This window comes from Rhopalosiphum maidis, chromosome 3 (assembly GCF_003676215.2).
Source record: "Rhopalosiphum maidis isolate BTI-1 chromosome 3, ASM367621v3, whole genome shotgun sequence".
Taxonomy (NCBI): Eukaryota; Metazoa; Arthropoda; class Insecta; order Hemiptera; family Aphididae; genus Rhopalosiphum; species Rhopalosiphum maidis.
Window position 1 is genome coordinate 55,302,092 of NC_040879.1, and position 72,089 is coordinate 55,374,180.

Below are 72,089 nucleotides of genomic sequence, written 5' to 3' on the forward strand. Positions count from 1 at the left end.
AAAGAAAACCAATAATTTTACTATCAAATATGAAACCATTAAAAACTAAAACTTGTTGATAATATGTATTGAACAAAACATTTAAATGGATATTGATAGTAGTTATTAGTATCATAACTTAATGAAAAATAATTAGCAAATACATTAGTTATATCATTCAATTTATCAACTCTGACATATAATATTCAATAAAAAAAGAGGGGAGAGAGAAGGGTATTATAACGAATTTCTCTAAAAAGTATTAATTTAAATCCAAAACGATTATAATTTGATATTAATGTCGTTTACAAAAATTTGTATTTTAGAGTTAAAATGTAATGAATTATATTTTCAGCTATCTTGCAATGTTTCGTATAAATATGTTAATGGAATAATGTGAAATGTATTTATAATTATTACTCTAATTTAAGTGTTTTAATTATTGGTGATTTTATTGGGGCTTTCCATGGTCTGATTATGTTTTATATAATGACCCAAATGTTAATGTTCATATTTATTCTTTTTTAAGTTTAAAACAAGCATTAACATACTTCTGTAATAATTTTTATGATTTAATATACACTACTACAAATATAAATAATATTGGAAAACAATTATTTCTAAAAATTATTATGTTGTAAAAAAAGAGTTTCGATAATTTAAATTTAAGAACAATCTTGACTATGATTAGCTTATTAAAAGTAACTAAATAATAAATAAAGAATAAAGAGTGGCCCTATGTTAATGAAGAATAATTTTTGACTATTAATTCATTATAAATTATTTGTTTTTTTATTATGTTTTCAATTACCTATTTGTTAAATTATATTTTTATTTTGTTTTTAGGTTGTTGATGACGCCTTACATCATATTGTGCATACATTTAGTTCAGAAGATATACGAAGAATTTTATGTGTTTTACCAAACCAGGTAATACATGGGAACAAAACGTCTTTATGTAACCGTCTTATAAATTTTTTAACATCATCTGCTAGTCCATCTCAAAAATCTTTCGCGAAAAAAGAAATTTTAAAAGTTCATAATGCTCGATCAAAACAGATAAAACAACTTAGATTACTCAACAAACCTATACCTACACCTCTAATTCCAGCGCCTATTGTTATAAATCCAACCGCATCCATAACATTTGAACATGATCTACCATTCTTTAAGACACTAAAAACTGTGGTAGCACCCTTATACTGCAGTCCTACTTCTTCTAAATTAATTAGCATCTATTTTATAGAAGAAAGTATTAAAAATTTTATTGTTCAATCATGGGATAATAAATCCAACAAATATAAGCATACAATTATTTTAAGATTAGAACAACTTGAAAGGAAATCATTAATTGAACGTCTACCTTACAACCTTAATGTTTCTCTGAATGGTCGTCAATGTAAGTTACCTGAGTTAAATACGGGTGATTTAGAGATGGAAGATGAGTCAAAACTGCCAGAAGTACCCGAGGAGTTAAACTCAACAGACGACGACAGCATTTCATTTCCATGGCGACAGAATATTCCTATAGAGTTAACTGAATATTTGAATTTACAAACAGGTTTAAAGGATTTATTAGGTGTGTCATGGTCAGATGAACCAATTAGTTATATTGTTGGTGTTTTTGTAGTCCAAAAATTAACTTGGGAAGATCTGATTGTAGAACTTATAAAAAAACCGACACGCGCCTATGAAAAAACTTTAAAATTTATTAAGGAACTTAATAAAAGTGAAATCGACATTAGAGTTGGCACTCATTCTGTTACTATCAAGGATCCATTAACTATGCAAAGAATGAAACTGCCTGCACGAGGTGTAGAATGTGTACATTTGCAATGTTTTGATGCAATAAGTTTCTTACGAATGAATGAACAAAAACAAACATGGTTATGTCCATTATGTAAGAAACGAGTTAAATTTGAAAACATTGAAATTGATGAATATTTTCTTAAAATAGTTCAAAGTCCAACTGTAAGTGAAGAATGTGAAAATGTTATTTTATTGGAAGATGGTACTTGGGTTGAAACAAAAACTAATGCTTTTTCAAGTAATTCAAAAAGAAAGAACTGAATCGACAATTATATTGTCAAATGATGATAATATTAGAAATAATAACAATGGTGAAATAAAGATCATACCAAAATCCAAACGTTGAAAATATAATCCACAAAAAGAAGAAGAATCTAATTAACAAATTTGTAGATATTGTAAATAGAAAAAATTTTTTTTAACCATTTTCCGAAAAGTGATCATTTCATCAAAACCGAATTAATTGTAAAAAGTTAATAATAATTTACTCTTATTGATTAGTATAATAATAATTAAATGTCTTATTGAACTTTATAGTTAAATCATATTTTTATTTTTTAGTTTATAAAGATACAGCTTGCTGTAGGCTGTTGTGATTCCTTCTCATTAGAATATATGTCTCATTATTGATTTAAATAGCAATCAAACTGTCAATAATGTTATAAGTACCATAGGATAATTTATATTAAAAATTTATTTGCTAACAATATTTTTACTTTGACAAAACTCAATTTCATGTTTTTTATTTAATTAAATTTATATGTAAATATTGCATCAATTCTAAATTCTATAATAGCTTTTAGTTATAGTTATTTTAATTACTGTAATATTTTATTTTATAATTGAATCAAAATCATTTTTTAAGAATAGTATTAGTTTTAACTTTTTTTGTTAACTTTGTATCCATTTTTATCTATCAAAATTTTAAATTTTAAACATTAAATATTAAGTTAACCATGCATTATACATTTTTAGTTTTAAGTTAATGTTTATTTATATTATAGATAGTTTTTATAATACCGAAATTATTAATTTGCGTGATTTTTTCCTCTCCAATTTATAACCATTGAACCTTAAATATTATAAAGATTCAATTTTCAAATGGAAAATGGACAATGGTTGAATAATCAAGTTTACATTTTATGTTATTTAAAATTTGCATATCTTTTAATACAGTATTTTATACCGCATAAAATGTGTAAAATACGGTATAATACAAAAAAAAAAAGAAAAAGAATACCGCATTTTAACATCACTAGATGAACTGATTTTGTTATATACTTGACTATTTTGTTTGAGCATTGGATATTATTCAATTAATTTAATAACTTAATATTTTCTGATTAGAATACTTATAAAATGTTTAAGATTAGGCACGTAATTATATATGTACTTTATTATGGTTAAATTGTTTAGTATGCATGTCAAACTTTGTAAATTTTCTTATCGAATTAAATAATTACGAGCAGCTCTAGTTCTGTAGTAGGTACATATAGGTGTATGAGCATATATTGCTGAGCCTTCCCCCATAATTTCTCCTAATTTCCCCTTATGTTTCAATTCTAATACATTTTTATGGTATCATTATTTTTGTGTACGGTTAGGGTTGCCAGCCAACTTTTATAATTTCAAAAACTGGACACATCTATAAAAACCTTTTTTTTTTATGAGTAAAAAGTTATTGATATAATTTGGCAAATACATTTCATTTGAAAGGTAAACTGTACACTTAACATTGGACAGGTACTAGAAAATCTGTACTATCCAAGTTTCACCTGAATGGTTAGCAACCCTATGTGTGGTATAGGATTATGCATTTTGTACAGTAATAAAATAAATCAAGTTAATTAAGGTTTTACTGTAAGTTGGGTTTACAGTTACACAAATGTCTGAAACATACATTTTGTCTCAAGTTTTTAATAATAAATTAATATCCTAAAAATAAGATTAATTTTATATTTTTTCCATTTTGTTTGCATTTCTTCTTTAAGTCAAACAAGTTGAACACAATCTTAAAACTAGATACCGACTTTAAAGTGTTGAATGTAGCAATTGGTTATTTTATTTTTAGTGATTTTATATCCACTTTCAATAGATGAATAAATTTGAGTTGTACTACTGTAAAAAATTTCTAGAAAAATAAATATTTAATACAATTTTATTCGTTTACCAAATATAAAATCACACGATAATTACTAATTACACACAACATAATTTTCTGACAACATATACATATATATTATATTAAATTAATCAAAATGTGAAATATTAAATTTAAAATGTCACAATCAACAAAACTTTAAATTAAACATTATTTTACATAAATAATCATTTTATCCTATTTGCAAAATCATTGAAACCAAAATTAATATTATTATATCCAATTTTAATTTAATTTATGAATTTTAAAATACATAAAAGTAATAAACATTATTAGAGGCCTGATTTTTGTCCACCTACTTTTATAATTTAAAATAGACTACTTGACAAGGTTAAAATAATGTACTAATATTTATATTTTGAGTTTCAAAGTGTTAAGTGTTATGTGTGATAACTGAACACATGTGTATAGCAAAAGTATTGTAAATTGTATAGTAACATATCAAAATCCTATATTTTTTTAAGTCAACCTCGATTAAAACTGATCATCATTGAAGAAATTTAATGAATTAAAGATTTTGGTATTGTTACGATAAATAAATAAATAATAATAATTACATTTTTTTTTCTTTTAATGCCAAAAACATGAAAAACATTTGACATTTGAATAGTAAAATATATTTTCAAATAAACTTGATGATTGTGTTGTACATGGACTTAATTTGTTCTTCAATGATATTATACATTTAAAATTATTTAATGATACCATATATTAAGGCAAATCTATTATTTAGAAAATTATTTATATTAGAAGAGGTCATATACCTACCTAGAAATATGTTTGTTTCTCCAAAGGATAATAATAATATTACTTCTTTTAGTTAGTAGTCATTTATTACAAAGTTGATTTCATTAGTTTTTTATATTCTTAAATTACTCCTTGTTCAGTAGGTGATCCACAGATAAAAAATTCAATAAAATAGAGTAATATATCATATTAATACTATAATATAGTATTTTAATAAATATTTTTATTATAAGCTCGATTAATTTAAATATGCAATACTGAATATTGAATAGGTACTATTTGCGCTATATTTAGTTTTCTATAAAAATTTTGTCTTAAGTGTCTATTATAATTACTACAAATTTTTAATTAAAAAATTAAAAATAAATAATCATTTTTTTTAATACATCATATGCAATTTCAGAACCCTATCTACCTTAGTAATTCAATATTTCTAAGATAATCTATCTGAGTAAATGTACAACACCCATGCTCGATTGGTTTAGTATATTAACACAATAATATAATAAGTAGGGCTTGGAAGTTACAGGCAGGTTGTGAGCAAATGGAGGGGGGGGGTGTAAAAAACAACTAATATAGGTACTTACAAAATTAATAATAAATATAAATATATAATACTATTTACTAATTTACTAATTATTTATGTATCTATTTTATACTTATTTATTCGTTCATATTTTGCCTATATTAGTTCCCATAATTTCCGAGCCATAATAATAAGGCCACATATACAACAACATACAATAAGGTAGGTACATACATTCATACGACGCATAGAGTAAAACATGGTTTTTGATTCAAGAATGGCCGATAACACCCTGATGAAATGGTTAACAACCAGTTATTTTAAACCGAACCGATTCGAAAACTGACGATATTGACAAATGTTGTTTTATAATAGTAGGCAGTTCACGACCAACGGAGATGCGAATACGCGATTGAAACAGATAAAAACTAAATGCTGAAAAATATAATACTACAATTTCGAGTAGAATAATACACTTAACCACTGATATCACTTGAAGTGTTCTGTAGAGATGGTTAGAACCTGTCAACACAGAATTGAAAAAGTGGCCGCAGTGCCGTACACATCTGAAAGTAAAAACGATTTATTATATCGATATCGTGGAAGAAAAATTCGATCGAAATTAACAACTATAGTGCCACAGCGAAACTAGAGTAGCGTTTCAATAGTTTCAATCACGATGTAGAGAAGAGAAAGTGATAACACTTCGTGAAAAAAGTGGCACGACTTTTGACGGCACTAATTTGGTTAACACGAATACAGCCAAGCACCGCCACATTACTCGAAGGCCGGTTACATTAACTATTTACTATTTTAGTGCATTGTATATAGACATTATAATATTATAGTATTATTGTTCAAATTTCATAATTTATATGAAATATGATTATATCATACTAGCAAGTTGAAATAAATAAAAATGTTATACATAGGCACGAATTTAATAAAATAAATTTATAGAGGTAGAATCCAGACTCCAGTCATAACAAACAGTATTTAAAATACAAATCACCTCCCAATATTGTTCCAAATTTATTAGAATTATTGTAAGAACTATGACTAACCATTTAAACGTTTGTTATTGACTATTGAACAATAATTTATATCTTTTTCAAAAGTTTAATAGGTAAATTCATTAATTAAAATTGCCAAATAAGAGTTTTGTATCAAGCTGCAAATCAGGATATGCTAGTGAAAGTAAAAGAAAAATATAACATTGTTTCAAGCTTCAAAATACTAAGATCAAAAGGCAAAAAAAAAATTATATAAATATTTTCAAATTTAAAGTAGATAATTACTAAATAGTTGCACAGTAATATATTATTATATGGTAGGTACACTAATAATTTATACTATGATGAATTATTTGTACAATCATTTCAATGATCATCTAATATAAATGCTATAGGACGCGGAGATAATGCTCATGAAATTACTCGAAGTATAATATTTTATACCCAATGCCGAATCCATTTTGCGTACGTATATATAATGATATATAATGCGTAATATATAAATATTACGATGATTTATGTCATAATGTCTTTTAATGTTGTACTCCTTCATGACAGATACACTTTGTTTACAGATCAAACATATTGGAAGATAATTAGTATTAGTAAAATGTATGCATAGCACTATTTTTCTTGAAAAGCCCGTCTTTCTTGGTCAATTTTACGTTTCATCGGTTTGATATGAGACATTGAAACGAACAAATTAAGCGTACACACTTATATTTAAAATTACTCTAATAGCGACTAGTTACTAGTACAAACAAAACAACACTGGTCACAGTCAAACTGTTACCCACTATTACTGCACCTACACCGAAATATAAATGATATTTATCTTTGTAGATTAGATTAATCGCATTTCAAATACTTTATCGAGTATAATATGGAATTTCTGAACGATAAATGTAAAAATAAAACATTATGAACGTCAGATAATATTCTATGTATTTTTGATGCGTAGAAAAAAATTAACATTTTTACAATTTTTCATATAATTTTGTTTAAAATGTATTTTTATTACGGGCCACATGGAAAGGGTTTGCGGGCCGGATGTGGCCCGCAGGCCGTATGTTAGAGACCACTGCTGTAAAGCATCGATTGCGTAGCATAGAAGATATTATTTGTACCTGCTAGGTGCCAGTTATTTGTACACTTATGTATCTTTTTTAATAGTAGACTGTGATTCACCGTATCATATGCTGCAGATAGGTCTATAAAAACAACCCCTGTTACTTTTTGTTCTTATAGCCATTCTGAATGTGCTGACATAAGTTTAGTACCTGTCCTGTGCAGGATTTACCCGGCCTAAAACCTGTTTGTTCGGCAATAAGTTTTCTTTCTACTTGTTCTTTTAAATGGTTCATAATCATTCGTCCATACGGTTTAAATGTATGTCATAATGTCTTTTAATGTTGTACTCCTTCATGACAGATACACTTTGTTTACAGATCAAACATATTGGAAGATAATTAGTATTAGTAAAATGTATGCATAGCACTATTTTTCTTGAAAAGCCCGTCTTTCTTGGTCAATTTTACGTTTCATCGGTTTGATATGAGACATTGAAACGAACAAATTAAGCGTACACACTTATATTTAAAATTACTCTAATAGCGACTAGTTACTAGTACAAACAAAACAACACTGGTCACAGTCAAACTGTTACCCACTATTACTGCACCTACACCGAAATATAAATGATATTTATCTTTGTAGATTAGATTAATCGCATTTCAAATACTTTATCGAGTATAATATGGAATTTCTGAACGATAAATGTAAAAATAAAACATTATGGACGTCAGATAATATTCTATGTATTTATGATGCGTAGAAAAAAATTAACATTTTTACAATTTTTCATATAATTTTGTTTAAAATGTATTTTTATTGCGGGCCACATGGAAAGGGTTTGCGGGCCGGATGTGGCCCGCAGACCGTATGTTTGAGACCACTGCTGTAAAGCATCGATTGCGTAGCATAGAAGATATTATTTGTACCTACTAGGTGCCAGTTATTTGTACACTTATGTATCTTTTTTAATAGTAGACTGTGATTCACCGTATCATATGCTGCAGATAGGTCTATAAAAACAACCCCTGTTACTTTTTGTTCTTATAGCCATTCTGAATGTGCTGACATAAGTTTAGTACCTGTCCTGTGCAGGATTTACCCGGCCTAAAACCTGTTTGTTCGTCAATAAGTTTTCTTTCTACTTGTTCTTTTATATGATTCATAATCATTCGTCCATACGGTTTAAATGTATGGCAGAGTGGAGATATAGGTCTGTAGCTTCTAGGGTCCTTGTAGTCTTTACCTGGTTTCGGCAGGGTCACTACCTTTAACTTTCTCCATGTTTTAGATACTTTATTGCTATTAAAAGACGGGCGATGTTTGGTGATTCATGAGAATCAGAGACAACCTATCAGCTTCAGTCCAGTTTTTCACGTTTTCTCCATTTTGGTCGTTATATAGGTGTGGTACTATGGCTGTTGAAATCACCAAGAACTATTTTTGTATCACGATTGTCGAAGTTGATTGGCTTTTTGAAGGTGAAGTCTGTGTTCGGTGGTTTATACACTGAGGTAATTGTACAGTAAAGTTGCCTACCTCAATAGTTAGTATTTCGATTTGTTGGTGGCTGCGCTTTTAACCACTAGTCCTAGTTTGGAATATATTGCGGTTCCGTATTTTGGATGTGGTAACTCAATGACTAGATTAATTCCCGGTATTTTTGAATGGTTTCAATCCCGGTGGGTCTCTTGAACACATAACACGTCGCATTTCTCTTTTTCACAAAGGTTTGCAAGAAGTTCACCTTTAATTATTGAGAAACCTTCTATGTTTTGTGTAATCGCTTTAAATGCTGGGGGTAGGGTAGCCCTAAAAAGGCCGTTTTGAGTTTGAAGTGTTTGAACGGCTAGTCATTCTAGCACCAGTATTGGTAAGATTAATTCGCGAAATACATCCTGGTGTAGACTCAATATCACGATGCAGGGTACGTCACGTGCAGGCTCATACTATGTCCCCCCACAATGAAGATAATCTTTGATAGTGTTCGAACAACACACGCGAGTGCGCACGACGTGTAATCATTTTTTTTTCATAAATTCGTGCGTGGTCTTGTGGTAAATTATCTTTGAATAAACGTGAGGTGGTGTACGATCAATTCTTAGATTTGTTTTATAAAATGTAAGGAATTAATTATTCGTTTACCAGTTAATGTCAGTGAGGGGGTATTGGTTTTAAAGGTGATTTGCTCGTAGATGAAAATCAACAACAAAGGTAAGGAGTGACAATGTGACAAACTTCGTTAGTGCAGAAAGAAAATCAACATCTTATCATCAGAGCATTGTAGGCATAACATGATCCTTGAATCATGATAATGGCTATGTCGCCAGAACCTTAACTCTTGCACATACTTCCATCGACGTAGATGTTGTATTATATCTTCTATCAAGCTAGACTCAGATGGTAATAATAATGATCCATTAAAGTGGATTAGAGTAAAGGCATCTGATTCTAAATAATCACTTCCAAGGAAGGTCATTAGCCCTTAAATTAATACATTGTTCTATTTGAAAAGACAACGTATTGAGTTTTTCTTCGAAATTCGCGGTATTTTATGCTGTATAGGTTTCACCGCAGTCATGCACAGACCACCAAAGTAAGGTGATAATGGAGAGTTGAATCTCAACTCTATCCCATTACGAGCCATGTTTGAACTGAGGAAACCAACTTTTTCTGCGCTTCTACAAAATAAGTATTATTGTTACTGACTGTTAAGCACATTCCGCGCCTTGTCATGAAACGACGTAAAGATACAAAAAATGTTCCACTAGTTGGCCCGAAAATAGGATCTAGGTAATTGGCCCTTATACTGGAACATATGAAAACTGCAATTCATGCCTTTATTCTCCTTTAGCGCCGTATTTCACTTCCGATTGTAAGGGATCCAACTATCATAAATTCACACCATTAACAGCAAATTGTTTTGTATGAAATGCTTGAATCTTGACATTGCATCAACACAATATCACATAACGTTTCGTAAATCAGCGAGCTTCTTCCTCTAATTGGCCTATACGGTTGCCTAACTTCTGCTAGCAATGTTTAAGGCCCACATTGAAGAAGAGTTCGATGAACATATTATAAATTAGCATAATATTTGTATAGTTTGTTAGTAGTACAACAGAGTATTTTTGATTTTCTGTAATTTGAGCGTTGTCTAGTCGTTCTTTTACCAGTACCTATTCATTTTTCGCTTCAAAGCAACGAATATAATCTCTTTAACTTCCTGACTATTCTTTATTACTGCTTAATAATAGATATTCTTTTTTAAACTCGTCTAGATGTGTTTTCTTTTCTAAAACTAGTTTCAGCTTTCTTTAAATATGATATATTTAGATACTGTGCTGTCGTGCCAATTGTCTTTGTTCTTTGGAAAATTATAAACTTTAACCAATAATTGGTTGCTCTCACTAACTTGGATTAACTAGAATAATGGTAGATTAATCCGTTTTACTAATCAATCCCTGCAAACACTAGTTTAACCATTCACCTTTCAGATAATTTTTCTTCGTCTGATTGTATGGTAATTGAATCCTTCCAACTATCATTGCCGCCACTCAACCACTGCAGTGGTTCACTTCACCATAGCTCATACATTTTTAGTCTTTTTACACCTCGGGACAGCATGTCTGCCAGATTCTCTGCAGTTTATGTAGGTCTCAATTGTTGTGAATTGATGCATTGTTACTAGAGTTTGGTCCATGCAATTAACGACGTTGGTGTTAGATCTGGCTATTTCATTTCCGATCCAATCCAAACCACCGTGGAATCTGTCTAGAGGTAGAAATCATTAATATCTAATATCTATACTGCTGCTACCTTTTCTGCCAACTGTGCTAAGACGAGAACGCCTCTAAGCTCTAAACGTGGAATTGTGGATCCTTTGAATGGTGTTACTCTTGATTTTAATCATAATAGCTGTAAACAACACTATTAATTCTAGGCTTTATTTTGCGTATAGTTGTATGCACTAAAAGCTTCTTCTTTAGCATTACAAAAACCAAGCACCTCAACATGGTCACTTGTGAAAAGATTTAACTTCCTGGCGATTTTTAATGGTTGTTCATGGTAGACAACAATTTGAACAATTTATATGTTAAATTAATTAATGAGTAAAGAAACTTAAAACTTAAACAAGAATTTAAGTTATTAATTATTAATAAATTCAAATAGATCCATTATATGTAACGAAATAAACAATTATACATAATTACGTTTTTCTACTGTAAGTTATAATTCATACACGAATTAAAGTGAAATCATACAATAGTTAAAATTATAATGACGTGTAATTATCACCTTAATAAATAGGGGTAAAAATATCAAGCATAAATAATCATAAAATAATTATTTTCAGAATTGTAGTAGAAAAATTAAAAACCACGCGCATTTTGCAGCTTATTGGTTAAATTGCTGTCTCTTGAACTCAAGTAAATTCTAACCTTAGAAAGTTTAAACGAGATAAATTATGTTATTTACCTACCTAAAAATTGATAAATTTTGTAAATGTAGACATTTCTCGGTTATTGAGGACAATTACTAATTTATTTGGAAAATGATCTTAAGTTTATTTATATTGGTGTGAACGACCAGTGATAAGTGTATACGCGACAAATCTTCGTTTTTTTAAAATATCGTTACGAAAATAGATAGACGAACGATAACCCTAACACGAAACCTCGAACCCCTGTGACATTAAAAGGGAATTATCTAAATATATTTCAATATTTTGACTGTTTTTAAGCTAAAAATAAGTAAATCAATTTTTTTAATATAAATTTTTTTTCAAATTCTTATAATAAATTTATAAATCGTTAAAAATGATATACAATATTTTTTTATAAAATGGTTTATTTCCAAATTAAAAATATCGAACATTTATGTTTTATATTATTATTTTATAAGTATTCACAGCTAGAAAATTCATAAGTATTCTTCTGTTTATACCACCGATTTGAAAATATAACACAATGTTCTTAATGTTCCTTGTTTTATTTTTTCAACATTTTCAACATAATTAAAAAATAAAATTTCAACCGCAAAGTCTAATTAATTGCTTATAACCGTTTCAAATTTTAATTGTTTAATATCTTATTTTCAATTCTAATTCTACTTATTTTCTGTAAGTATTCTGGCATAGATGATAGGAACGCCCATTTGTTATTAAATGTTCTCCTGATACATTTTTGCGGCATTTATTACTGCCTTTTCAAAATTTATATTTATGTATTGTGGATCTGAAAAAAAACTATCACCACTCTCAATACTTTATATCATATACCAATGACTTATAATTGAATCCAAATTTAACATTATTGTTGGGGACATAAAAATTGTACAATATACATTAACTTAATAACTCAAAATTTTATAATAATATTGATCAATAATAAAATATGATATAAATATACAATATTATAATAGTTATTACTTAATTGAATATTAATCATTGTTTCTATTTGCCCACCTTTTTTTTAATTTTGCAAAATTTCATAATGGGTAACTTTTTTTGATATACTACTTTTTTAATGAATATTTGATACTTGTTTAGTACATTATTCCTTGCTTTAGTACTAAGAGATATTTATAATTTATCAAGCCAAAGAACTATATATTAATTCCCTAATTCCTGTAATTTGTCATTCATCTTAAATTTTTTAAATTATTTACACTACAATAATTTGGTGTAATTTGAATACTGATGCTGGTTTGACAGTAGGTATTTATGTCCAAACATAAGTATAGATGACTTTCATATCACATAACAATATGTTGTTAACTTGACCATTTTAAATTTTTTTGCACATCAAAAAAATGTTTGTATGATTTTACTACAAATTAATGATATTAGAAAATCCATTTTAATAAATAAGAAATGAAGAAAATATAATATTTTAGACACTTGATTACAACTTCCACAGTTCGAATTATAAATTTGGCAAACATCTTTCAATATAATACAATTGTTTTCAACTTTATTTTATAAAAATACTTTTGCATATTATATAATCGTAGGCGGCATTGTATTTATATTTATTTAGATTGGGCCACTGTTTTTAATCAATTCAGTCACGTACTTATAAATTGTTGGGAAGTGAGGGTGAAAATCCTTGATATCATTATTATCTTTTAAAACTCATTTGTGCATTTGTATAAATTTCTGTATATTGCTGTTAATTATAATTTGTTATTTAAAAATAAAAGTAATAAAATATACAAATGAATATCTACAATTCAATAATTTATAACGTTTAAATCAAAATTAAAGCTTCTTTGATTCTATATTTCTAAATTTTAAAAATTACTAAATTCAAACAACTAAACTTTAGTTAAAAATAAACAAACACTTTTTTAATGTGGTATAACTAATGAATTTTAATGTTATAGATCAAGATTATATATTAAAAAGATCAAAAAATATTTATAAAACTATAATATTAGATATCATAATATAAAACCATTTTTTTTTTTAAAGTTTTTAATTACTTTATCAATATCAATATTTTTTGCCTTAGTATATCTCAATAAATGAAAGCATAAAATTACCGAAACACTATTTTATAGTGGTACAAAGCTTAGTTTTAACATGTATAACTACAGTACCTGCATTATTAAAATCGAGACCATATAAGTTCAGTGAAAGCAATAAAAATTATAAATAAAACATTAGAATTTTATTTGTACATTCTACATTGTATTAAATTTAAATAAATACAATTTTCAGAATTTCAGATACTTTGATAAAAATTTCAGTTAAATTATAATTGATTATTGTTTTAATAAGAAATAAATCATAATACTTATTTTAGAATATATTTTTTGTACAATAAGTGATACTATTATGTATTATAATTTATTATTACATAATATACTGTATACATTAAGGCAGAGTATAATTTGCCGGAGTCAACGATCAGTAGAGCCAAAGCTGTAGTTCCAACTATGTAAGATACAGAAAAAATAAAACAATAAAATTTTATAGTATCTTTTAGTATATTATACTCTTTCAAGTTAGTATAGGAATAGCTATTAATATTAAATGTTTTTTGATTTTTAGTGCTCTCATAGTACATTGTCTAACAAACATTAATGTTTGATTACAGCTTTTATGCTTTAACTTTTGATTTTATTTCTAATCATTCACTAAAAGTATAAATAATAGTATAAAATAAATAAGGGCATTTATTTAATCAAAAAATAAAAATAAACCAAATAATATATGCATGGAAAATTGAGCAATAATTTTGGTTTCAACTTATTCATAAATTGTTTTTTAGATGGTAAAATAATTTAAAAATTGAAATTAAAAAAAATAAGTAAGCAGTAATTAAGAACAAAACATTAGCACTTGACATTTTGATAGTTGAGTTTTTCAAGTGTGATGATACTTGACCACAGGCTGGAGGGCATACTGGTATTATAGTTTCTATAAAATAAACAAATATAAATATTAATAGAAATTAGTAGTTAGTTTAATTCAGAAATTCCCAACCCATAGACCCAAGGCAGTGTAGAACTGGGCTGAGAACCATATATTATTATCGTTACTATCGATATATTTAAAATATGTATATAGGTGTGCTATAAGTCATTAGTGGGCCTCAAATTTTTTTTACAAAATTGGTGATCTGCATAACTAAAAAGGTTTTATACTATCAAATTGTATTGAAAATTGATATATTTAAATATTAAAGACTTGTCTAATGTTTTTTTTTTTAACAAAAAATATTCTGATAATATGAAAACATAAGCATTTTAAACACGGGAAATAATTTAATATTGATACAGCAAAAAAAGTACATCTTAAGTTGTATTTATATTTTATTTACGCAGATTAAATTAATTAAGTTGAATCACATACAATCTTAAGCATTTATTAATAAAATCAAAATTTACCGTAAAGAGTAACTGTAACTTCAGCGGTTCCTAATACATTTGATGCTTTACAGATATAATCACCATATTGGCGGTTTTCAATTGTGATGATCCGTATTGTAGTGTCAGTTATTTCATCTGTAGTAGCAAAATGTGATATTCTAAATGCCAAAGAAAAATTACACTATATTACATTATTTTGTTTTCATGTGCTCAACAAGTGAGTATACCTGTAATGTTGATTATTAGATAATTGTACTCCATTATTTAACCAAATAATGGCTGGCGGAGGATAAGCTTCAACATGACATTCGAGATCCATGTCATATTGTAGAGCTTGTCCTAAACGAGGTTTAGAAACAGTTATAACTGGGGCAAATTCTACCTCAATAGCAATATTACGTCTGGCACCTTTTCCAACACCATTTTCAGCAACACAGTAATATGTTCCTCGATCTTCTTTGGTAATAGCAGGAATTTTCAAAATGTTACCCCTAGAAGACAAGAATGTCAATTTAATTTATATATATATTTCTTTTTATTATGTTAGTTGGTACCTATATATTGATACACCATTAGCTAAAATTGCATTGTTTGCTCGCCTCCAAGAAACTGTTGGACTAGGATATCCACCAGCATAACATTCCAATTTCACGGGTTGACCCTCGTTTACAATTAATGATCTAGTAGAGTTGTCAGAAATAAACGGACGTCTACGTACAACTAACTCGGTATCAGCTGTTATTTTATTATTTAACCCAAGCACCACTTCACAACGATAGAAACCAGCATCAGTTTCTTGGATATCACTAATCTGAAAATATTAATTTTTGATACTTGGAAGCAAATGTTATTATAATACTATATACCTGTAATGTGTAACTATTGCTATCCGTGTCTTGTCTCAATGATAATCTAGAATCTCTAATAATAAGTGTACTTCCAGTTGAAAATGTAACAGGTTCAGTAGATCTTTCTTTGTCAACCTTAACCCACAAAATACTGAAATCTGAAGCATACAAGACTGTACATGTCAATTGAGTCGTTCCACCAATGTCTGTTATACTTTTTTGTGTAATACGTGATATAATTGGTGTCCTCTGAGAATATACTAAAAATAAAATTATTAATAATTAGATTATGCAACATTAAAACATTAAAATTTTTACCATTTAAATACAATATTATAATAAACATTATATTTATAAGAATTTAGAAGTATTTATAATGCATTAAATGTTGACAAATTTTTAAATACATTATTAATAGATCTAGTTAAAATAAAAATACTATAATATTAATAATTTTATCAGAGAACAAAACAAAACAGAACATTTAGTGTGTTTTGAACATAGAACACTCTATTTAACAAAACTATCTACATAACAAATTAATTTTGTATTATTTTTTTATAAATTTAAAAACTACTGTATTGTTATATGTTGATAACGTACTCGACAATCAGTTATTTTAAGTGAGAACATTTTTAGTCAGAATGGGATAAAAGTTGTTTAATGAAACATTAGAAAGTTCTTAAAAAAAGGATAAAAAAATATATTTTTTTATTTTAATTTATTTTTTAATATTGTACATAGGTACATATATATTATATACTATTATTTACATACATTTTGTACAATAAAGATGACTTTTTAAGTGAAAATACATTATTTCTTTTTAACAAAATGTTTACAAAAGTATAAGGTCTATAAGAAAACTTAAGTTTCTAACGATAATATTGATAACCTACTAATTTTTAACGTAGTTGGATTTGATCAATATTCATATGGAACCATATGGGGAAGTCTGTCCGAGTATGTTATTGAAATTAATGGCAATTGATACAAACAAAATTGTGTTATGTCTATAAAATTAACATTATATTATTTATTTTGGTAAATAATTCATATCTTTTTATTTTGCTACATCATTTATAAACATTATATTATATACATGTATACTAATTATATATTTAATATCTAGCAATAAATATCTCTTGGGTTTCAGAGAAAAATATGTAAACTTGTTCCAGGATTAGGCTAAATAAGTCATATGTAGGTATTAGGTTCCTGTTATAGTAATCTTTGAAAAATAAGAATATACCAATTTTTTGCAAAATTATCTATTTAGTTGTAAATCCAAAATTAATAATATGTTATTAAATAACTATAAATGTTTAAAATTGTCTCTAAAAATATTTTATATTAGAAGTTATAAAATATAATTTTCAAAATATTTTGGAACTTTTGAGCTATTCAGAAACATTTGAAAATGTAATATGAGGCTCTTTAAAAATATTTTACAGCAATTCAAAAATATCAATATGAGGTATACCAATCATATATTTTCTAAAAGCATTTTAAGTTCAAATTGCATTTATCTTCTAGTTAATTTTTATAGCTATGGCTTAAAAAAATAGTAAATATGGAAGTGGTTCTTACTGGAAATATAATTATAATTGTTATATAACATATGCAATGTTTTTGGAAAAAATAAGTTTACATACAATATTACTATTAGGAAAAAAAATAATAATATGAATTATTATTAAATATTATTAAGAACAGAGGTTAACATACTAACTTCAACTAACATATCTATTACTGGTTTACGCAAATGAAAAGGTTCACTAAAATATATTATTACACCCATTAACTGGTTTATTTTTATTTTTTAAGACTTACCTATTTATTAATATTAAAATAAGGTTATTACATAAGTATTTTACATAAATAACATTTGTAAAACAATTATTAAATATTTATAATAGATACGTAATATGAGTTAACTAATTTTTTTACATTTTATAGGTATCTATGATCCATCTATTATAGTATATTTTTAATAAATTAATATTATTTATTTATTAGAAATTAATTTAAATTTATGTTATAACCGTTATCACACAGTATTACTAGTTTGTATAGCAGCTATATAATAGATATATTTTTCATAATATTTATTAATATCAATGGTAATAAAGTAGGTACTATATCTATATTAAAATTAATATATAATGTGAATAATTTATGTGTAGTTAAAAGATTGTCTATAGTTATCAAATGTCAACTTGCTGTAAAACAATCATGTTCTTTAGAATCCATTAAATTCAAATTCAACAGACGTCAAATAAGTTCAATAATCATAGACAAATAGTCATATTTAAAGCCTTTGGCTAAGTTTACATGGACTTTGTTTTTTTATGTTATTTAAATAATATTATATATTATACATGAATCAGTAATAAGCTAAAAGCTAAGTGATGTCCAAAAACTTTGATATGTCAAACCTTTTCTTTGTCGATGAGGTTATTTTTTTAAATGTATAATAAATAATAATTCAAAACCACAAAAACATTATTGGTCACTGTTATTCAAATTAAATTTTTGTTTTTAGACACCGCAAACATGAAGTAAAAACTTCAAAACGTATAACCTATGCGTATACAAAAATCAATTCAAATTGTTTCGTAGAGAATGATCAAGTTGGTCGTTCACATACAGGCTCGTTGCACGGAGAAAGAATCGGCGCCTCTCCCTTATTCGACAACGCACGCAGAATGAAATGTATGCACAAACAATATCGTTCGTACCTGCATTGTCAACGGATTTGGTATCTGACCATCCGCAAATCAGACTTCGATGTCACGTCCGCCATTAGCCTGATCTGGCAAAGTGGTACTCACCGAAATTAATACACAGCACGACGAGGACTCCATACACGTTCTTCATCTCAAATAATTGAAATAATACAAATCCTGGTTATTGACAAACGCCGAACGGACGAGAAAAAATGTATTGAATATACGTCTTTCGGTTCCACAGAATGTGGAAACGCAAAAACGTTGTTTCGGCGCTAACACAGGAAGTACAGTCAGTGTAGTGCGACCGACCAACGCGCGTTTATCATTTGATCGGGGAGCATCGTTTTCGCATTCACCAATTTGATGTCGGTGGGGTAGGTAGGGGTTCCAAAATATGGCAGTCACAGTAATTCGTAATGTCGCCGTGGTAGTACTGTATTTGAGACATTAACGTTAGTAACGCCGGTAACGGCGGTAACGACTAACGAGTAACAGCATTTTCAACATCTTCGGTTTTGAATGTTTTGATTTATAAATCAGAAATATCAGGTATCAACAGCTTTACTCTCGGATCACGACCTCTGTAAACGTGCGAAACATAAACGATTAGAAATTTAGTATTTATTGGTTTGTACTTTGTCATAACTGATTAACATCATAGTTACTATACTATAGCTAGTATAATTTTATCATGGTTTAAAATTAATTATATATTAACTGTCAGCATAATATTATTATAATAGTTGCATAATTAATTTACTGCTAATATTTAGTAATTACAACTGTTAACTGTACCTGATTTAAATTTCTATGAAATAATATTTTTATTAAATGCAAATAAGTTGAGATAACAGTTAGTACATTTTTCATTATTATTACAACATGAATTTTTGTAGCAAAAGTAGGTTAACTAAAAACACTTAATTAACTATGATTTAAATGTATACTATTGTATGCTAACAAAAAGTGTTAATAGTGGGAGTGATTCCGAGAACGTTTAATATAAAAATGTGTAGTGGCTCTTGCTAGCCTTGATGTGTTCAAATTTAAAGTATAATTGAGTTTAAGGCATTTGTTTATGTATATCTACTAGTATATGTGAGAATATAATATTTAGTTTTATACTAAAATAACTGACTGAAAAAAATTTGACCCAGGAAAATTATTTAACTAGCCCTCAAATTTGTTTTGTCCTGGATATATTTAGTCAGGATATACTTAGGTACCACGAAAAGTAAGACAATTGCACTAGTAGAATGGACAGCCTAATAATCACTCACAAAATGTTAACGTAATTATTTTTAATTCATAAATAACTAGAAATTTAGTAAAATGTTATGTAAATACATGTTTTTTTACCTTATCAATTAATTCAAGAATTTTATAACTTTTAGAGCATATATTTTCTGTTATACTATTCCTTAGTATATATGGGTGTTTGATAATATAATTTTTTGTTGTAATATAAGAAAAATTGGTAAAATTTTGTGTGTGTCATAACTTAATGACTAATGTTTGTATTTACGTATACAATAACATCTTGGCCTATATTTGCATTTTTTTATATTAATTAAATAAAACTACACTTTAGAATATTACAATTATAATATGGTTTATATTTTGTAGACATATTAAATATTCACCAAATTATAAAATACTACTAAATAGGATAAAAAGTTGATTTTTTGAATTATTTTATAATTAAATATATCTATATTCAATACATATTTAACAAGTTATATTAATATAGTACTCATAGTAATTTTAAAATATGTACAATACTTATATTTTTTCTACCTACTTTAAATAAAATTGAGTTATTAAAGAAACTTTTTTTTTTAAATTTAGTCCATTCAAGTAATTTTGAATTTTTATGTTAAGAATGTTTAAGTAAACACAATTCTTAATTTATTTAAAAAATTATATGGGCAGTCTGCTAACTAAAACATCTTCACATTCTTCAGATAGATATATTTGTTTAAATGACAATATTCTGTGTAATATATTTATTACTGGGTGATGGGTATAAATGAAAACGCCCAACATGTTATAATGAATACCTATATTGCCTTAGTTACTTACCTATATGTATACATATATAAATTTTATCTTAATATTGATGTCTATTAGTGTTTTTATTGAAGCGCTAGATCTTTAGTTTCTGATTTTGGTGAATTTTAAAACAATATTAAATTAATTGACATATACCACTGTTTGATATTGTACGACCTTAACAAATTATCAGTTTAAGTATAACAGCTAATTATTAATTTATTTGTATACCTAGGTATGATAAATAAGACGTAATGTGATATGATGTCATTTATTTTTACAAAATATTCTAACTATTAATGATATTAATATTTAGTTAAGAACTTTTCTTTAGGCAGAGAAATGCAGGTTGCTAACTATTTCATAAATAATGAATTTGATTTCACTTTTAATTTACGTTGTTATGGTTTACATATAGATACTATTAGGGTTGCTCCACTTTATTTATGTTTTGCGTTTCGTGTTTTTCGTTTCGTAGTATTTTGAGTAATTCGTTCAGTTGTACTGTTAAGAAAAAAAAATAAAAACATGTAATACGAAACAATGCGCAATTATTGAAAACGCCATACATATACACTATTATCACTAGGTAACCATGAAATTATACGTGAAAACACGAAACGCGAAAATCTGTCAAGAAAAATAATTGTTATAATATTGTTTAAATAAGGAAAATAAATCCATTGTTAAATAATTGTAAAATAAAATAATATATGTACGAAAGAAACATGTATTACGTTAAATCGGCAATCGGTGACTAAACAGTAAACAGTAGTGTTTACTAGGTCTATACACGATGAATAATTGCTGTGACAGTTTTAATAAGAATGCGTTACATCAGCACTAAATACAAATGTTTAATTCTATTTATTACTATATTTAATCTACAGGATGACAATAATACTTACTCATTAAATATATAGGGTCATGAATTACAATTTAATACTTAAACAATTTGCATGTGTATTGTGTTTACAATGTAGTTGTATACTGTCACCAACCAAAAAAAAAAAAAAAAATGAATAGTGTAAATTATTTTATATATTACAAAATGTATAGAAAACTAGCTAATTACCCGTCATTACCGGGTTAAACTAAAAAAAAGAAGAATAATTATAAAAAAGGTTCTGCAACTAGGTAGTATTTTTTTAATAATAACAAAAATCTAAAATCGTTTAAATACTTAATTGTTATTTTACGTGTACATTTTTGATTTCATTAATATTAATATTTTAGACGCTCGTAAAAATGTTTTAATTGATATGCTCGAATTATTTTATAATTGTTGTAAGAAAATCTCATGGACAACTTTGTTACATTTTTATTTACAAAATAATAAGCAAATATTTATGATTTTCACTAACTTTGTCAATATTTAAACTTCAAAAAAATAAGCATTTGTACTTTGATAAGTTTTGAAAAACAATAAGTCCAGCTATTCTTTAGTTATTTTTTAATAACAATATATTAAATTTTAGGATATACGTTATTTAACACGATTTCAAAAAAATTAAATTTCATACGCTCATAAAAATGTTTCTATATTGATGCTGAAATTTTTTCTTACAGTTACTTGAATGAAAACTTATGGTTATAGATAACCTTGTATAGTGTTTTTTAACCTTAGATATAAATCGCAAACATTTTTGCGATTTTGATATATTTCGTAAATATTTGAACTTTAAATGCTTATAAATAAAAATTGTGATAAACGATTTTTGTTTTTTTTTTTTTACTACGATAAGTACAACTTATAATAAACCTTGCATTAAATTTTAAAGATTTTTTGGAAAACCAATTTTTTTTTATCGGCATTTCAAGAAAAAAAACATTTAACAATTTGAAACTATATAAAAAAATATTATATATTATATATTCTGTGTATAAAAAATTTACAAAAAACGGGATAAGTATTAAAGTACATAAAGCTTTTAATAATAGCAGGTACCAAGGTCGTAATAGTAAAATAAAACAATTTCGAAAAAAAATAGCACGTACTTTTCGAAGAAAGAAATTAATATTACTAAGTAATTGTGTTCATAATCCTGATACGGTATTATAAGAACTAAGAATATTAAGCAAAATTTGATGACAATATATAATAATACGTAGTTTTGTGTATAGTACTTATCCAGAAATATCTCGAATATTTTGTATATTATAGGTAATGTGTTTCGTGTACCAAAATATATAATGTATTAATGTTCACTTGTATGAAGTTGCAATCAAAATTTTTACTTACCAATGCCATGTAAACAATAAGTGTGTTAAACTTATTAATATAGACATGAATAAGTAGGTAATAGGTTCTAGACGGTAAATAATATAATTTTAAATTTAATCTATCTAATTTATTTAGTAAGCTTTGTCAATTATAATTTCAAAGTTAAACATTAAATAAAATCTTAGAATGCATAGGTAATTTAGACAATTATAATATTGTTTTAATTAATAATAAACCATTAGTTGTATTACAATTTAAATTTTACCATACCATAACAATACCTAAGACAAAAAATGTGGGCAAGTGAATACCGTTATGCTGTACAACAGCCAACAGGTACCGAGTATGTCATTATAATGGATGATGTGTTAAATTTGAATTCAATGTAAGAATACAAAAAATGATTCTGAGCGAAAACGGTATATCAACCTATATCCTTATAAGTAAATTTCTAAAATAAAATTGAGTATAACGTTTATTATTTGGCTATCCGGTTTTTTTCAATTATTATGAAAATATGTGGTATATCATATACGTTATACGTTATTAATACTACATTTTGTTGTAGAAGTACCTACCTATAAATTTAAAATACATTATATTTTTTAATAATTAGGCAAATTATGTTATAATACTTATTTAACTGAAATATTTTTAGATATATTTTAGACAGCTTAATATTTGGCTTTAGTGTCAATACATTTGGTAAGTACTCCACTATTCTCGTGGTAATAATTATATTGAATATAAAAGTAAGATTATTTTATTTTTTTGTTGTGTCCCGACTCTTCAATTCATGCATTAATACAGGAATAAAAACGTGATTTGAAACCTATTTTTATTTAATGTTTACTTAAAAAGTTAAAATATAAAAATGCAATAGTATACCATAAGGTGGTGAGTAGTGCAACGATCTGCCTCTGAACGTCTCAAAAATATCTAACCGTTTGCCGAACTTAGCGATGGTCTATCTTTTAGGTGATCTTAACATTAAATAGTAATAATAATACCTTTATAATATTAAGTGCGCTGTTAAATATAGCGTTTTAAAAAAAAATTATTATATTAAGATATATTTTAATAAATCAATTAAACAAAAATAAAAAATAAATAAGTATAAAATAAACTTAATTTTTTTTAAATATAAAAATGGTTGGAAATGAACATATTATCTATTTATTATATTACCAATGTGTTAAAGTAAAAATATATAATATACATATTTTAAAAACTAAAACGAACAATTACACAAAAATTTATATAGTTGCCTTATTATTTGTTAGATTTATTATAACAAATAATATAGTACTAAGACAATTTTATACTTAAATCAGTTTATAATTATTTTTAGTCCAATTGTTACAATCGTGTCCACTTTGAATTAAAAGAAACACCTACAACATTCCAGAGACTTATGAATTCCGTCTTTATGGGACTAAACGAATTAAAAACATTCATATATTTAGACGATATCATAATAAATACACGAGATATTCTAGATCTTTCCAGAAATCTCCAGAACGTATTTAAAAGATTACGACAATTCAACCCTTGAAATGTACATTCATTAGGAAAGAAGTAAATTACCTGGAACACGCTATTACGTATCAAGGCGATTTAACCCATAAAAACTTAAATGTGTAGGTATTCAATTATCCAATCCTAAAGAATACTAAAGAAATCAAATCCTTTTTTGGTTAGTACCACAGAAGATTTATACCTGATTACGAGAAGATTTAGCAATCTTAATTTAAGCCCTTCACCTCGTTATTAAAGAAGAATGTTGTGTTCAAATGGTCTGATCTATATGAATTTACTTTTGAAGATCTAAAGGCAGTCCTTACTAATGAACTTCTTTTGAAATATGACGATTTTAACAAAAAATTTAACCTTACATGCGATGCTAGCAATTACGCAATAGTATGTATGCTATTACATACATGAAACACTGAAGAACAACAAGTCACCAAGCGAAAACAAAATTCCAGAAGAATTACTAAAAAAAAGGTGGAAAAAACTTAATAAACACCTTATATGGTATTATTAGTGAAGTATGGAAAAGAGAGGCTATGCCAGAGGAATGGAATATGGCAATACTATGTCCTATCTTTAAGAAGGGAGATCCAATGTTAGTGTCAAATTATAGGGGTATATCATTATTAGACACAGGATATAAAGTGTTTACATCATTGTTGCTGGAACGAATAAGCCCATATGCAACAGAGATCGTTGGAGAATACCAGTGCGGATTTAGAAAAGAAAAATCAACAATCGATCATATCCATACCATCAGACAAATAGCGGAGAAGCATTACGAATATAATAAGGACCGACACCTAGTATTCATAGACTTTAAACAAGCCTACGATTCTATTAATAGAAAAGAGTTATGAAAGGTCCTGAGATATCTAGGTATCTCTCAAAAATATATAAATTTAATCAAGATATGCAATAGGAAAACTACTTTGAAAGTAAAATACCAACAGGAATTGTCAGAAAAGTTCGAAGTAAAATCCGGCCTTCGTCAAGGAGATGCATTGCCACTGATGCTATTCAACATTGCTCTGGAATGGGTACTGAGAACAACTAATGAAACTCGAAAAATGGAAGTAGGTAAAATTGGAGCCATCCTTGCTTATGCGGACGATGTGGTCAATCTGGGAAATTCAAGAAAAGAAGTGGAGCAAACCACAATAAAATTCTTGGAAGCAGGGAAGACTTCAGAAGACTTTAGAAGTCAACCAGGAGAAAACAAAATACATGTGTATTTCAAAGAATGGCAGAAATGATTTAAGTCTACGAGTAGATCCTTATGTTTTTGAAAAAGTAGAATCGTTTAAATATTTAGAGATAAATATAAACAGCAAAAATAATGTACATGAAGAAATAAAAGAACGGGTAGCTAGCGCGAACCGATGTTATTATAGTCTATTAAAACTATTCAGATCGAAGCTTTTATCGAGAGAATCGAAGATAACTCTATACGCAAGTTATTTGAAACCAGTGTTGATATATGGATATGAGACGTGGGCTACTACAAAAGGCGCTTACGCTAAGTTATGTACAACAGAAAGAAAAGTATTCAGAAAAATATTCGGCCCAGTCTATAATAGAGAAACGAGAACATACGAAAGAAGACATAATAATGACTTACAAAGTTTATACGGAAGGCCAAATATACTATCGTTTAGTAGAAGCAAAAGGATAGAATGGGCTGGACATGTTTGGAGGGCAGAAGGAAAAATTGTAAAACAAGTTACAGAAGGAAAAATTGTGAAGAAAAGACCTGTAGGAAGACCCCGAACAAGATGGAAATATTAGTAGGAAAAGATCTTAAAATGATTCATGAAAGTGTAAAAATGGAAGTTGCGAATGATAGGATCCGATGGAATGAGATAATGGTGGCAGCGATGGACCTTCATAGACCGTGAAGCTGTTGAGAAGAAGAAGAAGAATGTATGCTATTAAAACAGATTCTTTTCTTCGGATTTTTATTAAATTAGTATGCCTATTAAACCCAAAATCACTTAAGAGTAGTTTATTTAGTTCTATATCGAAAATCACACACTAGTAATATTGCACACTCAGCGTTGATTAACTGAATTTTGTGGAAACAAAGCAAATATCCCAGTAGGAACAATTCTTCCACTCGAGATTAAAACAGAATCTAATCTAAATGACAATTTTTCTTAAAGACCAATAGGTACCTAATTTTTGTAACACAAATTCTACTAATGCAAACGTTAATTTAAATTCCTATACTGTAGCCTTAATGACCTAATACGTAGATTATAGCAATAAATTATGACACAGAAAAGTTTTTCTAGTTGGCAAATATACAATGAGAAATGTGCAAATAGGTACAATCATAAACATAGTCAACCTACTCGTCATAAATCTAAGACAGACTCGTGTGAAATATTACTTATATCAAAACCATAGGACATCCCTGACAATTGTAAAATCAAATTTGTAACAACAAACGCATCTGTATGGAATCGACTATCACACTTGAACTCTTGATTATTCTATAGACGATCCAAGAGCATAACAAAATACTATAAAAATCCCATTAAAACATTTACTTTTGAAATTTATGGTAATGGTCAATTGACTATTACAATTTAAGTATTTTTATTGTATTCGAATAAAAATAAAACAATACAAAATTGTACAAACTAGATCTTGCAGAAACTGAGATTTCAGAAAATATTTTAATGAATGTAATCGGTTTAAATTCATATAGTGAAAATGGGGGCTAATAAGCCTTCATGTTCCATTTAAGGATAGGAGTATTAAGAACTATTGAGTATAATTAGTAATAAATTAAATATATTATGTTTATGTATAAATGTAGCTGTGAAATAATACAAAATATTATAAACTGATTCTTATATGACCACCAAAGGCGACTATAACTCCTTTCCCATACGACTGGTCTAAGAAATTTAGTCAGTCACATCGTCGCACTGTTGTGTTACTCGTTGTTTGTGTTATTTTTTTTATAATGGTAAAAGATAAGTTTAAAAAATACGTATCTGAATATGTGTTAGACAATTTTTCAACAGATGGTAATATTTTGTATTGTAAAATGTGTGAGAATAAAATTAAATTCGATAACAAGTATAATGTATCACAGAACATTAAAACAGATGATCGCCAAAAACATGTTAAACGTAAAATTAAGCATAAAGAAAAGTCCAACAACTTTTAACCAATCAAAATTTAGCGAAATCCAATTTCAATATTAATTTATGTCAAGCAAAGGTGTCTGCAAACATTCCATTAAATAAGTTTTCTAATAATGTATTTCAAACATTTTTAGAGAAGTTTAGTAATTAAGGTATTCACATAGAAGCGACATCAAGAAAAGGTTATATTGATGATATTTTTACTTCTACTTTAAACAAAATGAAAATGGAAATTCAGAAAAATAAAGTGAAATAAATTGAATATTAATAGATGAGATATGTGATGTTAGTATACGCAAAACACCTATCTGATCACTTGTAGGAAATCACAAAGATCTTCCTAAAACTCTTGTCAATACTAAATATAAAATACTAATAATCCAAAATTCTACCGTTTAAATGCGAGTCTCTCCGAAAAGAAGTCAACTATCTGGGGCACCAAATTAGCGACGAAGGAGTTAAGTCTGATCCACAGAAGATAATTTGTGTTTAACTATTCTCTATTGTTAAAGAAAGACGTAACATATATGTGAAGAGATCATTGTCAACAATTATTTGAGCAACTAAAGGATCTTATAAAACAGGCTCCTATATTATAGTATCCAGACTTCTCAAAACTTTTTAACCTGACTCGTGATGCAAGGGACTACGTAATTGGGCGTGTGTTGTCACGAGGGCCGTTAGAAAAATATTTTCCGTTTGCATTCCCTTGTCATACCTTAAATAAAGCAGAAATTAACTACAACACAACTGTGAAAAAGCTCAGCAGTATAGTATGGGGAAATAAAGTAAAAACTATAGACCATATCTATTCGAACATAAGTTTAATATATAAGTGCTGACTATTAGAGAAAACCTATATGGACATTGTAGAGCCTTTACCCAAGTCCTATGCCGGAAATGCTTACACGCTAACGTTAATTGATGACTTCTCAAAATTTGCTTGGTCTTTTGCCATTAAGGATGAGGAAGTTAATTCCATCCCTCAGCATTTTGTCACTTTATTTATTTACACGGACAACCACACTCTTTAGTAACTGACTGCGGCACTTAATTTCTGAGTCAAGTGTTCAAGAAAGTCTGCAAACTTCTAAAAATATCACAAACTTCAACAACAGCTTACTATCCACAGAATAATGACAGCTTAGATTTAGATTACAAACACATACTAACACAACCTTTTATTAAATACTATTAATCAAAAGATACAAAGTTATAATTTAACTGATTATGTAAAAATACAAACATTTTTTATTGAATAATGAAATTGTTTATAAAAATGTTAAAAATATCGATAGTAACAATATGTGAAACATGTCATGATAAAATAATAAAAGAAAATAATGTCATAAAAAAAATTTCGTACATTTTATGTTTGAATTTAGTGTAAAGATTTCTGTCTAGTGAATATAAACTATTTTTTTAAGTGTAAATAGACTTACGAAATCCGTGTCAATATATTATCATAAACAACATGTAAACGGGTGCTAAGCACCCCATACATTCATTTTATATAATGTTAATTAATAATACATTTTTTCTCTATTCCTCTGAAAAAAAACTTACTCAAAATTGCTTAGAGTGAACCCAGCTTAACTTTGTCCCAATGTGGTTAGGTACTTTTACAGATATTACTAGTTTTCACAACTATTTAAAAAATATTAAATTGGTTAACATGTAGTATATCTACAACTGTGCTAATTACACAACAAATTGTGAAATGGAAAATAGTACAACCACATTATAAGACTGTGTTATCTAAAAATTGCAAGTCCAACTGATAATTTATGATATTAATTTTGTATTTACTGTTTATCAGTGTAAAGTAATTACTTATAATATAAATGTACAATGTATTTAATTTATTAAATATTAATATTTAATAGGTAGTGTTCATATTGTTCATACTCAATTTCCAATTTTAAAAGCATGAATGAAAAGCAATATGAACACATCTTAGCTATCATACTGATACTTTACAAAGAAAAGAAAAAAACTCAAAATGAGGTGAGAAATAGTTTATATTAATTAATTATTGGTATTTATATTTTTACTTACTACAAATGTAATTTATTATTTTTAGTTTATAATGATGAAATATAACTAGTATCTATTAAAAATACATAGGTACTTCAATAATACAATTAAAATTGCTATATTTTATAAATATATAATATATATTTTGTGGTTAATAATAATATAAAAATCAAATCTTTATTTATGTTTTTATTAACAGTTTCATTTAGAAGATAAATAACCTAGAAAAAAAAACTAATATTAAAGTAAAAATCTATAATATTTTAATATTTATTAATATTCATACATTTTTTCTTTATATTATATTAAACTTATAAAATATTAGTTTGTTATATTTTATTATATTTAAAATGTTAGCGATAAAAATCCTAATATAAATCCAACTGTTATAAATATTCTCAGAAGAACAAAATAACCAGAAGAAGTTTTCAAATGGATTAAATATTATACACTTAAATTGTATATAATAATATTTAGGATAAAGTATTCTGTTCAAAACATTCAAATGCAATAAAAAAGTAAAGGTTTTGTAAAAAGTTACAAAAAAAATAATTAGTTATTTTTTTAATATTTCATAGTTTAAAAAACCGTTAATTTTAAAATTAATATCAGTTATTTATGAACAATTTAATTTGTGTGCAGGTATGGTATTTTTTTTATTTAAATTTTTTTTTGCAAGAAAAAGTTAACAAGCATTTTGTAAACTATTTTTTCGGGTTAATAAAATTAATAAAAAGTTACTTCATCACAAACAACACTAAACGGTTGTTATATGATAAAATATATATTATTATCAAAAATTAAGATAAAGTATACTGGTATATAATAAAAAATAATAATGCGGGATTCCTAGCTATAAGTAGTACACAAAATGGAAGTAGACTGCATATTGGGAGATAGCCAATAATAATAATTTTCTCCTAGTAAATACAAAAAATGCTAAATAGGAATGCTAATGGGTTTTCTGGATGAAGAAAAGCATTGGATAGATTTAAATTACATGAAAGTAATTAGTAATAATTTGAATAAAGTGTATAAATATAACATTATATTGGTAGTAACAGTAATTATTAAAACTGATTGGTGTGTTGTGTTGTGTTAATAATTATATTTTTTTAAATACAATAAACTATAATATTTTATTTCAAATTAGTTTATGTGAAATGTGTAAATTTTTATAATATAAATTGTAATTATATTTAAAATTCTATATAATGTATTGTTAGTAATCAAAAACATATACAATGACACTTATTGTTATAAAATAACTATTATTTTTATTTGTTCGAGGCATTAGTTCAATATTTCAATGAGTTTTATTTGTCTTTCACATATCAAGGTATAATTTTTTATTTTTAACTAAATAATAATATTTTATTTTAGTTTGTATATTATGTGTCAGGAGTTATGTACTAATGTTACATGTTTATTTTATAGGTAGAAATTTACGTATTAAATATTTTATATACAAAATAATATTTACATAATTAGATGGTCAATTTCATTGCACAGCTGTAAATACGAATTTAGCTATTTAATTATAAAACTGTTTTTACTATGTACTTTCTTAATTTTAACCTAGACTTATAAACTAATTATATATTACTCTGTTATCTGTACTGTTTGCCTTATGAGTGTAATCATCTTTAATGATAAAAAATAAATAGGCAAATATGAATGTTAATCAATTAATAATGCACATAAATAATGTATAAATTTAATTTAAATTCAATACTTATAAATTTAAATTTAAAAAATAGAACAATTTATAGGTACAATATTAATTCAAAATAGAAAAATACAGATAACAGATTAGATAAAACAGAATAATTATTGTCAAATATTATATAAATTATCTCACTTTACAATAGCGTAGAATGCCTTATGGCATACTGTTGGTGTATTGATTGGATGGTATAGCAACTGGTGGTTATTTTCCTTAGGTTAAGTTAAGGTTGTGATGTGAGTTAATGCAGATTTTATTCATTAACAGTGTTCCATTTTGTAGCTTACATCTTAAATTTGAATCCATTTATCGCAATGGTAAAAAGTTCCTATTAACTGTATCAATTTGCATTGTGTGTAGATCTATCAACAAAAGCATATATTATTGATCATGTTAAGATGAATAAATAACTGAAGTTAGTTAACAGTTGCTAAATAATATTATATTTAAACAATACACAAATCAAGATGTTAAGAGCAAAATGAAAATTTCTAAACATATAATAATAATATATTAAAGTCTTGTATGCAGGTTCTAGAGCTCAGTGACTATAGTTAATCTAAAATTTTATGTTTTAGGTTCTATGATATACAGTGTCCCACGAGGATTAACCCATTGCAATAAATCTCCAGAAATAATGGAGATATTAAAACTATGTTTTTTTTTTTTTTTAAGACTCACATGGACAAAAACTACAAGTATTTCATATTTTAATCTAATTTAATGTTATGGTAAAAAAGTAAAAAAAAAACAATTTTTATTCGTAGCCGTTTTGCAGTTTATTTTTCTAAAAATATTGATGTTTCAATATCTTATTTTTATTACCATCATGAATTTTAATATTGTTTTTAGTTTTGAGAATATTTGTATAATTATACAGGCACAAGCCCGTGGCCACATAACATTGGCACTTCTATAGTATTCAATAAGACAGATATTTTCAAAACAAAAAAAATTTTAAAAATCACAATACTAATAAAAATAAGATGAAATATCAAAAGTTTTAGAAAAATAAATTACAAAATAGCTATCTTTGATTTTTTTTAAATAATCAAATAAAAAATTGTATTTTTTAAACATTTTTACTGAAACATTAAATTAAATTAAAATATAAATACTTATAAGTAGTCCCTGACGCTGTAAAGCCATTAAAAAAAAACAAAATTATGATATCTCCATTGACCATTATTTTAGAAGACATCGCAATCATCGGTAAATCCTCGTGGGACACTCTGTATAGGTTTTCCCATACCCCTTTTCCTAGATCAAAAGTTTTACAATTAGTTAATATGCTTCAAGTTGTTCTTGAATATATCTATGACTCTTTAAACTATTAATTTATAATGAAATTATTTGGATAAGTCTCAGGTTTACGAATAGCCAATTATAATACCTATTTCATTTCTATATAGAAAACAACTTTAAAGTTAAAAATCAAGATTTAAATCTGATTTTAATTTTTATTGTATAATAACATAGTTACATGTTTGTAATGAATTTTAGTAAAATCCTCAAGAGTCTTTTTAATCATTCATATTGTGATGAAAAAAATATTTAAGTTTTTAGTACCACCTTATAAGTTTGGTTCAATCTATGTTAATAACAGATCCAATAGTGTTTAGTGAAAACCAGCTCCAATTCGATTAGTGTCGAAAATGTCCCCTATTGCTTTATATTTGCCTATGATACAGCATCTTCATTGTAAAAATCACTATTATTAGAATGATGTTTCAAATTTTCATAAATAACCAACGTCTGTTATATCCAATATGTTTACATGAAAGAACAGTGATCTGCTGCAGTTGACCGCTACGACCAGATACAGAGTTGAAGTCGTACAGATTGTGACCCATCTTTAGTGCTGTGTTGGTTTAACAGAACACCACCACAGCACTGATTCGTCATTGTAGTCGTACTGCAAATGTGCTCTTCTAATCGTCTCCCAATGGCTCGGTTGGTGACAAAAAAGCGCGTGTCTGACATGTTATTATTTTCTATTAATAAAAAAATAGAACATTTAGTGGTTAAATTTTTTATTCAAGACAATAGCAGGCTAATACAAACAGACTACCGATACAACCTGTTAGGTCTGTAGGCTATTGGTTGCCAGCTACTAAGTTAGACTTGAAAACTTTTATTGTTATTTGTTGTTGAGTCGAGTATCTCACGTCTCGTGTACTTGCTATCTATGACGACGTCACCCCATCACCATCACCACAAATGGAAACAATATAATATTTTGTTATTGATAAACAACGAGATAAAGAATACACAGAGTTGATAAAAAAAAAAATATGATAAAGTTATCTTCTTTCTTATCTATATATTCATGATTCCAGCCAAGTCGTGTGTTAGTTCGTTATTCCAGACGACTGAATTTCCGAACTAATTTTTAATCGATGAATATTTTTATTATGTAACAAATCCATAATAAGCAATAAGTAGTAACTAAAATATTTATTTTCATTAGGTGTACCAAGCTAAATCGGGTTTTCGTTATTTTATTTATGTTTTTAATTTTTCTTCTGCGCCTTAAACATTTTTAAATATGTGGAGTAATTTAGAAAAAAACAATATAGACAAATCTGAAGGTAAGTGAACAATTTAAAATTTACATTTTACATTATCCAATGTTAATTTATTCAAGGCAATATATACAATTCCATTATCATATTAACGTAGGATTGTAGGAAGTTGATTGATTTTACCGGATTTCTATTTTTTTATGTCAAACAAAGTTTCTCTATAAAAATTTAAAATGAGACACATATTATGTAAAATATTTTTTGATAAAAATATTTGTATCAAATACCTTCAATGTATTCAGTGACAATTATAAACTCTATAACCTCATAAACCTGAGTAGGTACCTTATCAGTTCCACCGAAATGGCTTTTTTTGTCATTTGGTTTTTTTGGTAACCAAAAATTGTAGTTAATTTATGTTGAACACTTCAAAATAGGTACTCAGTTTGCCTTTATTAAATTCAGAAAAAATAAGTAAAAGCTTTATTCAAGATTTTAAGTCAATTATTCTTAGAAAATCTGTAATTATTTATGTCATAATAAGGTACATTGTTGAAAAATCTAAATTCAATCCAAAAATATAGGCACAGAAACAAACAAACTACTAACAGTTGTGAATCATTACATTCATTTAAAACTTAGTTGCGCACAATTCACTAAAGAAAATTGTAATATATTTTTGTTTTCATGTGTGTTGAATTTATTTAATTTAAGAATATAAACTGATAAATTTACAATAATAAAATATCAATTATTTTGATCACAAATAAATTCGGCAAAAACCAAAAATTATGAAATTTAAAAAAATATATGTATAATAAAAAATTATTTTTAAAAAAAATGATTGAATAAATTAAACTGGCACATCAAATCCCTATTTAAAAAAAATTAAAATTTTACTTAATTTTATAAAAATAATAATTCATATTGATAGTTATATTGTCTTGTTTGTTTATTGTATTGTATTTGTATATTTTGTTATTGTTTTTCTGCTATACTGTGTACTGTGTACCTTTATAGAAATAGTCAGTATAAACAGCCTAATAATATTAAGTGTCCGCCAATATCGATAAAACCCCTTAACATTTATCTCTTGTAAAACAATTTAAATACATCTACTTATTATTTATTTTTAATGTTTATAAAAATAACAGACAACTTAAATTGTATATTTTTTAAACTATTTATATATATTTGTACTTTTTCAAACACAATCATTAGTATACAATTTATATGAGTTATGAACAATTACTAAAAATTTAACAAATCAATGGTGTATCGTGTATACTAATACTTTCTTAAACATAAATTACATCAGATTAATGTAAAATATGAATATAATCTTTTGATTGCAGTTGAATTAAGTATTTAATATAGTTTTTTTTTTTATTTAGATGCAGTAGCTGGAAAACAAATTCTAACATACAAGCAGTTAATAAATAGCCATACAGAAAGATTGGAAAAAATACATATTTTAAAAAAAGCTCTATTTATTTTTAAGTCTCCTGTAAATATAAAGGTAAGATTTCTTGTTTTAATAAAATTATTTTATAATTATAAATTACATATTGATGTACAGTAATTTGTAAGTAGCAAATATTAAGTTAAAAATTTGAAATTTGTGAGTAAAATACGGGTCAATTAATATTAGATGCATACTTGTTATTTAATTTACTGTATTAAGACATATTTATTTATACTTAAGAATTTTAACATCTGCTTGAATCTAATTTAGAGATAATTTACAAATATAATTATAGAGTTTCAGAATACAGCAGCTTGAATATTATAATAATAATTTTCATTAAATGTTAATTTATAAATATAAGTGAATAAACTATTTGTCAAAAATTTGTTATTATTCACTGTTTATAAATCTTAGTTTCTTATAATAACCGAGAATAAAGTATACCTACTTGTATATAATATCATGTTTAATAGATTAGTTAATTTGAATGAATCACGTCTAACGTTAAATTCTACATTCAGTAAAAAGATATAGTGTGAGAAGATTAAATTAATTAATGTGAAACCAATTATTGCATAAAAATGACATATATTTAGTTATATAGTACACTATGTACTATATTTTAATATATACTTGAACATACTTTTTAATATTTCAGGTTGATGTTACTGACCAAGTAACAATTGATGATTTATTGGACATTGATAATAATGTATTAAGTACTATATTAAAGATTTTTGCAACATTAAACTCTGAAATTTTTTTTTTAAAAAATGATGTTAAAGTAAAATTATTTAATTCTATACTTTATTATGAAGAATGTGGTATGAATAATAAAATACAATAAAATATATAATATTTATTGAACATTTTTATTTACCTAGATGAAGATGTATCTACTGAGGGATTAATACCAGTTAAAATAAGCAAATTTCTACAAATTTTATTAGAACTTTCAAATTTTGTTAAGCATTGTGAATATTTGCTGAGTGAAATACATTGTCAATTTGTCAATATTTTCAAGTTCCAACTAATAACTGCTGATATTCATTTCCAGGTATTACAGTATTCTGTGTTAATTAACTTGTCATAATATTTTAATACCATTATTTTTATTGTCTATGTATTTGTTATATTAATTTTGAATATTTTAGTATATTTAAACCAAGATTATAAACTACATATTTTAGTATTTAATTACTGATTTCAAATGAGTTACTAACAATTGCATGTCGGCAAATAGTAATCTTTTAATCTACTTGTACTAAAATCATTGTGTGAAAGATCTATAGGCTTATAATAATTACTATTTAAATAACAACTTTTGATTAAATTCATATAATATATTTTATACATAATAAAAGGTTATGAATATCTGAATCTTATTATACTATTATGTCAGACATTATAAAATCATTCATAATTTTTCTGACCTATCAAGAATTGTCAAAACATGATCCAAATCCAAATCTGGTAGATGATTTCAATGTTTAAATCAATACTTATTCTCAATTGTATGCAAAATTAATGATTAGATGAAATGAATTAAAAGTATATGATTAATTATTAGAATAACAGAAATAATGGTAACATTACTGTATACTGTATACACTATACATTATTATATTTTACTTATTAATAAATAATAGGGCAGTGAATTATTTTGTAATAAAGTGTATTTTTTAAACTTATTATATAACAGCATTCTTAACAAAAAATTTTGATTTTTTAGGTTATTACTAGGGACCGGATTTATATGCAAATGCATATATATATTGGAATAAGCTTTTTGAAATCTGATAAACATTGTCCCCGATTTAAATCATTCTTATTAAAATAAATCTTATTTTGTTTTGCATATTTTGTATATTTCAACGTTTTTACCTATTAAATGGATATTGAATGCATATTTGTAGTTTTATAGTGCATATTATTATTTATAACACATATATTCGTTTTTCGTCATATTATCACGTTCACAGCCACATAATATATGTTTGAACACATTAAGGAACTTATTCTGATCATCCAATGCAATAAATTAAAATATGAATTTAATTTTTGTTTTCTGTTTTTATCAAGAGGACGTTATAGTTATACCCGCATATGTTGTCTTTGTCTTAATAATGTAGATCATAGCAAATTTTCATTCAGCAGAAAACATTTTGTGATGTTAGCTTTAATATTAGAATAAATTTACTTATTATCAAATTTAAAGTTAAGAATATTATCTAGGGCATCTCATAGGCTTTTATTGATATCTTAAATTTCAAGTGAGTTATGGTTATGTAAAATATTAAAACTTTAAAATGCTCATAACTCGCTTAAAAATTAAGATATCAATAAAAGCCTGTGAGTTACCTTAGATAATATTCTTATCTTTGAATTTGATAATAGGTAAATTTACTCTAATATTAAAACTAACATCACAAAATGTGTTCTGCTGAACGAAAATTTGCTATGATCTACATTATTAAGACAAAGACAAATATAAATAATAATGCGAGCTAATACTTTATAGATTGAAGATACAGAATATTAAATGGCTACAAAAACGACAATATACTTTAAAAGCTTTTTTATCCTTTTTTTAATACCGTATTAATTAATAAATATTTTTACATAATTTTACATAATACATTTTACATATTTTTATATAATTTTAAACAAAATTTTAAGTGCATATTTTATAACATATTACAGCATTTTTAGAAGCATATTTTGAGGATTTTTGTGCATATAAATCCAATCCCTAGTTATTACTTAAGATTGTTTAGTACAGGAGTGGCAAATTCTTTGAATGCTACATGCCAAAAATTACCTCTTTTTTTTTGTTAGAACAGCGTGCCATGAAAAATATAATATAATATATTATATTCCAGGGGTCGTCAAATTGCGGCTCTCGTCATAGTCGTATGCGGCTCGAGGCTCACGGTTTTATTTACAAAAACCAAAATATTTTAATTTTTTTGTATACATTTATAAAAAAAAAATATGTTATATTGTATAAATATAAGGCTATAGTGTACAGATTAATAAAAAAAAAAAAAAATTAAATTAATATAAATAATAAATTTAAATTTTAAACATTAAGTTAAATTTGTTTGCGTGGTATTTTTTTTGTGTCTACTTTTTTAGTAAGCTTCTTCAGATCTGACTGAATTTATGTAAGAGCAATTCTTAGTAATTCTGTGAGATGATCATCAGTCAAAGTTGAACGATATTTTGACTTAATTATTTTCATTGTTGAATAAAGTGATTAACATGAATACGTTGTTCCAAAAATTGATATCAATTTTACCGCACAGTTTTTAATATAAAAATATGCTTCCAAAATTCCAATATAGAGGGACAATTGTTTATAAACTGTTTTAGACCTTCATCTTCTAATAACTCCAAGAGTTCTATTTCAAGATCCGCTTTATTTGTGACAATAGGATGTGATAATAGACATCTGTTTTCAATGACATTAACTAAAAATGGATTTTCTAAAAATCCGAATAAGGATATTAATGTCTTTAGGTCTCAAAATCGTTCTTCAAAGTCGGCCAATAGAAATTCAAGTTTAAGTACATAGTCGTCACAATTAATTTTTATTTCTGATTCTATCAAGCACGCTTCTATTTTTTCTAAAAATGAAAAGTGAGTAAAATTGTTTGATTTTAAATCTCTTTTAAAAAGTTTTAGTTTATTTTGAATACTAAATACTTTTTGCCCTAGGTCATTAACTAATTTATTATGAACAAACTTTCGCAATCGGTAAAATTTTACAAATATTTTACAAAGTAACTGAGGTGTTCACAATAGGACTATTCAACACTATTTTAACAACGATATAATTTCATATTTCGTAAACTGAAATGTTTATTGGCTGTTAGCTATCTTTATTACTTTTGTATTATAAAAATACAGATTAATCTTATTAATACATATTAGTACATAGATATGTTGGCCACCTCTGTTATATCAATATTGTAAAACAAAAAATTATTATAATTTTATTGTATAATTAATGTAATAATATAAAATAGGTTAGTTTAGGTGAATAATATAAAAATATTACTTTGTTAACTATTTATTTTCTTAATATGATTTTTTTTTGTTTAATACTTGAAGCCAATTTATTGATATTTGGTTTATAAAAATACTTTAATTTTTTACGTGTCACCTCGAGCATATGTGCCATAGATTTGCCATCCCTGGTATAATACATTAAATTCACAGTCCTACTTATATCAACAATAAATCGGTTTTAACAAAAAAATTATTTTAGGGTATTTTTGAATATATTGGTGATTTACTATATATTTTTGTTGAATTGGATAAACTTATCATATCACAACCAATTTTGCAACAACATTGGTTTAAATATCGAGGCACTTTAAATACTATAAAATTAGATCCATCAAAATATGATTGTAACATAAATGATATAATTCAATTGGAAAATATATGCAATGATATTGAATCAACATTATTATCTGGAAATATATTTGAAGTAAGTTATATTTTTTATATTTTTATATGCATCAATATTGTTATAATTAAATTAAACACAATAACCTAACATTATATTAATTGATTTTAATTTAAAATTTTATATTATAACTTTTATTTATTTTAAAAAAGCATAAGATTATTATTTGTGAATTATTATTATTATTTTGTACAATTGAGTATAGATATGAATATTATATGCATTAATATATTTTTTTATTCTTCAGAAAATATTAACTTCAGATTTTAATGGAAAGAAAGAAATTCAGTCCTGTGATGATTTTGTGAACGAGTTTAAGCTTTATTTGAATAATTCTGTACTGCTATTAGGACAACGTGCTTATCAGAAATCTAACAATCTTTTGCAAATATGGTCACGTATTTGCTCTACTACGGTATTTTATACTTATATATTTGGTGTTTTTGACAAGAAATTACTTAAACAATTTACGGATTTATTAGAAAAGGTACATTTTATTTTATTATTAATAAATTTAAATGATATTAAATATACATAAGGCTTTTCTGAATGGTTAGGTAAATCATCTCCCATTAGATGGTAATTTAGTATGGAATCCAGAAATGTTTGTATTGGGTTTCATAGGTCATTTAATCAAACCTAATAGTACAAGAAAAAAAGAAGAAAATTTGGAAAAATGTAATTTGGAATTAATAGATATTGCAAAAAATTTTTCAAAAACCACTACTAATTATGTGCAACAGGTTAGTAATAAACATTGATTATTGATATTGATGTATTATTATCCAAGTTAATTCAAGACACTATTATACAATATTTTAATTAATTTTTATCATTATGTAAATATAGGTATTATAAATATTTAATTTTATCCCCTGATATATCAACATATTTTAACGGTGCTCAAATATATTATATAGATAAATTGGAATTGAGGGAAGTATAATTATAATTTATTATAGTAAAATGAATGTTAAGTAAACATATTATTATTATTAAGTAATATAAGAAAACTTGGAGTATTTACAACGCACATGTTGTATGTTGAGCATGTTCACTATTTCTTCTCAAGTTAATTGAGTCAGAAAAAAATAAATTAGTAAAAAATGCAAGATTTAACAACCTACTTGATTAAATACAATTACATAAATAACAATTTTGAAAGTTAATAAAATGCATTTTTGTTTGTATTGCAAATTAATGATGTGAATATCAAAATATTAATTATTAAGTAAATCACAAGCAATTGTATAAATATATATTTGGTTGATATTTCATAGAGACTTTTGTGAAATAAGCCACAATATAAAAATTCTGGATACATCTCCCTAAGAAAAGCCTTCAAGTGTTTTCTATTTAGTAAAAAATATCTGTTTTTCAATAGTAGGTTGTGTATTGTATCATTTCTAAATCTGTGTATTTAATATGATTGTGTTTACAAAAAAACTGATTACTCATACTTAGTTTTTGTTGTCCATAGGACTTATAATTTGCTGTATTTAAGTTTATAGTGTTTGATAAATTCTATATACACATACATATAACCACATATTACTATACAGTCAACTCTCGATAACTTAAACTTTACTGTGAGGAGGGAGGGTATTTTGTAATATTATCTTTAATTATTGTAGAAAAAATACACTCTGGAATTTCAAATTCTTTAATTATATGTTTTTCTCTTTTTAATTTAATTTAATTTTTTTACATTTGATAATGTCAATTTTCATTTTTGTGCCATAATAATTATGTTTCAACACTTTCATACGGTGTACAATTAAATTAACAGACGGTAAAAAACTAAATCTGAACTCTATTATATTTGATTTGGTTTTACAAATTAGATTAAAATCAAGTCATAAGTGATAAATAATTACAGTGATAAAATATATTTAGCACTAAATTTCAATATGAAAAATTGAGATTGTTGAAAGTTGAAAAATTGAATTAATTTTTTAATTAACTAAATTATTTTTATAGCTATTTTATTTATTTGAGATATTGAGAATTTTAATTAAACAAGATTTTAGTTATTTAACTTAAAATATCGACTGCAATTACTTTAACTATGTCAAGATCAACTAATCAAATAGTTTAAATAGTTAAATATTTTATTATTACCATTTAGGTATTCCGTTTTTTTTTTCATTTCAGGCTATGATTTGGTTTACAAGAAGTGAACAAATAGAATTTACAAACTTTCATATCTCAAAATTAGACTATATGCATGATATTTGTAACTTTTTAAGTGAGGTAATTTTTTTTTATTAACTATTAAGCTTTGTACTGAATATTTATATATTTTAAGTAATATGTAAGTTTAGCTAAAAAAAAATTTATTATTACAAAATCTCATGTTATTATTATTTTTAATAAGTAAAATGTAATTAATTCTCATTTTAGATATTTTCATATTTTTAAACCTAAAAGTTTAGTTTGTCTACAATTAAATTAATATTTAATTTTTTATAGGGTATTCAATTGTGCACATCCATTAAGAATACAATTATAACTTTAATGAATCTTCACAGTATGCTTGGTAAACCATTAATTAAATCTAATGTTATATTAATCTGTAGATTAATTGAAACAATGAAAAATATTAGTTACGTTTATCAAAACAATCATATTGTAATGGATAAATTAATAACAGATATAATTCAATATTTTGAATTTTTGTGCCTTTCTATTATTGGCCAAGTTAAAGTAAGAATCTTTATATTAAATAAACTCATTATATTAAAACTTATCATAATTGGTATTGACAATTATGCATATTTACACTTGTTTAATTCTGTTTTTTAACATTCAATCATTGATTTACAAATTAACCAATGTTTTAAGTAATTTTCAGTATTCTTAAATTAAAAAATAATTAAATTATATTCATATTTGTATGCATAATCATTAATCATTTTTTTTAGATTTCATGTGCAGATGATAGAAATTTTAATACAAAAAATGTAGACAGATTGTCATCTTTAGAAGTATCTGAAAAATTACTGCATGGTCCTCTTGTGAAAAATCGGCCATTATTAATAAAACTTGCTTTAAATACAGCAATTGGTTTACAAGCATTTCCAAAAGCTCAAGTATTGACTATAACACAACATTTAAAGAGAATAGAACTCTTACAATCATTACAAGATGAAATAAAAAGTATTTCAGAAATAAGTTGTATGTATTGGCATCGAGTTGTTTTTCCATTATATTTTAAAAATATAAAAAAAAAACACAACCACTTTAATGGTTTGTCGGTATGTTTATTATAATATTAATTACTAAAATAATTAAAATATTTTTCAAGACAATTTGATCATAATGGTTTTACTATAACTGTTGTAAGACTATGTTTAAAATGTTAAATTATTAGCCTGATAAATCAGTCAGATACACCTTGTATGGTTTTTTTTTTTTTAATTCAAAAACTAACAATTTATAAAATTAAATGTTCATAATTTTATTTCCCTATCCGACTAATTATCATTATTATTAAATTTAAGGACCAATATTTAAATGTTATAAAATTATATATTTTTTTTAACATATTTACTATTGATTATTTTGTAAATTATTACTATCATAACATTAACTTTTCTATTTAATTATATTTTCATAAAGACAACATTCGATTTTTTGAAAGATATTTATGAAGTGACATATTTTAGTGACAAAACTACAAAGCAAAATATATATAGTTCATTCGTAGATGAAATTTTTGGTTACTTAAATCATCAGGTAATAGATTTTTATATTTAATAACTTCATAATTGAATCAACTCAAAAAAGAACAGACTGAATAATAACAAAAAATTTCTGAAATTTAAATTGTTTAATTAATTATTAACCTATAAAAACACTTTTGAATGATTTACACCAAACAATAAAAATATTTAAAATATAATAGTTACATATGCTTAAACATTTAGAATTTCAAATCAGTCTATTCTTTACTGGAATTTTTTTTTTTTAGTTCTCTTAAACAAGTAATACTTTTAAATATCTTATTTATTAGATATTAAAACCAATGAGCCCATTAATTGAAAATGAATTACGTCTTCATGTTATGACACATGTTCATTGTGCTAAAACGATGCTAAATCAACCGGTTGATACATATATGATAAAACTTCAACATTTGCAGTTTTTGACAAGTTTTATAGACACTAAAAGTATTTTTAATATATTTTTTTTAGTTTGAAAAAATTTTGGTAAATTGTTATCATATTTTATAGATAAAACAGAAAATTACCTTAGTGAAACGTTTTATGATTTAACCGCTGTTGCTCTACACGATTGGCATAATAATGGTGTAATGAGAACATTAGCTAAATACAAATTAAACTTGGAGACAATTGATGATAAATTACCAAATCATACACTTGAACAAGTTTGTTTTAATGCTGTTGAGTATATTATATTATGTTTTAAAAAAAATTATATTTTAAGGGTTTAGATGTACTAGAAATAATGAGAAATTTAAATTTATTTATTTCCAAATATTCATACAATTTAAGTAATCAAATATTTATTGAAAACTATAGCACAAGTAAACACTTGAACACAATAAATATTAGACATATTAGTAATTCTATTCGAATACACGGAACTGGAATAATGAGTACTACAGTTAGTATATATTTTTTATTATGTATATATGTATATATTATCTGTATTATATAAATCACATTAAATAATGAAGATTTTATAAATTGTTTATGTTATTTATCTTTACTTGAATAAAACATTTAATATTTAAGGTTAATACAACTTACCAACTTCTTTGTGGAAAGTTAAATGTATTATCAAAATATTTGTATGATGAGCGCGTAAAATCAAAACTCAAAAAAGAAATTACTTTTCTACATGAAATTCAAAAAACCAATAATATGATATATCCATTTGAACGTGCAGAAAAGTTAAATTCAAGTATGAAAAAATTGACGTTGACTACAAATCAAAATTACATTGATCAATTTAGAATTCTGGTTACCCACATTGGTAAGAAAATGCATAATTAAAAAAAAAAAAAATACGTATTTCAACAATTAAATTAATAACTAATTCAAAGCTTGTTTTCTTTATCTATTAATATTTATTCAAAAGTATAAAAATATTTGAATTAACTGTTTTATTCATAGGTAATGCACTTGGTTATGTACGAATGATTAAATCTGGAGGTCTTAACTTTTGTTCAATTGCAACTTCATTTATACCAGATTTGAAAAAAGTTATGCAATTTGAAGAGATATGTAATGATTCAGGATTTACTAAAAACTGTTTAAGTTCTGGGCATCACCTTGATAGTGTTGTGCATAATATTTGTCAAAATATTGCAGAAGGCACTAATTATTTCAAAGTAATTATGCTGTTTAAATAATGTGTTAATTGTTTATTTAGATTCCTTAAAAGTATTGGTAAATCATTTACTTAGTTATGAATTGCATAATTTGTTGTTTGATTTAAATTAAAATACCAGATTGAATAATAAAAAATATTAATTTTATAAAGTATAAAATATTAAAGATAAAAAAAATAACTATTACTTTGTACTCATTCTATTCTTGTGATATAATAACATTCAAATTTTAATGATATAAGGTCACTAATTTAATACCTAAGACTTAAATATTCCAAATATTATGCTTGACGTTTTAACTTATGTCATTAAATAAAATTATTTTGTAGTATTCGTTATATTTTATTTTATTTGTATTATCTTACAGTTATTAATTGATGTCTTCATCCAAGCTATGGGCAACAATAATAATTCACATTTGCATAATTTCTACATAATTATTCCTTCATTAACATTAAATTTTATTGAACATTCAATTAATTCCAAAGAAAAAATGTATAAGAAAAGTAAAGGAGCGATGTTTACTGATGATGGTTTTGCCGTAGGTAAGGATATAAAAAACTATAAGTATATTAATAATACTAATATTTACTTTGTGCTTGTATTTCTCTATAATATGTCAACGCTTATATATTAAACTGATTAGGAATTAAAGAACTACAATTTTTTTTATCTAGGTACTTCAAATAATATTTTCATTACTAATTATTTTGTATTATATTTTTGTTTAAAATAAATATAAAATATTTAATCTAATTTATAACATTTTATTAAAATGTACTATCATGTAAATTTTTAATTTTTTTTTTTATAACCCATGGCAGTAGACTGTAATATAAATTATAAAACCATAATCTATTAGTTGGTATATGATTGTCTCGTCTTTTTTTTTCTTTATTACATTATATTATACTAAACTCTAAGTATTAATAATTACTAACAATTTTTTTAATAATATAAGAAAAATTAATTATGATGAAATACAAGAATGCACGATATGAGCATATATCATGAAAACAGTTATATTTTGTGTAATTATTATAAAATAAATTACAGTGAGTTGTTTAGATAAAATTATTATTTTTTAATAATATTATTGAATTATAAAATGTGGACATAAAAATAATTGTTTGAAAAAAATCAATGACCCAATTTCTCACTATGTATCAAGTTCATAGAATTTATAGCTTTCAATATACCATATTATTAAAAAAAAATTCTGAGGACAAAGAGTTTTATCTTGTTTATGCATAGAAAAATTTTCAAGTAGGTAAGAATATATTATAAATAGTATGCTTTGTCATAAACGATTAAAAGGAAAAAATAAAAAAAAGTAGATAAAAAGTCGATATAAAAATTAATAACAATTGTTTGATTAAATTTTATTTTTCAATAATATTCTTTAGCATTTATTAATAGTTTATGTTTGTATAATCAGTACAAGAAAATACATAAAATGTTGATATAATAAAATTATTTTTAATTTAAAATTAATTTTAATTATCAATCTCATTTATAAATAACACATTTATTATACAAATAAAGTATAATGTTTTATAGTAGATATATTATTAATATTTTTGTTCATAAGACAATAGAAATTTCATCTATTAAAAGGGATATTGATAAATCTGAAATTTGTATTTTTAAAATCCTTTGATAAATCCATTACTACCACCAAAAACCTGTTATATATAATATATATTTATAGTAGCTTATATTATTTTTTAATTTGTTAATACATTGATAACAAATAAAAAAGTGTATTCATTTTGGATATTTAATAATATATTTTATTATATTTATGAATGATATTGATTATTAAAACTTAATTTTAAGTTATAAACATTTTTTTATGTCCACTTTTTATTTACTTTTTATTATTATTATTTTTACATGACACCAACTATTACAAGGCATTCCATTTTTAAAATATTTTCACCTACTTGATAGGGGAGAAATTTTTTCCATACATAAGACAAAATTCCTTATCCTTCAAATATTTTTTTAATCATATCATATACTGAAAATTCTAAATTCTATCAACTTGATCATAGTAATAAATTGAATTGTTATTTTTTTTCAAACATCCATTTATTTATTTATGTTTTATACTTCAATAATATATCATTATCTAAATAACTATTCGTAATATGTATTATAATAAATACACAAAAGTACAGCTACTTCATGAAATATGTCCATACTATGTATTTCTGTTGAAATTTACGATCAGGATAAGTTTCATTTCATTATTTGAAAATCCAGTTTATAAAAAGATTTATCTTCACTAAATGGATGCGATTTACAAATGTAACATATATATGCTAAATGGAGTTGTTAATAGGTATTGCATATTTACTGCGTATACTTGGGTTAAACAATGAATTTGATTCATTGAAGTGGTTTCAATCAGTATCTGAAAATTATGAAGAAAAATTAAATGTACTAAAAGCTCAAGAATTAAATGCTTTAAAAGATGATGCAAAGTTACAACAACCACTTAGTTTGTCGTATACAAGACTTCAAGTTTATTATAAAGTAAAGTATAAATAATTATTGTTTTACTTAAAACAAATTCTAAGTAGTTTGTTGTTTTCAGGAGTTTATGCTATTATATTATAATATTAATAGCGCGAGAATATTTTTTCAGTCCAGAAATATTAATTAATATACATAAATATTGTATTATATGAATTAAATACTAAATCTTTTATAGTCATTTTCAGATGTTATGTTTGGTTGTTAAATATTTTATTTATATATTTTATTTACATACTCTTTGTTAACCTTAAAGTTGTGCTTTTATAATTATATTGTATTTTTATACCTACTCAATAAATTTTTTATACATATTAATCATCAATACAGTATTGTGCTTATTTTATCAAAGATAAATAATCAGCAATATGTTAAGTAAAGAAATAAAAAATAAACAAATTAATAATATATAAATGTAATATTTTATTAATTTAGCTCCCCTTGTATTGTTTTGTAAAACCATTTCACTTCTGTCTACTAATAAAATAATGAATGCTCTTATCAAAAAAAACTGCTCCAAGTTTAACCACTCTACCCATATACATACATCATAGAAGTAGAAAACAATCAAATCTTTTTCATAAACACTAAACTATTCTAGTTCTACATAAATAAACATTTAATAATATATAATATATATAATATATCATCAACAACAAAATACTTAAAATGAGTCAATTTACAGTATAATTCTAAAAAAGGAAAAAAGTTAATTTTATATGTAGTGTATTTTATTTTATTATTAGTAAGATAGTAAGTTGAATTAATTTTTTGTTAAAATCAGCATTTTAAAATATCATTATTTCAATAAAATATAATATGTGTTAAAAGTTTCGAGTACCCACAAATAATATATTAAAATAACAAAAAAATAACTAAAATTATTATTTATTGTTTAAATATCTACTTTTGTCTAAGTTCAAATTTGAAATGTTAATAAAAATTAATTTTTATATACTATTTAAATATTTTATATAATTTTTATATTTTTTGGTTCTACAAATTAGTCTAAATTTTTATGATTTTGACAAATTTTGTCAAAATTAGAGCTTCTAATGTTTATAAAAAAAATATATAAATATTTAATGTTTTTAAATAACTATAATAAAACTAAGGAACCTTGTATTAAATTTCCAAGCTTTTTAACGTAACAAAGTTGTTTTTATCAACTATACGTAAGTTAAATTAAATTTTTAAAAATTAAAAAATTGTTTATCATACATAAAATTATATTATTTACTGAAGAGAAATAGTTCTTATATAGATGGACGAGCTGTTCCGTCACGGTGTTGCCCTTGTATTAGTTGCGTTAATAATGTTTGAAGCTCACGTCGATCAAATGGTTTTCAAAGTGTATTCAAATAAATACGTGTTTAACAGTTGCAAGATGCAATGGTAGTGAAATACGTCAGACAACAGCGGCGTTATTATTTTGAATGTACTATCATATATTTATTAGTCTAATAAGAAATTCCAGTTGACCCTATCCAATAGTTGCATGTATTCTTATGACTCCACAAAGGAAAAACATATTCTAGTTTCTCAGTAACTTCATCAAAAACCTAACTTAACTTTAAAATACATATTAGATATAATGAATATAACTAATTATAACTTACTTAAAAATAATAATATCAATAAAAGGCCATGTGGGGCCCTGGATAATAATCTTACCTTTAAATTTCATAATAGGTCAATTTACTCTAATTTCATAACTAACAGCACAATATTGAAACTGGTGAACGAAAATTTGCTGTCTCACGTGTGTAAGACGGAGACAACACATACTGGTACTACCTACGTCCTTTTAAGTACTTATGAATGTCTATAGACTATGGTACTATGATACCATGGTAAGTAGTATGAATCTAAGAAAAAAGCGAATAAAAAAGTCATATAGGTAGGTGTAGCAAAAAGCAATATACAGTATAGTTAATTTTTTTCCTAACGACATTTAAAATATAAAATTAAATGCATATTGGTCAGCATCAATATTGCGTCAATATAAAACATAAATTTATCATATAATTTATATTGTAAACCTTATGGTACGAGATAGTAGATACAGCTAATAAAATCATGTTGCTTATCTCTATACTCTTCGCATAATTTTTCAAATTAAATTGCAGTTTTTCATACTGCTTAAGTTTTTTTTTTTTTGTTGGACAATGCCTAATAACCGCTGTGGGAGCTTCATCTCATCAGCTGCAACTTACAGTGCCATTGTTGATATGAGGTTTCAAATAGAAGGGTGCTTTTGGCTTACCAACTTAGTATTAAGAAAATCTATTATTGAAAACAGTTTGGTTATTTGCATGACAAAATATTGTAGATACTTTCGTGTACATTCAAAATTTCCGGTGAAAATAGTGGTAGTACTTTACGGAATTTTAACGTATTTCCTTGACCGTATGTCCCATTTATGTATGTTTGTTCAAAATATTCTACCAAGTCACGTAACTCTTCGGGCATGATTTTATGTAAATAAGACATTCCTTTAAATACATCAGATATTTGGCAAAAAAGTCAAATTATCAACTTATCCACAAAACAACAGAACCAACTCTTCATTTTTTCGATAGAAATTTTCCAAACCAAACTGCTGGATTTTCCTATGCGTGCTTTGGGTTAAATGGTAATAACAACCTTTAATTTCTGTATGTTCTCTTAAATCATTACGAATAAAAAAGCTAGAATTAGGACAATTAGGCTAAATTTAATTATGGCTTTCTCAAAATCTTCATGAATGAATCAGGAAAAATTGCTCTTTTCACACTCACGAAGAATGGCTTTATTATATAATTGCGTGTTCCTAATATATTTTATACACAATGTACCTAGATAGTGTGTGTACCTACTAAATTTGTTTAACCCGAAAAATAGACGATGGTACCTATAATATTGTTTTTGTATTTTTTTATTCCTTTTATATACCTAGTTTGGAGCGGTGAAGCTATTATAAGTTTAGTAATAATATATAATAATATTATCGACAATACGTATCGGCATATCGACATGTTGAAATAATATCATCTTAAATTCTTAACAACCTTAAACGCTCGGTTTTGTATCGACAATTAATTCTTCCTCAAAAATCTTACAATACTGTTATCTTTAAAATCTTTTACTTCATACTTGTCATATCGATTTATTTTGTTTAAAATGTTATCCATTTGTAATTATATTAAATCAAAACGGCAAGGTAGCCAAAGACAATATTATTTTATCAAATAATATTGTAAATTGAAATATTAACATCATATTTAATTATCGCGCATCCGAATACGATGGTAGCAATATTAACACAGATTTATTTTATAATATTTATAAAAAAAATTTGTATTCAAATTAACGATCGATAAGTCTGCCATCAGTGTTATCGATAGCTGGCTGAAAGATTCACAGTCGATAGTCCGGTAACAACGGGTTATTGGTATTCTATCAACTGTTCAGTTGTCCCCTTGTTCGCCTGTGAGCGGGAAAGTGAGATAGCGATGCCGACGCGACCGCCGGGCCATTATCTCGCGCAATTTGGCGCCAAAAAACCATAACCGCCGAATGGCTGAATACATACCATCGGTCGTCTGTGACAAAAAACTAATGACAATGTTACCGCCAATTTAACCTAAACCGTTCGTTGGACAGAACGCCTTCATCTTTTGTATTTTCTCGTGAAGACGTCAAAAAATCAACTGGACTTGTAGGTTTGTACGTCAACCGTCGGTATACAATAAACTTTCAAGTGTTTTTTGGTTTTACGATTTCTCGTCGGAATCGTTGTTTTATTTTTATCATACCCACTATTGCGTCACATTTTCTTTTTGCGTATACAATCTCAGTACCGGACGTAATAGATTATCTCATTCGGCCGAATCAAAAGCACATGGTCTTGACAGACCAGCGAAAACGAAAGCATATCGTTATTAACCGACCATAATATAATTGTATGATATAAGTTTGTCGAATACGTTGCGTTTTCCATACAATACCGTTTCAGTACGCTGTCGAGTTTGGCGACGAATCATATAATTTAATATAATCGTGTCATCTCATTCAACATGTTTTTGGTATCAGTAAAGAAGTCTGCAAAGGAAATGGAAATGCTGAGCGACTACGAACGCGAGAGACTTAAGAACATAGCGGAAATAGAACTTCAGGTATGTTTATGAAATTGTCCGTTAAATATGAATTATATACTACCTATCTAAGTACATGTTTGTTGATGTTAAAAAAAATGATTTTCCTACAGTTGGCTGATCCATTAGATACTATACAAAAGACAGCTAATGAGTTGAAATCCTCTAACATTAATGCTACTAATAGTAAACGTACTAAAGGAAAAAAGCGCAAATCCAATTCTGATACTGACAAATCTAATACTGTAAATTTTGTGAGACGTTCATCTCGTATTATTCAAGAAAAACGGTATGTATTATATATTCATTTGTATTATTATTAAAACTGGGTTCCTATTGGACTAATTTGAATTTCAGTATAATATTTTATGACTTATCTATTGATTTCTATCTTAGAAATATTGTAGGGGGCCAACAACTGGTTATCGAAATTACAGGTCGTGTTGAAATAAAAAGAGTCAAAATATTTCTAAGTGGTATTTATTATTTTAATTGAAAATATTCTAAGTCCAAATGACAGATTTCTGATGTAGACTGACGTGAAGGTGCTTGCGCTAACTCTGGTAAATTACGTCTACCGAGTCCTCTTCAGGGCCCTCTTATATAGTCAGTGTCCCCAGACTTACTACTCATGTATCCTCTGGCCTATTCCTAAGTGCGTCAATTGTTCTCACACTATTACGCATTTGAGGATGCACGTGCGATGATTAATCTATTAATCCTGTTATGCTTGCCTAACCTAACCTCGGGATTCTCAGAACTTGAGATTAATTTAGATTGTAGGCTTACAATGTATCATTGAGTTTGTTCATCTCTGATTTCCAAAGGTTAAAGTAATAGATGTTTTTAATTCTCCTATTATTATTATTCATATCGATTAGGCCTAACATATTACCGCCCAGGTGTGTAGATACTCCTCATTACATATAGATGTTTATTTTTACATCGTAATATTCTTATTGCGTGTCATGTTATTATAATATATGGGTAATTGTTATCCTTATATTTAAGTCTATGTCGTAGTATCCTTTATTGTATACTATATTATTGGTATGGGACATCAGAGCACATAGCAGTATGTACCTACCTAATTTATTAAAAATGATAAAATCTGGTTATTTTAAATCATTTATGGTGTATTACTAAGTTTAAATATTTATAAATATTTAACATGTAATAGGAAGAAAACTAGTGATATATCCAGCTATTTTTTTGATGGAATATCCTATATATATATATATTAGGTATATAGGTATTATAATTAAGCATAAATCATGCTCACAATCAAGTACTGCTCTTAACATAACATTTATAGTTAATCCTTAATTAATAATTATTCTAACATAGATTTGGAACTCGTGGTGAAGTATCTAGTAATTAGTATTAATTTATCTTATTTAAATTTATTTAAAAATTACAGATAGGTACATAATGATTAAAACTATAAAACGCTTAAATTACTTGTATTCTTTTTTAATAGTAAAAAAAATTTGTTTCTAATATATTATCAAAATTAAATGTAATATATCAGTGATTTAGCCTTGGTTTTTTATATTTTAAATATGCTAATTATGAGCATTTTCAATTTGTAATATTTCATTTATTCATACCTTGTTTAAACATTTTAATATTGAAAAAATTCAATGCTAAATCATTGATAATGTTCTTTCCATTAATTTTAATAACATAATTTGACTTTAGTGTATTAAAGTCAATAACACATAATGAGTTCTACTTAATGGGATTGGAAGCAATGATTTCCTGTCATACACGCGCAACATATGATTGTAGACAAAGACAGAATATCATTGCTTCCAATCCCCTTAATGCCAATTTGCTATGTTTTTGTTTGCAAGACATAAACAACACATGAAGCTATGACTTTCTCTTAAAGCCATTATATGAGCATACTAAATAATTTTTTTATGATTGATACGAATAAAATGAATACTATATGAAAATGGCACCAACACAAATAGGGATGGTAGCTTAAAATTAGGATAGTTCTTACCGGCTATCTTGTCGTATGTGCTCTACCAGTACAACATTGTGACTGCAGTATGGGCTTTACCATTTGATTGCACTCTACCGTGTTTTATCATTACCACTCAATTATGTTTAGATTTTAGACAACATATTCTTGTAATAAAATAAATGGATGATGTAAAAGTGGTTTTAATGACAAACAACAGTTTTTATAAATAAGTAATATATTATTAAAAATTATTTTATATTGTGTATTCATCTCATTATTATACTCATTTGAGAACATATTTATTTTTTTTAAACATTGGTACCATTTTGATAAATTAATTAGTTTCAACAATTTAAAAAAATATAAATACTTTGCCACTTTAAATGCTGATAATAAATTTAACTTTATTTAGTCATTACTACAATAATATCTATTTTAGTACCTACCTAATAGTTTATCAATAGCAAAAATATAGTTGGACTGGTCATACAGAATTTAAAAGTTATAGAACTTTGAAGGTGGTATTTTCTTAAACATTAAAGTCAGTGTACACACTTCCTATCTGGAGATTTTTTAAATTAATACTATTTTTATTAGTTACTACTTAGTTGTTTACTAAATATATTAAAATATTTGGTGAAATAAAGAAATGTAGTAGGTACCCAATTCTCATTAATTAATCATACCGATTTGCTTATAAATTAACAAATATTCAACCATAAAAATTAATTTATTAAATAAGTATGTCAATTATGATGTTTTATAGTATGAACCTACTTCATCATAATAATCGAGTGATAGTATTTAAAATCTTTTAAATAATAACAATTAAACAAAAAAATCAATTAGTTTAAAATCAATGAATATATTTAAGAAAAATACATGACAGTTTTTTAAGTAATGTTGCTAAATAAATGATAACATAAAATGTTGTAAATGATAAAAATTATATATAATAAAATTAGAATTTTTAATAACTTAAATAATAAACAGGTGGAAATAAATATTATCTCTTAACATTAAAACAACCAATATAATAATAATTATTGTTAATTAATCACGAGTAAATGTTTCTGAAATAATATTAAGTAGGTAACATAACAAATATAATTTTATTGGATGAATAATTCATTATTTTTTCTATTGGTATTTGTTATAAATTTTTTTAAGATTTAGAGCAACGTAAAAAGTAGTTTTTTTTTTTTTAATATCTAAGATTTGAAAATTGAATAAAAGATTCTTCATAAAGTATTATATTTATACCAAAAAAAAATAATTTTCTGGAATGTCACATTAATTTTTTATAACTATTAGAAGTTCATACATCATATAATAACTATTTCTCTTCAGTGTATAATATAATTTTATGTATGATAAACAATTTTTAATTTTTAAAAATTTAATTAAACTTATAGTTGATAAAAACAATTTGAAAATGTAATACAAGGTTCCTTAGTTTTCTTATAGTTATTTAAAAACATTAAATATTTATATATTTTTTTTATAAACATTAGAAGTTCTAATTTTGACAAAATTTGTCAAAATTATGAAAATTTACAGACTAATTTGTAGAATTAAGAAATCTAAAAATTATATAAAATATTTAAATAATATATATTAATTAAATTTTATTAACATTGAATTTAGACAAAAGTGGATATTTAAACAATGAATAATAATTCTAGTTATTTTTTTGTTATTTTAAAATACGGGTACTTGAAACTTATATCTCTGTTTAAATATATTTAAGTCATTTTCACCATGCTTATATTAAATCACTACGTCACTTATTCATTTTACTTTCAGTAACAAAATTGTATAAAATAATTATGATTAAGACTTATTAAGTAATTCATAAAATAAATTTGTTTTCTGGACAGTCCTGCAAACTTCTTAGCTTAAGTATGTCTACGGGTCCTTCCTATCATGCACAGGCATAACCTGCAAAATTTAAACACTAAATACAATTTCATATTACTTATTTATTTATCTAATAAAAAGAAAATTGTTATTTATTCCTAACCTCTCAGCCCCTCTACAGGATACATTTATTATTGTTCATGACCTGCAAATGAGGTCTTGACACGCCTATGCTTCTTAGTAATATTAATAAAACTTCAACAATAAAATCATATAAGTATTTAATAATTGATCATGGATGTATTATACTATGCTTGCTGAATTTATTCTTACTGGCTACTGTGTATAAAAACTATAAGAATTGATTTAAATATTAAATTGATCTTATCAATTCAAGCACTATGATTTAAAAATTTTTATTAGCTAAAAACCAAATATACAGCATTCCCAATCCAGCCTGTCAGGTCTATACTAGATGATTATTTTATTGGACTACATTTACTATTTCAAATTCTATTTGTTTTTGAATCATTATAATTTTTACTTTGTAGAATGAAATCATACTTTTTTTATTTCATAATCTGAAGCAGAATATTTTTTGTAGTATTTTGATGCATAAGAATCAAAATTTAGACATGTAATTTATAAGTTTTAAGTATTCAAAATTTAAGCAAGTGGAGTAGTAGACAACATTTCGCGAGGTATCCTTATACTTTTCCACTCTACTTACTAAAATATTTATTTTTATAAATTATTTTAATTTATCATCATAATACTGTTTATATTATATACTAATACATAATAACTAAAATTATAAAAATTAATTTTTAATCTCTCTTAGTCCAATTTAAAGTTTTACTATAGATTTTGAAATATTGAGTGTTATTTAATAAAGCAATCACCTTGTATAAAACAACCATATTTTCTGCTGTATACCAGTACATCTAGCTGGACAGTATATATTATTATATACTAAAATAATAATTTTGATTGTTCTTTAATGAGAAAAACATATCATCTATAGTACATATATAGTGTATATTATAAGTCTAAAATTATATACAGTTAACCTCATACCAACTATAATAATTACAGAATACTGGATTTAATTATTACAATCAAAAATATAAAATTATTGTATAATGTTATACCTAATGTAGTTGCATTGCTATAATATTATATTCAAAATTGTTTATTTAAACAATTTCTTTTTGTTTAACCATATTTACTTAATTTAATAGATACAGACATACAAATGTTGCTAATACTTAGATTTTTAAAATTAAATTTTTAAAAATTTTTAACTTTGTTAAACAAAATATATTAATTTATTGTTACTTGGTTTGTTTATAATATATTCATATGTGTGTATATTATTTACAGACAATCAACAAATTATAATGAACAAAGTGATGATGAAAATGATAAGAAAAAACTCAAACAAGGATCATTAAAAATCAAATTTCGTTGGTTTAAGTCAAGTGAATATCAAAAATCAGATGAATTGTACTATAGTTCACTTGCTGATAGCGATTTTATTAATGATGATGAAGAAGAATACGGATCTGACTATGAGTTATCTGTAGTATGTATTGATTATTAAATAACATTTTTTTCTGTCTTTATTAAAAAAAACTTATAATTACTTAATATTGTGTAGCCTGGATCAAAAAGGAAACGTAAAGCACATGTACCTCGTTTGGCTGTCTCTCAAGTAACACAAGAAATGATAGAAAATATTTCATATTCTTCATCAGGAAAAGTATATAGTCAATCTGGTACAACTTGTCACCAATGCAGGTAGATCTGTTTGTTTTTTTTTAAAAAAAAAATTTAATTAGTTGAAATATGTATATTTAATCATTATTATTATGAACTACATTAATTTACATTATGAATAGATTTCTATTTGTATACAATATAATATCTTTTCCTGATTATTGAAACTTAAACTTAATAAATTAAAAATATATTTTTTATTTTGCTTATTCAAATTATGTTTTTTAGGCCATTTAAATGACAATCCTAATAAAATAAAAAAATATTACATATTCGATTACTTCTAATAATATGTGTATACTTTGTAATAATAATTACATTATTAATAACTTTGTTATCAGGGCAAAGAATTAATTAAAAAATTTCCATTAATTACTAATTTTCCAATTTTATTTTTGTCTGTTAAAGAATATAACAAATTATATTAAAATAGATTATTTATACATTGCAATATTCATACATTCTCTTTAATTTAAAAGACTAAAAGAAATGTAATTATTCTTTAGCTGATATGCAATAGTTTTTAAAATTAAATTTATCATTAAATTAATTTCTTAACTTGCATCTCATTTTTTAGTTTAAAATTGATGCAAATACATATACTATTTTTTAATTATGTTCCATAAATAATATGAAATAGAACAATATTTATTAAATATTATTTTGTGTTTAGGCAGAAAACTGCAGATCAGAAATCATATTGTCGGTACAAGGGATGTAGTGGTGTGCGTGGAAATTTTTGTGGATTTTGCTTGGGAAGAAGATATGGGGAAAATGTTGCAAACGTTTTAGTTAACCCGGTAATTTCTAGGTGATTAATAGTCATAATTTTGATATACTTATTTATGTTTTTTTTTTTTTTCTAAGAAATGGGCCTGTCCACCATGCCGTGGGTATTGTAACTGTAGCATTTGCAGACGAAGAAAAGGAATGGCTCCAACTGGTCAATTGGCACAACAGGCTTTGGCAGGCGGATATGAATCGGTTAGGCATATGTTATGTAGCATAGAGGGTGAGAATCCAGATGTTATGGACTTGGAATTTGATGATGAAGATAATCAAAATGGACCAGATAAAAATAATATCACTAAGGGTAGCTTGGAGAACGAACAAAACAATCTTGAAACTCAACATGACAATGACAATGTGTCAGATGAAGTTAAATGCAGTGACAGTGATGAGCCATGCAACTCTGCTAATCATAAAGATAAATGTGGAATTGAAAATAAAGATACACATGAAATGATTATTGACAAACTTTATAAGCAATTATTATCAGAAGATTAATTAAACAGCCAAAATATTAATCCAAAGAAAACACAGGGTAATGAAATAAAAATAAATTTATTTACCCAACCTCTTTCATAAAATAGTTTTTATTTTCAACAGTATTATTAATTTAATTTCATATTTATTTTCAACAGTTTGTTTATTCAATTTTTTTTTTTTTATTATTATTATTATTTTGTGTATTGCCAAGTTAAAGCAAAATTTATGAAAATTAGTAATATTGTTATACTACTTTTGTTAATTATTATTAATGGTATAACAAAAGAAACTGGGTTTAATTGAATTATTATTTATTTATAAGAAAACTGATGGAACTATTATTTTATAAGAAAGTGAATTTTATTTATTTTAAAGTACTATTAGCTATTAAGATAATTCTTTTTTTGCCTTATGCCACCTACAATAAATTGATGATCAATGTAATTTTCATATAAAAGTACCAAAACATTTTCATTTTACTGTATACTACAAATTTATTTAATATATTTAAACCTATTGTCATGTATTTTATTGTTATTTATATATTTTGACAATATTACAACTTTTTGTTGAATTTCATCATTATTATATTGGCAATAAATGTAAATATATATTTAAAAATGACTTAAATGTTAGAAAAATAATGTATTTTGTAAATTGTTCCCCTCTAAGCATGCTATAGAATCTTGGTATGGCTAAGTATTTTAATGATTGTAATATTTAATAATACTTGTTTTTCTGTTCAACACAACATTTATGGACTTCAAAATTTAATACAAATATATGATACTGTATGTTATAGAATATAGTTGCTGACTAACAACTTGTTAGCCAATCAAATGGATTAATAATAGGTGCTGTAAATCTGGAAAATACAATACAAAGTAACAACCGTTGATTAAAATATAATATATATGATAGAAATTATAAAACAATTGAATTATTTAGGTTTAGGTCTATTAGTTAGCACAGTAATATACAAATATGTAATATTTTCTACACCGATCCTACTCATGTGAAAACCTGTTTTAGCTATGCACATAAGAGAAATGTTTCACCATCACTTAAATAACATTTACATTATCAAATATAATTTTAATTGGTACAGCCTATATGTAGTTACAATTCTTGCACCCATTTTCATGTCCGTAAGACCGTAAATACAACACGCAAATGGAACAAATATTTTTTTTTAAATGTTACGAAAAAAGTAGATAAGTATATGATACTAATTCAGTATTGATAAAGGCTATCTAAATTATAATTGTATTTATTCAAAATAGAGCATTGAAAAACACGAGATTTTGTGTGTTTGAGTCGTATACCTACTAATACAAAATTATGTTTCTTTTCTATCTATATTGTGCAAAATAATAAATATAATAATATATTACAACGCCAACTAAAATATATTGTATTTAATTAAATTTTACAAAACAAAAGCGAAAAAAACATTTCTCCGGAAGTCCAAGACGTGCATAGCAAAAACTAGATTTCTCATGTTAAGGGGGAAGATATGTGCATAATAATTTTTGTTTGCACGAAAAAATTACATAATAATAGCTTTTGAGGTTTGGTACCTATTAAGATTCGAAAAGGTAGTGTTAGCGGAACGGATACAAACTATATTGTAAATTGTAATGATATATTGCTATGCGTTTGAGCGTTTCCACATACCATTAGTTAGAAATTAGAATATTTAAAATATAATAAACCTCTATGGACTATGCGTCTTGCTGTTCAGTATATTAAATTGCATAACAAATATTTGAAATAGTTATAATCTAACCATAACATTCACTTACATATACACAATTATCATAATCACAAAAGATGAATGATGAATAACGCGGAGGCGTAATGATAAAGAATAAAACAATTGAACATTCACAACATTACTAAAAAAATATAAATACTATACCCAAAGTAGCCATAACAATCTGTCAAACGAATGAATAAGGGATCACTGTTGTTTTATAAATTATAAATAAAGGTAGGGCGTAGTCTTTAGCTTCTTGATTCCCATCGGATACATCTAAGATATATGCTTCAGTTCGTGGCAATGTACTCGCCCGACAATAGTGGCCGGGTACCTACTCGATTTAGATTACAGTGTACGTATCCAATTCTTATGTTCTCTAACTCACTAAATTACCAAATGTTTTTTATAAATATTTTTTCTATTTTATTAAAAAAAAAATTAATTTTTAGTATAAAAAAATACAAGTCCTATATTTGAACTTTTAACGAAATGTTTGGTGAATACTGAGTAACGGCGGATTGCGGATAGCATCATAATGATTTATGTTCTCACAGACGTGTGAAGGTAAGTTGTAATTATAGATATAGACCGAATACTCGAATACAGTTTTTGCATATCTAATAATTTAATAATAATAACTGAAATTATAATTGTTTTAAGTATATTACTACTTACAACCTATTAAATTCGGTGATTGATATTATATTATTATTGTATATAAATATATAATTATATTAATTAAGAAAACATTTTTTAAGAGTATTAGGGTTTATTAAAGATTTAAGAATTAACTCCCCCTTGATCTAAATCTATTATTTTTCCGAATCAAATGTGATTTTACAAAATTTACTAGATCAACAGTTTTTACTAACGTCTTTTAATATCAATTTTTCCGAAAATATTGCATTTATTATTATTATACTATTGTTATTTGATTATTATATCAACACACATATATATATATATATATATAAAATACAGTCATTTTCCTATAAATACCGTAAAAATATATTTAAAGTACCTATATAAATAAATAATATTTTAAAATTAATCAAAAATGTTATTGCATACAAAAAAGTTCATAATAATATAAAATACATACATTTTAAGTTCCTAAATACAATGTTTTTAAATTATAAGAAAATTGAATTAATTATCAATCGTTATTTATCGGTTAAAAAAGTAATTTCGTTCAAATTACTAAAACTTAAAATATCTATAAAAAATAATTGTCTTTAAACATTTATTAGATTTTATGATTTCAGTATGAATTACTTATGAAAATCTTGTATAGGTACAATTTTTAAAACTTAGATACAAAAAGAAACGTTTTTATGAATTTTTAGGTTTTAACTACAAAATAATTTGTAATCATTTGCGATTTTAGCAGAATTCATTAAAATTCTAACTTCAAATGCATAAAAAAATTTTATTTCGCCTATGATTTATTTTAAATAATTTTATACAGGTATAAGATAACTTTTGTGGAGTCTTGTATTAAATTTTTGAAAATTTTTACCCAGCGAATAATTTTTTATCATAATTATACAAAATTAACTGATAAAAATTAAAATATAATAACAAATAAAAAATTAATTTACGGGTGAATATTATAAACATTTGAGTTTGAAATGCTCATAAAAATTAATTTGGCTTTCCGGTAGATTTTTTTTTAAATACAGGTTGAAAAGCTAGTAAAAAACTTTGTATTAAATTTTTAAATCTTCATTATAAAAACAATTATTTCTAACTACAAAATAATAACGAACTTTAACGATTTTTATGAATATTGTTAAAATTCCAACTAAAACGCTTATAAAATTATTGTGACTAGTTTTTCGATACTTTTTAACTCAGAAATTATCAACTTATAAGGTGCTTTGTATTACATTTTCAAGCAATTATATCCAATAAATAATTTTTAATCGACATTTATAAAAAAAAGCTAAAAAAAATGTAAAATTTCGAATGCCTAGCTATAAATATTTTGAAAATTTCAAGTATTTACTGTTATTGAGCTGTTATTTACTCGTTTATTGAGTTACTTTAAAAACACAACATTGATTTTGTCGAAAATTGGATTTGCGTAAAATTTCCATTTATCCTTAATCGTTTATTCGTTTGTGTACTTTTTCCAATTATAAAAATAAGTACCTACTGAGAATTTTTAAGTTTGACCTCAAACTCTTTTAACGACAACTTTCGTGTACTCATTCACAAAACAAAAATAAAAACATTATGATACTCTTAATACATATTCATCGCTCTGCGGTACGCTTAGAATCTAAAATTATATATTGGGATTAGGGAATATCTATTATAATTGTCCATTTTTAAAGAGTTATAGGCAATATAAAATATGGTTAATACGTGCGTACAATCCGCGTGGTTGTATAATATAACGAATTATGACATTATGTTATAGTAAATAAGTAGATACGCACTAACGTACATACACATATACACATATTAGTTACTTAAAAAAAAAACTAAAGGTATTACTTTGAAAAGTTCAAATTTAAACAAAAAGCTTAGCCATATTTAAGTCCTTTCAATAAATTTCAGTGGAAATTATTTGATGTGTCATAAAAATTCTTATCACTTTATTAATTTCATATTTGTTGGATACAATCGACAAAATATGTACTAGTACAACCAATGATTATAAATAGTACAACATATAATAACCGTTCGCTACCAGTTTTATATTATATAAGTAAGGCTAATACTTATAGGTATTTCAGCATTTGCATATTTTTATTGATTGGTCAAAAAAATAGCTAGTTTACAGGGCCATTAACGGCGCTTCTGGTGAAATAAAAATTTGTGCCCCCACAAAATAAAAAAGTAAATGTTAACTTATTTATCTATAAGCATAATCAATACTTACTGTAAAGCTTAATTTTTTTTATTTTAATAATTGAAACAACAAAACTTTAATAATATTTCAAATTCAAATAAAGATAATAATAACAAAATTAATAGATTTATATTACCTACTTTGGTATACTCGTAACTTAAATGGAAATTTCTAAAATACACTACAACGTCTACAACATAAACAAGAACTATATAAAAATGTAAATAAAATAATAAAAATAATACAGTACATTTAATATAATTAGATAAAAAAATACTTTGGCCGTTTAATATTTTTATTTAATCTCAAGAACTCGACTATTAGTTTGTAATTTTGTATAGGTACTTGCTTTTCTAGTTAAATTAATAAAATATAAAATTATATATATTCTTAAAGGACATCACAACACTAAAAACAGGTTTTTGATTAGATTTAAAGTATGTCATTATCTAAGAAATAATATGGCGTGGGTGGTGGGTCTCACACTTAAACACTAATTATTCAATGAGATTCAGACATTTGAAAATATGCATGTGACGTCATAGAGCCGATGTCGGAACAGTGGCGTATGTTTTACGTGCAAAAGTGTCTAGATTAACACAACAATTATCAATCGTTAAATATAATATTTTTAAACTTTTTTTATGTAACCTTAAGTGTTTTTTTTGTGTTAATAATACTGGTGTGATTATAATTTTGATATACTTTTAAGTTTTTTATAAAAGATAAAACTATTATAGTCAATTTCGTAAAATTTGGTTTGCGCACAATACAATGCTAGTTGTGAACTCAATAATTTTACTAAATTATAATTTATAATATGTATGCAACAACAAATATATTCAATTTTAAATCACGCCATCGTCTTAAGCACATAAATATACTTCAGATTATGAAAAAAATTCTAAAATACAATTTTAAGTTATTAATATCATTGTGTAAATCAAACTACTTTTACGCGTAAAACATAGGCGGCTGTTTGGTCGTCGGCTCTATGACGTCACGCGGCTATCCATCTACTTATTCTACTCTCATTATTTTGTTAAATAATCATTTTTTTAACTTCGGATTTTAACCAAAACATTTTTCATTGTATTAACTACAATAATACACCAATAAACTCAAAATTAAAAAAAAAATTAGTGTTTTGATGTCCTTTAATAATCCAAAAGTACGCAAATTTGTGCATAAATTAAAATAAAATAATAAAATACAACGGGAAAAATAATACAATATTAATGCTAACAATTTTTCATAATCGTTAAATTTTAAATAAATTCTATTAGAATATTTACCTAATTACCTTGTTCTATTTTAGGCTTCACTGTTTCAGAGCGTAGATTAGGATAGCTCCGTAATGCGCGTTGTCATTCAATCGAATGTCGATTGTAAAATAACCAAATAATTGTTATTGTAATATAATAATACGATCGTGTGTGTGTATATTATATAGCTTATTTTAATACTTTAATATAATCTTTGAAAATATTATTTTGGTCGATTTAAAACTGATAACCATTTTATATACATATATCAAGTTGTTCCATTTTTATAATTGTTGGCCATGGGAAACGCATTAATATTTTTTACATTATTATAAATAAAATATAATATTCTTTTTACGATACCATTCAATAACAGCCATCGTCGATCGTCGTGTTTGAAAATTAATTTCTGTAGTAAATTTGTTGCTTAATTATAAAAATTAAGTGTTAAATATATAACATAATTAATGAATTAACACAGTATTAATCAGCTCGCATCTAATAATAGATATTAATGTATTAAAATATTTTGGCTTGGATTTTCAAATTCAAATTTTATGATATCAAATTTTGCGCCCCTGGCAGACGCCCACCTTGCCAGGCCCCGCTAGTTTATACCAAAATTTGTTTCATAACCTGACGATGTTGTATATGAAATTTTATTTTGCATATTTTTGTATATTATAGTATTTTGTACATTTTAAGAGCATAATTATGATTTTTAAGACTCGATGAATCGAGAATAACTTATTATTTATTTCACTCATAAAAGTTATTATGGCTAATTGAACTTATTAATAAAAATAGGTAAGATAACTAATCGTAATCGATAACCAGAAATGTCCATCATTAGTCCAGTCATTAAGTTTCAAAATTGGTGTTTTGAGGAATTAAATCGAAAAGTTTTGAAACTTTGCAAAAAGTTTCGTTACATGCTCCTGATTAACCAAAAAAAAGTCTAAAATAATATGCGGTGCACATATAATATGATAAAAATATTTAAATTATTTATAACAATATAGTGTACATCAATAATTATGTTTATTTATAATATGTTAATATATATAAAAAAAAAACTGTAAATATTGCGTTTTCTAGTGAACACGAGTGCGGCGTGGCGCGTCGTCAACTTGCCGCCTATACAGTAACATATAGTATTATAGCTCGCCGCGTCTAATATTATAACACAAGGATACATTTGCTCTTAACCTATTCAAGCTACAAAAATAAAATAACCAAACCATGTTTGTTCAAAATTTTGTCAGCTACATTTTTGTAAAGAGGTATTTTTGAGATAAAATTAGTATTTTCAAAAGTATTTTAAAAATACTGAGAAATCGCACATAAAATCCAAGATTACGGACACTTCCGGACCTCGGAGGGATGGCGACTTTTTTTTGGTTAATCAGGAGCCTATAACGAAACTTTTTGCAAAGTTCCAATACTTTCTGATTTAATTCCTCAAAAAATCGTTAAATGACTGGACAATATCAAATAATATGTGATATTATATTTTATCGTACCTATCGTACTCGTTAATCCTGATTCATACTCGTGTGGTGCGTTATTAAATTGATAAATTGGATAAATAATTTTTAAATTATGAAAGTAAAAACTTCTTACACTTTTTTTAAAGCATATTTTAGTATTTTTTAGGATATAACTGCATACATATTTTTTAGTGTTAAAGTACACCAGATATACAGAAGCTAAAGGTAAATAATAATAAGATCGGATATATGTAATAATATAATAATATGTATAATTGAAACGAATAACTATAGTGCTCCGAGGCGTAATATAAAACAACGACTGATTGTCCTACAGACTACTACATAGAGAGAATATGCTAGTTATACAAAAATGCCTATTCAGCGTCTGCCGAACTACAGTGTGAATAATTTTACTTATAATCTACATACTATAGGGTGTGTTGTTTACATTCAACATTTAGGTTTTTAGGGCATATAATTGTTGGCCCTAATTATAAGCTTTCTATAATAATTCATAAACAATTGAAAAATTTGTCTTTATATTTATAAGTATTGTTTGCTTGAGATATAAAAAATATAGATATAAACACTGGAGTAATGCAATACACAAGAAAAAATATAAGAGTGGCATAGCATATTTAAAACAATATTTAAAATATCTGTTTTATTCAGGCGCGTGCCCAGGATTTTTATTTGGGAAGGGGTTTATTCGCCTTATTGGGCTTAAATATTTTCCTACTTTCCTTACACAAGCAATTATCACTATTTTTTTTTTAAATTATTAACACATATTACATAATATAACAATATGTTAGATTATGTATTTAATATTTATAATTAAACACATATATATTCTGATATTCAATACAACTGTCACAGCAGCAAAATTGAACGGACTGAATTGTCCAAACGAGATTGTTGATTTTTAGATTTTTAATACATGATTTTTTTTTAGTTGTTAAAAATAATGTTTGCTGAGTCAAAATTCTTGAAAATGTAATATAAGATCCCACATGAGTTTTTCTTATATCTATATATAGAGATTTAAAAAAAAAATACGCATAATTTTTTTATACGCATTTATAGTTAAAGTTTTGACAGTTTAAAATCGCTTAAAAGTTTTGAAAATGAAATACAATTAAATACAAGAATAGAGTAGTTTATACTGAAACTAAATAATCTAAAAAATATATTATGACCATTATACTTTATAGATATTTTAATTATTTAAACGATAAATAAAATAATAATGTTAATTATTTTGATATAATTTAAAAACATTATTTTTGAGAACGAGAACGCCATACCCGCATGTGTTGTCTCTGTCTTACTAACGTACATCATAACAAATTTTCGTTCAGAAGAATACATTTTGTGTTAGCTTTAATATTACTATATTAGAGTAAATTTACCTATCAAATTTAAAGGTAAGACTAGTATCTACACACGATGACATATACTTTTATTGATATTATAATTTTAAAGTGAGTTATAAACATTTCAAAGTTGTAATATTTTACATAGCTATAACACTTTAAAATAATAATATTAATAAAAGTATATCAGTATATGTCATTGTGTAGATAATAGTCTTACCTTTAAATTTGATAATAGGTAAATTTACTCTAATATTAAAGCTAACAACACAAAATGTATTCTACTGAACGAAAATTTGTTATGATATACGATAGTAAGACAGAGACAACACATGCGGGTATGGCGTTTTCTTAAATTTTGTGTGTATACGATATCCGCCATAATATCAAACATTTTTAAATTTAAATAAAGTGATGCATTTGATTAATAAAATGGTTTTACAAAAAAATTATTGCAGTATATTCCCAAATATTTTAATTTTTCTTGGATTATAATATTTAATTATTCTAATTGCCAATTGTTGGCAGAAAGAGCATTTTCCATTTTCAAGTTAACAAGATTAAAAAAAATTAAATATAGAACAATTATTATAGGACTTAAGAAAATTAAATATTATTAATGATACAGCCATATAGGTATACTTAGTAAATTATATTTTGCAATTGATCAATTTCAATAAAACTTTATGTTACGATAATTTGCAAAAGAGAAATTTAAGAAAAAAATCTAAGTTTTTAGTAGTATACTGCAGTGATATATATACAACATTATGACGTGTATAATATAATATTTAATAAATATTGATTTATCAGTCTTTAGATATGTATATTTTTATGATTAGTATAAAATTATACAATTCTACAACCGTAAAAATGCCGTAATACAATTTTTTTAAAGTTTAAGTTGAAAAAGATCCATTACGTGTATAGTGTCCCGGGTCCTAAATCCGGGATGATGGTCCTTATAGGTCGATTTAATTTTTGCCAAAAACATAGCATTTATTTTTTTATTAGGTACCTATCTAATTTTTTTATGAATTTTATGCATTTTGAGCCTATGGATATTTTTTATTGATAAAAGAAAACTAAAAAACTTGAAAACTCCTTTTGATAAAGAAAAAAGAACCTCTCGATCGCCACTTCGAGATAATATAAGTCGTGTGAATATATTATTATTATTTAAAACTCATTAAATGACACGTAGCCTATATTATAATTGCGGCAGCTGCAAGTTTCTGTGTGTGTAATGTGTATGTGTGAGTGTGTGACAGTGGGGCAAGGAGTAACGACGGCTGATAAGAGAACACGAAAAACCAAAACCGTTTCGCTTTCGCCACTCGCCCTCCCACCACCCGATCATGCAATGTCCACATTTCCACAATAACACGCCTTAACAGTAGCAGCAGCAGCCGTCGGCCGTGTCGTATTGTCACTTACTACTTACCACTTAGTAGTTATTGTTTTTCTTTTATCGCATCGTAATATCGCGCTTCGCAGATCTACCGAATTATTACAACAATATATAACAATAATCATTTTACGATAGCAATTATTAATTGCATTTGTTGTTAATATTGTTATCATCGACAACCTATATTGCCGAATAACAACAATATCATAGATAATTGCTGTTTGGTGATTACCGTTTTTTCGCGTCGTTTGGACGAATCGTCCCGCGTACTCGGCGTTCTGCAGTCGTTCCGGAGTAGCCATCGTCGAAGTCAAACGAACAGCCGAGGCCAGAGACACGAAATACTGATCAACGTTGCTTGTCACCAGCAACCGTCCGCGTAAATTCGACAATGGGTAAGGACCAGAGCGCGCACAGTTGCGTTTAATGATTCGGTATCCTAACGTCAGTGTTCGCCATCTCCGGTACGGGTCGCAGGCCCATAAGCTCTTGTAGACTCGATATCCTTTGGATGGATTAACCTGTCCGGTTAGACATTGCTCTGCGATGTTTGGAGCAACGTAATCATTTATCAACGGTTTATTTTGATGGACGATCAGAGATCTAAATCTGATTGTATTCCTATTGTTTCTGAGCTTCACATTCGCCACATTCTAATTATACCAATGCTAACACAATGAAAGTCTACTGTTTTTGATGTCTATGATTATCAATATTGTAGGAAGTGTGTCACAATATTGGTTATACTGAATTGTTCTGAAGTCCACTTATCTTGTACACATAATAAGAGCATAGAACTACAGGTTCAGTTCAATGTTCCTGCAACTCAAAGTCTATTGAGTCAAAATATGACTAATACCCAAATTCACCTAGTTTGTTACGACTACCACAATCTTAACAATATCCACATACTATGTTTCAGGACTCAAATTCATGATTACAAAAATGATTATTATTAGTTTTCTTGATATTTATTCTAGTTAAAAGAAGTTTAGCAGTCTTACTCTGATGTTGTTGTAGTAATTACACTTTTAAAGATTTAAAATCTGTTTACTTTATTTTATAGTTAATTTTTATTTACTAAATATTGTTATCTACTGAATATTGATGAAACAACAAAAGGGCTGCTTAAACATAATTTGTTTATATTTTATATCATATGTTAAAACACTATACAAAGAACTAAGTATGATTTGTTAATAAGTAAAAACGTAGTCTATGTTAACGAGGAAGTAGTCAATTTTGATTATGCTGGATAATAGGATTATGACGTATCATTAAACATGGTAGATCTCGTATAATAGGAAAGTAAAAAATATTCTATTAACTGGTTTAATGGTATCTTTCAATACCTTCTATAATTTTAACTGTATTAGGCATTTATACTTTTATATGAATGTTTAGTATATTAAGGATAATATTGCTGTTAGTAATAATTTACATAAGTTACTGTTTTTAGTTAGTATGAGTATAAATATAATAAATGAATTAGAATAAAATGTCTTGTACGTGACAACGAATAAATAATAAAAATTTGCTAATTTACAACATTAAAACTTTAAACAACAGCTAATAAAACTCATATTAACCAGAAATATTAATTTGGTATCTTAACCGTGAATATTAAAGATACAACATATAGATAATATAGCTAATATTTTTACTATAAAATTGGTTGTTTATATTTGTGCCACACTTTTTATAATATCTTCATAAGTAAGCTTGAGACAAAATTAAAGAGTTTTGATTGGTTACTATATAATCAGATGTATAATATTATGCTTGTATGATTTTTGTCAATATATTATTTATTCATAATGGATATTATTCATATAATTTAATTTTTGATGTGCCTAGAAAAATAAATTCTTTGTTATCCTTTCACAGGATCAAATAAAAATTGGGATGTATGATTAATTGTTAAAGCTACAAAATTAGTTAAAATACAAAAGCTAGGAAATGGGTATTAATATTATAATATTAAGTTTATAAATTGTGTTTGTTTTGTTGTAAGATAAATTACTTTTTCAGCATATTTTTAGCTTAATTTAGCTCAAATATTGACATTATCTACTAAATTATTAAACAATTAAATTTCTAAGAGCTTTCTTGCATAGAGCTATGCAAAATATAAACATTTATTCATGTTTTCTATAATATAAAATAAATAATTGTCATGTATGATCAGTGGCGTAAATTGGGCTAAATTGTTAGGGTTGCAATCAGTTTCTAGGTTAGACAGACTTGTGGGGGGCTTTGCCCCCCACACCCCCCTAAAATATTTTATTTTATTCTAGATTTAACATTACAAGTACATAAATTCAACAAAACTATTTTAACCTTAAACACATATTGTATCTATTGGCAATTAGTATTATGAATATACGCTATAAATAGGGTATATAATTACTTACTGTCAATAAAATATTTATAATTTTCTTAAACAATATATGAGTACATTAAAAAAAAACAATTTTTTTATTTTATAAAATTTATATTTTAATAACAGCTGCCATTTATATTTTTTGTGTAATATAATACCTAATACAATATAATATATATATATACATTATAGGTAGATTTAAAATATTAGTTGGTTTTTTACTGAGGGAATAATATCATTTACTGCAGTAGTAATCGGCGGCCTCTACATTCTGCGGCAGCACTGAATTTTTCTATTACTAAATCTTTATCTATAAGAGATGATCTTTCACGTTCAATTTGCAAGATTCCAAGACTGTTTAATCTTGATTGTCCCATTGTGGTTCTTAAATATGTTTTTAACCTACGTAAACAAGAAAAACTTCTTTCGCATGATGCGGAGTTAGTTGGTATAGTAATAAATAATTGTATCAAACTTGTTAATGTTGGAAATCCAGCTTTATAATTTTCTGATGCAATGAAATTGATTTTTGATTGCACATTACTTTGATTATGTACAGCTTTATACATCCTATTTAAAATTTTTGTTTCTGCTTTAAGATTATCCTCATCAAAACCATACATTTTATTTATTTCTTTAAAAGAATTATTATTTGG

At 25.5% G+C, this 72,089-nt stretch overlaps 5 protein-coding genes and 1 pseudogene across 11 annotated transcripts in view; 4 read left to right on the forward strand and 2 right to left on the reverse strand.

Annotated features, from left to right (window-relative positions):
• The first annotated feature begins 662 nt into the window (after window positions 1-662).
• On the forward strand, window positions 663-2,049 carry LOC113558137 (E3 SUMO-protein ligase PIAS3-like). Its single transcript, XM_026963644.1, has 2 exons — window positions 663-680; window positions 826-2,049. Exons 1-2 carry the CDS (start codon window positions 663-665, stop codon window positions 2,047-2,049), a joined length of 1,242 nt encoding a protein of 413 aa, XP_026819445.1.
• Window positions 2,050-14,468: 12,419 nt separating this feature from the next.
• Window positions 14,469-33,716, reverse strand: LOC113559373 (lachesin-like). 7 transcript variants are annotated; one of them, XM_026965117.1, is made up of 10 exons: window positions 33,575-33,716; window positions 33,272-33,488; window positions 33,067-33,188; window positions 31,630-31,856; window positions 18,867-19,345; window positions 16,051-16,292; window positions 15,739-15,995; window positions 15,412-15,675; window positions 15,203-15,342; window positions 14,469-14,732 (listed from the first exon to the last, which is right to left on the reverse strand). In XM_026965117.1, exons 5-10 carry the CDS (start codon window positions 18,910-18,912, stop codon window positions 14,566-14,568), a joined length of 1,116 nt encoding a protein of 371 aa, XP_026820918.1. In that variant the 5' UTR covers window positions 18,913-19,345; window positions 31,630-31,856; window positions 33,067-33,188; window positions 33,272-33,488; window positions 33,575-33,716; the 3' UTR covers window positions 14,469-14,565. The 7 variants fall into 7 exon arrangements, with proteins under 7 accessions (XP_026820918.1, XP_026820917.1, XP_026820919.1 ...); XM_026965116.1 differs by having other exon boundaries at window positions 33,067-33,205; XM_026965118.1 differs by adding an exon at window positions 21,725-21,806 and having other exon boundaries at window positions 33,067-33,488.
• A 287-nt stretch (window positions 33,717-34,003) lies between these two features.
• LOC113559372 (WASH complex subunit 4) lies at window positions 34,004-48,124 on the forward strand. Its single transcript, XM_026965113.1, has 19 exons — window positions 34,004-34,085; window positions 35,414-35,538; window positions 36,146-36,311; window positions 36,372-36,544; window positions 39,761-39,985; window positions 40,212-40,451; window positions 40,522-40,707; window positions 42,119-42,217; window positions 42,437-42,670; window positions 42,889-43,221; window positions 43,586-43,702; window positions 43,980-44,136; window positions 44,200-44,354; window positions 44,414-44,593; window positions 44,725-44,965; window positions 45,106-45,323; window positions 45,691-45,868; window positions 47,671-47,864; window positions 47,926-48,124. Exons 1-19 carry the CDS (start codon window positions 34,043-34,045, stop codon window positions 47,992-47,994), a joined length of 3,333 nt encoding a protein of 1,110 aa, XP_026820914.1. The 5' UTR covers window positions 34,004-34,042; the 3' UTR covers window positions 47,995-48,124.
• Window positions 48,125-49,907: 1,783 nt separating this feature from the next.
• LOC113558136 lies at window positions 49,908-51,006 on the reverse strand (annotated as a pseudogene).
• Window positions 51,007-51,417: 411 nt separating this feature from the next.
• On the forward strand, window positions 51,418-59,030 carry LOC113557154. Its single transcript, XM_026962487.2, has 6 exons — window positions 51,418-52,021; window positions 52,114-52,289; window positions 57,219-57,420; window positions 57,496-57,635; window positions 58,288-58,414; window positions 58,482-59,030. The coding sequence occupies exons 1-6, from the start codon at window positions 51,923-51,925 to the stop codon at window positions 58,899-58,901; spliced, it is 1,164 nt and encodes a 387-aa protein (XP_026818288.1). The 5' UTR covers window positions 51,418-51,922; the 3' UTR covers window positions 58,902-59,030.
• A 9,963-nt stretch (window positions 59,031-68,993) lies between these two features.
• Window positions 68,994-72,089, forward strand: part of LOC113555686 (ADP-ribosylation factor-like protein 1) — a 5,644-nt gene continuing 2,548 nt past the window's right edge. The window contains exon 1 of the mRNA XM_026960196.2: window positions 68,994-69,445. Within this exon, the coding sequence (XP_026815997.1) occupies window positions 69,442-69,445 (4 nt within the window). The 5' untranslated portion in view covers window positions 68,994-69,441. The remainder of the gene's footprint in view (window positions 69,446-72,089) is intronic.

Excerpts from the sequence above, each read along its gene's own strand:
- LOC113559373 (XM_026965115.1), bottom strand. The coding sequence starts at position 18,912 with ATGAAGAACGTGTATGGAGTCCTCGTCGTGCTGTGTATTAATTTCG. Across the intron at positions 15,676-15,738 it reads AATGGTGTATCAATATATAG|GGGTAACATTTTGAAAATTC; the intron begins GTACCAACTAAC and ends CTTGTCTTCTAG. Across the intron at positions 15,343-15,411 it reads TCTAATAATCAACATTACAG|AATATCACATTTTGCTACTA; the intron begins GTATACTCACTT and ends TTTGGCATTTAG.
- LOC113559372 (XM_026965113.1), top strand. The coding sequence starts at position 34,043 with ATGTGGAGTAATTTAGAAAAAAACAATATAGACAAATCTGAAG. Across the intron at positions 36,312-36,371 it reads ACTTTATTATGAAGAATGTG|ATGAAGATGTATCTACTGAG; the intron begins GTATGAATAATA and ends TTATTTACCTAG. Across the intron at positions 40,452-40,521 it reads TTACGGATTTATTAGAAAAG|GTAAATCATCTCCCATTAGA; the intron begins GTACATTTTATT and ends CTGAATGGTTAG.
- LOC113557154 (XM_026962487.2), top strand. The coding sequence starts at position 51,923 with ATGTTTTTGGTATCAGTAAAGAAGTCTGCAAAGGAAATGGAAATGCTG. Across the intron at positions 52,022-52,113 it reads TAGCGGAAATAGAACTTCAG|TTGGCTGATCCATTAGATAC; the intron begins GTATGTTTATGA and ends ATTTTCCTACAG. Across the intron at positions 57,421-57,495 it reads CTGACTATGAGTTATCTGTA|CCTGGATCAAAAAGGAAACG; the intron begins GTATGTATTGAT and ends AATATTGTGTAG.